This window comes from Ictidomys tridecemlineatus, chromosome 1, assembly GCF_052094955.1.
Source record: "Ictidomys tridecemlineatus isolate mIctTri1 chromosome 1, mIctTri1.hap1, whole genome shotgun sequence".
In the NCBI taxonomy this organism is placed as follows: Eukaryota; Metazoa; Chordata; class Mammalia; order Rodentia; family Sciuridae; genus Ictidomys; species Ictidomys tridecemlineatus.
Window position 1 is genome coordinate 187,694,414 of NC_135477.1, and position 72,089 is coordinate 187,766,502.

Genomic DNA, 72,089 nt, shown 5'->3' on the forward strand with positions numbered 1-72,089 from the left:
ATAAGAAATTGAACTGCCCTCTTTCCCTTGAATCATATGGAGTTTATGGAGTTAGAAATCTTGAAATATTGAAAAAGCAGGGTCAACCAGAGAAAAAATATAGGGAATTTTAAATATTCATTAATAAAGTGAAATGACTTTCTTTATATGTTAAATATTGAGTCACCTTCACAAGTTCAGAACGAAATATTATGAAACCCTAGGAGAAAACGTGGGTCCTAACACAGAGTACCATAATTGAAGACAGGGGACTGAATTCCCTGCAGGATTGCAGAAGCAAGCTACAGATTACTTACAGAACTGTGCTGCAGAGACTCACTCTAGAAATTTAAATGCTTTTGGTGGCCTTGGAAGTGGGGTGTCTTCTTGAACACATGTGGAAGAAGGTATGTTTCAAAATATTTAGATGGTTTGGCCATCATGGAGTCCAAGTCACTGGGTGGAATCGCAGTCTACTTAACAATTGTGTATTAGAAATTCTGTCATTTGAAATTCTTCCAAATAATGAGGTGATTTTTCATGTTGATCTACAACTTACCCCTTTATAGTCACTGACATCTTAGAATAATGCATTTCTTATATTTCCAACAGTTTTCAGATTGAATGAAATGATACCAGTGAAGATGCTAAGGGAATGTAATGCCTTGTTTACAGTGATATAAAATATGATATCTTAAGAATAATTGCAAGATATTCCAGTTCAATTGATATTTATGGGGATCTTAGGAACATGCCTTATACATGAATCTCTGATGGATTAGGAACATCTCAGAAATAAAAAGCACATAGCTTACCAATCAGAAACCAACACTCTCGAAAGGAAAATGAAGGGGTGACAAGGTCTGAGTAGAAATGGCAAGATTCATCTGAAGAATGCGTGCTGTGACAGATATGATTGCATGAGGAATTTTAAGGGGTAGCTTATCTTTAAGACAACCATGTGAGGGGTGGAGAGGACAGAAACAAAATCCTAGAGATGCTGTTTAACTTGTCTGGTGAAAAAAGAGTTGGTGTAGAAAAGAACGTAAGCTCAGGTTTTCCTGACCTAGAGGTCCTGGTCTTCACTTGCATGTGGAACAGAGAGGGAGGCCCTGTCGAGCTCGGTGTGCACAGTGCTTGCCCTGGAATGGAGAAGGGAATAGAGAGCCAGCCATGTGGCTGGAAGTGGAAGGAGATGTGGCTTTCAGGGGTCCAGGACTATAGGGAAAGTACATGGTTGACAGACTGTCCCCAGGCTCTGCTTACAGGAGGATGATGTCTTCAAAACCAACAGCCATGAAGCGCTGCTCATGCCAGCCCCCATGGCAGGCAGCCAAGATCGCTGAGAGCTGTGGGTTCTGATTTGGCAAAGATAGAAGCAATGCATTAGCCAAATGTGAGATGAGAATCAGCAGAAGTTTATGGCCTATTTGGGCAAAAAGACAAGCCAGAAGACAAATGCAGGTGAAGAAGCTCCTGGCGGTTGGAACTCCTGCTCCCAGGAGCCTGCAGCTTTTTTAGCATCCCTAACCTTTCAGTTATAGGCTGGCTAATCCTGTGATTTGTGTCCAATCTGAAAGATGTCGCTCTGATGCTCTGGGTACCCTTCAACTGCAGCACGTGCAGTTGAAACATGGCTGCAGAAAATAGAAAAAGGAGAGGATATTCAAGAGCTGACTTGATGTGTGTCGTTTTCCCACAATTTTATAGTCACTTGTGTATTTCAAAACATAGAGAAAGAAGGCCAAGCAAGGTGACAGCCCAAGGGAACTTGAAGAAGGAAATGTATATTGATAAAGAGAGGGGATGCAACTGGCTCACAGGAGTAGTCTTCATCTACTGGGCAATATATTTCAGTCAGCAAGCATGGGCAATCAGGAGCATTTTATTTAACTTGATTCAAGATTTTCCTGAGGGGTATATAGTGAAAGGGTTGCACAAGGTGAATGATAGAAAAAGGTTTAGAACACATAATTAGCTCTTTTGAAACATAGAGTACATTCTATAATCTACAGTCACCCTGCTGAGCATAGAACTCCAGAGATCACCTCTCTGATCTTTCCATAATCTAGGAGTCCTTGACCAACTTTTCTCATCCTTCCTTCTCCCACCACATCCTCAGCCTCTGGAAAGCACCATTCTATTCCTGGTTCTGCAAGGTCCACAAGAGTGAGGCCATGTGGGGCTGGTCTTTCTGTGCTCAGATTATTTCACTTAAGGTGATCTCCCCCATTCTGTCCATGTGGTTGAAAGCAGATCATAATAAGGACATTTCAAATATTCTAGAAGAAATCATTTTGAATGTTCTCACAACAAAGGGACAACAAATGTTTAAAGAACTAGATGAGCTTCTCCTGATTTGAATATTATGCTACGTATTAACATACAGAAACATCCCATGCACCACGTAAACATGCAGAAGTATTACATGTCAATCAGAAATAAATATAACATAAATAAATCACATAAAGAAAACATAATTAGCAAAAATCTTATGAAGGGTGGGAAAGTAAAAAAATTTAAACAACTAAGCAGCATGGTTTGTATTAACCCACACAATTAGGGTTGAATTTATTGTTAATATAGGAACTGTGAGACGCATTGATAGGATGTGTGGAACTGATGAGGAATCAAGGCTTCAGGGAACGCCTAAGTTATAACTGGATGGAGTGTGTTCACATAGTGGGGGACCTGCACACAGACACTCGGGAGGACAAAACACTAAAAATACAATTATAACAATTTGTTCAGATACCATTAAAGAAGAAATAAAATGCATGATCTCCCAAGAAGGACTAAAATAAAATGAAAAGGAGGTCAAAATACAGAGTTAGAAAGATGCTACTTTGCAGCCAAGTAAGAACTCATAAAGGGATTTTCCAAAAAATATTGAAGAGATTGACATTTGTATAAACTACATTAGTTAGAGAAAGGGGCTGGGATTGTGGCTCCGTGGTAGAGCTCTCACCTAGTATGTGGGAGACCTGGGTTCAATCCTCAGCACCACATAAATAGATCAATAAAGGTATTATGTCTCTCTATAACTAAAAAATATTTTTTAAACATAATTAGAGATAAAGTAGGGATGGGCTTTATTCTCTCCAGTGGTACTTAATATAAAAATACTTACAAAAGCCATGACACAAGCAACGATCTAAACAGCTTAAGCTTTCATTTCATAACTTCATGCCAACTTCTAATATGCCCATTTACAGAGTGAAAAATAAGGTTAAGGAAATTGATAATTACTTAATGTCACACAGCAAAAATAACCTGTAGGCAGAGCTTGTGTTGTGTGCTTATGGTCCCCGATGGTGGGTCCCAGGAAGAATGGCCTATTCTAATGTCTCACAGGTACCCCTGACCTTCAGTGAAGGAATAAGAGAAGAAAACACTGGTGAGGACCATCTTCCATGATAACTCACTTATCAGCAACACCCACTGCTTAACGGCTTCTGTCGGTGTGTTAAGACATGCTTCCCTCTACATGAAATTTTATAAACACCACAGTGTGATGAAGAAGGTTCCATGGAAAATGTAGCAGAAATGCCTCAGAATCCCAGGAAATCCAGGACTCCTCCCATGATGATAGTGTTGTTTGGAAAATAAAGAGAGACCCAGAGACAAGATGCAGAGTCAGGAAAGATGGCAGAATGGCAGAGGGGTCAATCTGCCAGCTTTAATTATATCTATTGTACTTTAGGTTCTTGGCATCATTAGGACCTATTGTTCATGGTATCACTAGGCATGGTACAGACTTAGCAACATCATGCAGCTTATTCCTCAGTGACATACTAAGTTGTAATATCCAATGTCTCTCAAGAAGTTCCATTGTATAAAGTTACTGTTATGTGGACAGGTTTAGGCTCAGTGAAACATTGTGGTTGTCTAACAAGAGAGTTCCTTTTTTCCTAGGAACTGTGTGCCTAAGGTCAAGGTAGAGGCTGATAAGACTCTAGTACAGAGCCTCCTCATGCGGGGCATTGTCACATCAGCTAGACATTGCACCCATGTTAGTTATCTTAGTGGTTCCTAGGAGAAGCTGCAGGATGTCCTAAGGGTGGGATACAGTGCCTGTGACCCACAGGGAGTTTGCTCACCAGAGGAATGCTTCCCTGTGTATGTGCACAGTCAGAATCCCTACAAAGTGTAACTATAAAGGGCACTGACACTATACCTTTGAGCTGTGTTCTCCCTGTAACCACATTATGTGACTTTGAGAAGACTTCCAGGTTTTTACTGTGAAACCCAGCATGCGCACAATGTAGGTGTGTTGCATTTAAAAGCATATCAAGTTACAAACAAGCCTTAACCACCCTTATGTACAAATCAAAATTACATATATAATTTTGTAGTGTGCTTGTGTAAGAGAAAAATCCTCCATATTTCCATAGCACAAACGTGCCCATTTCTTACAAGCTGTCCTCTCCACAGTGAGCAGCTCACCATGGCCTGGGGGAACCAGACCTCCAGCCCTGTCTTCATCCTGCTGGGCATCTTCAACCACAGCCCCACCCACACCTTCCTCTTCGCTCTGGTCCTGGGCATCTTCACAGTGGCCGTCATGGGGAACTCCACCATGGTGCTCCTCATCCACCTGGATGCCCAGTTGCACACCCCCATGTACTTCCTCCTCAGCCAGCTCTCCCTCATGGACCTCATGCTCATCTGCACCACCGTCCCCAAGATGGCCTTCAACTACCTGTCTGGCAGGAACTCCATCTCGCTAGGAGGCTGCGGGACCCAGATATTCTTCTATGTGTCCCTGATGGGAGCCGAGTGCTTCCTGTTGGCAGCAATGGCCTATGATCGCTATGTGGCCATTTGCCACCCATTAAGATACCCAGTTCTCATGAGCCAGAAAGTCTGTGGCCTCATGGCTGTTGCTTCCTGGCTTCTTGGCTCCCTTGATGGTATAATTGAAGCTGCAGTTGCCTTGTCCTTCCCATACTGTGGTTCCCGGAAAATACCCCACTTTTTCTGTGATGTCCCTGCCCTGCTCACCCTCGCGTGCACTGACACCTTGACATTTGAAAGGATGATATTTATCTGCTGCATCATTATGCTTCTGTTCCCTGTAGGCATCATCATTGCTTCCTATGCTCGTGTGATTCTGGCCGTCATTCACATGGGGTCTGGAGAGGGTCGCCGCAAAGCTTTTGCCACCTGCTCCTCCCACCTCATGGTGGTGGGCATGTACTATGGAGCAGCCATGTTCATCTACATGCGGCCCACTTCTGACCGGTCCCCCACCCAGGACAAGATGGTGTCGGCCTTCTACACCATCCTCACACCCATGCTGAACCCCCTCATCTACAGCCTGCGCAACAGGGAGGTGTCCAGAGCATTCATGAAGGTGCTAGGGAAGGGAAAGTCTGGAGAGTGAGCTGGGTAATTGTATTTATGCTTTGTTTTTTGAGCACACTTGATATGCTTACATTTATATGCAGGCTGATGCACATCAGCATCAAGTTTTCTCATCTTTGTAGTTCTACTAACCATGGCATAAATCATGAGCAAATATTGTTAGGATAGATAATGCACATCTGTGTGTTGTCCCTACTTAGCAAATGGAGGTGGTCATCTGGAGAAGCAGCCCCTTAATTGATTGTAGCACTCAGTTTTTTAGCATGTGGTACATTTAATCTGGACATAGGATTGCTTATGTAGAGTCCAGTATATCTTGGACTTACCATTTTGCTGAAATGACTCATGGTTTTTTATCTATTGACTCATAAATAACTTTTAATATAAATATTGAAATAAAGGTAACTTAGGTGGAGAAAACAGGCATTACTTGGAGGTGGCATGTTGTGTTTGTGGTGAACATTGTCCTCTGGGGTACTGGATGAATGAGAAACTCTCATTTATTTTCTTCCTCTACAGATTATCTTATACTAGGATACTGAAATGTTCTTAAGAATTTCTGAGTGTGGATTTTACATCCTTAGGTGTTCTAACCCTTAGGTGTGGAATATACTGCAATTGATTTGCACTGTTTTGTGAACAATTGCTTAACTGATGTGATCAATTTTTAATAGAAAATTGTTTCCTAAAATCTTCATATTTTTCTTAAATTTTATGTATGACATACATATTTATACATAGATAGATATGTAGTTGTTTTGGTATTATATAAGATGAAATGCAGGCGAGATTTTACCCTAGCCCTAACTGCCTTATAAAACCCCTATTATTGTGTTGCTTTCTTCTTCTCCATAACACTAACCACAAACCTAGCACTGTAATGAGCTACTCTTTATTTTAACCTGGGCCTTCTGCTCAGTGAGCACTTTTCCATGTGGCTCAGAGTCATCTTCCACACTGCAGTGGTTGTTGAAGTGATCCCCTTCCTCTGCAGCAGAGGGACTCTTGCTTTCCTCTCTGAAGCTAGCAGGAGTGTTTGTTCCTCTCAGGGTGAGGCAAGAGCCTCTCTAAAAGGCCTCTCAGCTGGTTAAATCAAGCCAATATCAGAATAACTCCCTTTACATGGCTTAAATCAACCAAAGTTGGATCTTAGCATCCTGAAAAACAAAACAAAACAAAAAAAATCTTCTTTCCTGGCATACAATGAAATTGATCCTGCAGGTAAAGCTAGAGGGTACAGATCATGAGAGGAGCTCAGCATTCTTCCTTCAGGATATTACATGAGTCATTGCAGACCCAAATCCACACAGACACAGAGATGACATCACCAAAAACTGGTCCTGGCACATGTGTCTTACAATAGTGGTGATGTCCTTGCAGTAGACTGCACTGTGTCAGCTAGGAATTCTTTACACTTCTTTTTAATGGACTTAACATATAATTTGGAGTTTGATTATGCTTCTCTAATTTGCACATTGCTCCTCTACTTACTGTAAAACAGCTGTCAACACAGTGCATGCAATATTTTATAAACAGGGATGGCTGTGAATTCCTTTCCCTCTCTTTCCCTTTTTCAGGTCTAGCAGACCTTTAAAACAAATGCTTCTCCTCTGCTCAAACACACAGGTTAAAAAAGCAATATCTGAGTTCAGTGAAGTAATTCATAACACTTTTCTACTTTATTAAAAACAAGACAACTTTGGAGGTGGGGCATGGTTGCACTAGTCTATAATCTTGGCAACTCCAGAGACTGAGGCAGGGGACCACAAGCTCCAGGCCAGCCTCAGCAACTGTTTCAAAAAAAAAAAAAAGGCTGGGGTGATGATTCAGCGGTTAAGCTCCCTGAGTTCAATCGCCCAAAACAGGAGTGAGTAGAAAGTCTACACTTCACTAATCTTCAACCAAATTGTCTTACTCATATAATTGTCTGAATTTTTTAATAGAAATTGAATTCAATTTTGGGTTAAACCAATGTTTTTATATTTAACTTTAAGGAAGTAAATATAATGATAAATAGGCAAATATAATAATAAACACTATATTACCCAATCAAATAATATTACTAGCTGGGAAAATTTCTAAGCTTATTAAAGATAGAGTACAGTAAAAGATTATTTAATTTAAGAAATATGATGCTTTTCATATAGATAAAATGAATCAAAACTGCAATTAATAGCCTAAGTCTTTGTTAAGGTATTTAAAATGGTAAACTATAACAAACTTACGTCACCTACTAATATTATGGTTAAGAAAAATATTTTGTCTCTATGTAAATGAAGCTTCAGCCTCTGATATTTTTAAAAATGAATGATAAACCTTGAGATGAATGCTATGATCATATATTTCCCATGAATCATTTATATCTTGTGTGAAACATTGTATGAGATATATTTATAAATATGTAACATAGAGGAGAGGAATTACCACACAGGATGTGCAATGTTAAAAGAATTGAGGCATGGACTCATTATAAATTTAAGACAATAGAAAATTTTAGGGCATTTTGACCAATAACGTACACATTTTTAAAAATGAACAATACAATCCAAGTCAGAGGAAGAATCTGATTCACATACCGTATATGCACTGGATGTAGACGTATATGATTCAAATGTGGTCCTGAGACCAGTTCAGTGCCAAAAAGTGTGTGGAAGATTGAATAGCAGAGTGCAGGCTGGAGTGAGGCCTGGGTCTGCGGAAGACAGCAACAAGCAAGTGGAAATGCCCAGGTGGGCGGTGAGGAGTGGAGAACGCAGGCGGTGGACACCCAGGGCAGAGGACAGTGGGGGTGAGCAGGGCCTCAGAAAGTCAAGGAGAGCCAAGAAGCACGTCTTACTGGCAGGAATCATGCCTGGCATTGCTCAGCATGGATGAAGGGGTAGCTAGCGAGGCCCAGGGACCTAGGCTGTCGTCGCAATAAGAGAGAACAAGGATTTTAGAGCAGCACTAAGTGCGCAGTTCCATGTGCCAGCTGCAGTGTGGCGCCCTCTGTCTGAACCTCACCAGTTCCTCCTGGGGCCCAGCACGGATCTCCCATGCCACGTAAATCACCCACTTACAGGGTAAGATTCAACTTTTTTAGCATCTTCCCGAGTGTGGTCATAATCGACATAGTTTTACACCTTTATCACCCCACCCTTCGTTACTAGCGGTCATCCCCCACCCACACCACCTTGTACAGATGCTGACCCACTTCTCCCTGCAGATCTGAATCCAGCTCTCTCCATAAATTGGGCCATTAGTGTCCCAGGGCTGGGCAGTTCTACTCAGCTGGTCCTCAGGGCCCATCTGTGTTGCAGGTATCCAAACTTCAACCAACGTATTACCTACAATATTCTACCATATGGATACAATCTATTGGTTTGTGAACCTTTGCACTGGGCTCATTATCTCTTATTTTGAAAACATGTATAAATATTTGTGTAAAAAATGTGTTTTCATTTACTTTTAGTATATCATTAGTAATAGAATTAGGAGGTCCTCTGGTGACTCTGTGTCTAACTCTTTGATCATTTACCAGATTATTTTTCAAATCATACTACCTTTCACTTTGTCTAATATAAGAATAGTACTTTACATTCCAACCGGCAGTGTACAGAGTTGTAATTGGCCCACTTTCTCACAAACACTTGGTATTATTTCTATTTTGAACAAAATGATCCGGGTGTGCAAGTTGATATCTCATTGTAGTGTTCATTTTATGTCCCTGATAATTAATGATGTGGTGAATGTGATTTATGTACTTATTGGTCAGTTGTAATATCTTTTTCCGGGAAATGTCTACCTGGTAATTTGTTAATTTTTAAATTGGATTATGTATCTGTTTATTATTAAGGCTTAAATGTTATTTATAGTTCTATATATAGGATTATAACAGAACATATGAATTACAAATATTTTTTCTATATGTTATGTAGTTTTTCATAGTTTTATGATGTTCTAAACACAGAAGCTTCATATGTTGTTGTTTTCCATTGTGATGAATTTCAGTGTTATTCCACTACTTTTTTTTTTTTTTTGCTTACTCTTTGGGTATTATGTCAAAGAAACTATTTCCAAATCCAAAGTAATAATTCTTTCTTCTTAGAACTTTATAATTTTCATTTTTGTCTCAGATAATTGATGCATTTTGAGTTATTTATGTATGGTATGTGATACAGATGCAAATTTACTATTTTTCATGTGAATAAATAAACAGTAGTCTCAGTGCACAAACACAATTTACTGTGTCAGCGTATTTATTAAAAAATCACTTATATTGCCAGATATAGTGACGCACACCTACAATCTCATCAGCTCGGGAAGCTGAGGCAGGAAGACTGCAAGTGCAAGCACAACCATGGCAATTTAGCAAGATCCTGTCTAAAAACGTTTTTTTAAAGGGGGCTGTGGATGTGACTAAGTTATTGAACACCCCTATTTTCAATCCCCAGTACCAAAAATAGGGGAAAAAAATCACATAATGAATGTAAGAGTTTAATAATTATATATAATTGATCTGTATGACTATTTTTACACTACAACAACAGAATCTTTAGTACTGTAAGTGTGTAGTATGATTTAAAATTGATGTGTGGGCTGGGGATGTGGCTCAAGCGGTAGTGTGCTTGCCTAGCATGCGTGCGGCCCGGGTTCGATCCTCAGCACCACATACCAACAAAGATGTTGTGTCCGCCAAGAACTAAAATATAAATATTAAAAAATTCTCTCTCTCTCTCTCTCTCTCTCTCTCTCTCTCTCTCTCTCTCTCTCTCCTCTCTCACTCTCTCTTAAAAAAAATGATGTGTGAGCACTATGAATTTGTCAACCTTTTGTGCATAATTGATTTTGTTATTTGAATATTATATGCTAAACTTGTCAATTTCTGCCAAAAATCACATGGTAATGTAATGTGTTCTTTCTATGATTTAAAATGAGATATATTTGCCATTTGATGATAATGTCATCCATGCTATAAACTTGGTATATCTTTCTATTTCTTTGGTTATTCTTTAATTTATCTAAAAAGATTCTTATGTTTAGAGTATAAACTTGCAAATCTATTGTTAACATTATCCTGAACAGTTTGTTATTTTTAACATAGTGATAGGTAGAATTTTTTTTCTATAAAGGGGATTGAATCTAGGGCCTCACCCATGCTACAAATTACCATGGAACTATTCTTCCAATTCAGGAATTCTTTTTGTAATTGTTTAGTCCATTCATTGCCAGAACATAGACATGCACTTGAGTTTTATATATTGATTTTTTTATTCTGAAAATTTACCAAACTCATAATTAGTTGTAGTATATCTAAGTTGTTGAGAAGTTCAGGGTGTTCTCTTTTTATTTCATTCCATTGATGGGGCTTTCTAAATAGTAGTACTGTACTGGCAGTGCTGTGGCACCAATTGTAACATGCCCGAACCTAGGCACATATGGATGATTCCAACATTTTAGAAAAATGGGAATGATTTATTTAAAATCAACACACACTAGAGACTGTAAGCATTAAGGTGAAATTTTTTAAAAGGTAAGAGAAATATGTAAAGAAAAAAATCAAAATAGAAATTTCAGAACGCTTAGTAGGAAAATGAAATGCAGCATGATACCTACTGACTTACTGTCATTTTGATTGGTACTACATTGACTTTGTAGATCAAGATGTAAAATACTGACATCTTAACAACATTGAATTTTCCTATTATGAATGTGGATTAACTCTTCATTTGCTTAGTTTTTCTTAGATTGTTCAATTCAAAATTTACATCGGTGTTATGATTAGTTTGTTAAATTTATATCATAGAAGGACCACTCCCACCCACCAGCAGACACCCACAGGAGCTCAGGCCCAGCCAAGATCTGCCTCCACCAATCTGTGTGGGAGCCCAGGCCCAGTGTAGACCTTGGTTCCACCCCCACTACCACCACTGCCTGAGAGCCCAAGTCTAAACCACTTCCATCTTGAGACACTGCAGTCATCCCCACAGCCTTCTCCATGCAGTAGCCTCTACCTTAGGACAACAGACAGGACCTAGGAGCTAGCTGCATCTTGGAGCAGGCATCCCAAAGCCAGTGTATAGCCATCCTTTCATTCCCATCTCTGAAAGTCTTTGCATCCATCTTGAGGCACCTCCACTGCCATCCGGAGTTACCACCACTATTGCCTCCACTACCTATAGTTATAGTGATGTCCACCTTGGGACACCAGCAGGTTCTGGAAGCCAAACACCATGGTGAAGTACAGATAATCTGCATAGATACTATAAGATTATAGGGTAGAAACTGAAATACCTCAAATCCACACCTCAAGAAAGGAAATCACATAGTCAACATAAAAAAAAAAAAACAAACAAGGGAGGAAAGTGCGCCAAACAAATCAGGATATTACAATAACAGGACCCACAAACAGTGCAGTTGATGAAATATCAGAGAAAGGGTTCAGAATGTTCATAATTAAAATTACCTGTGAATTAAAGAATGACCTAAATTAAAAATACAGGCAAAAACTGTTCATTTCAACAAAGAGATAAGAGAACAATAGTATCCATTGATCACATCAACAAAGAAATAAAGGAGCAAATACATTTAGCAAAAGATTACTTGAAGAAAGAAAGACTCTGAAAAAAAAACAGAAATCCTTGAAATGAAGAAAACAATAAATCAAATAAAAATACTCAATAGAAAGCACTACCAACAACCTATATCACTTGGAAGACAGAACATCAGATAATGAAGACAAAGTGTACAATCTGGAAAACAAAATTGACCACACAGTGAAGATGGTAAGAAACCATGAACAAAACATCCAAGAATTATGGGATAGTATCAAAAGACCAAATCTAGGAGTTATTGGGATAGAGGAAGGTACAAGAGTTTCAAACCAAAGGAATGCACAATCTCTTCAATGAGGTAACATCAGAAAGTTTCCCACACATGAAGAATGAACTGGAAAATCAAATACAAGAGGCTTACAGGACACAAAATATATAAAGTTACAACAGATCTACACCAAGGCACATTATAATGAAAATGCCTAGCATTGAGAATAAGGACAGAATCTTAAAGGCTTCAAGAGAGAGGAATCAGATCAGATATAGGGGGAGACCAATTTGTATCCCACCAGATTTTTCAACCCAGACCCTGAAAGCCAGGAGATCATGGAACAACATCTACAAAGCTCTGAAAGAAAATGGATGTCAACTAAGAATCTTATTTCCAACAAAATTAAGCTTTAGATTTGATGATGAAATAAAAACCTTCCATGATAAACAAAAGTTAGAAGAATTTACAACTAGAAAGCCTGCATGGCACCAATATATTCCATGAAGAGAAAATAAAAAACAACAATGAAAATCATCAAAGGGATGTATTATACTAAAGGAAAAACTAATCAAAAGAGAAACCAAGTCAAGTTTAATACCAAAAATAAACAAAAATGGCTGGGAATACAAATCATTTCTTAATAATAACTCTGAATGTTAATGGCCTAAATTCTCCAATCAAAAGACATAGATTGGCATTGGATCAAAAAAAGAGACCACCTTATAGGAGAAGACATCCACAGGCTGAAGGTAAAAGATTGCGATAAATCATACCACTCACATGGACTGTGGAAGCAAGCAGAGATTTCCAGCTGCCGCAGTTCGGCTGCAGCAGATGACCGGGGGGTGACGAATGACTTGTGTACGTTGATGCAGCAGGAATGGAAGCCGTTTATTGTAGGGCAACAGAGCTATTTATACATTTTGCACAGCTTATCTTAATTAGCATAAACTAGATACATCAGTCAACCAATAAGGAATCTCCACACTTAATGGCTTGCTTTTGTTACTTCTCAAACCACTCCCTCTGGCATTTTGCCAGGCACCATCCAGACTTGTTTACGAACTCTAACATTCCCCTGGCAAATACCACGTGTTATTTTGACTTGTCTACAGACCTTAACATCCAGCCTCATATCAAATAAAGTAGACTTCAAGCCAAAGGTAATCAAAAGGGATAAAGAAGGATAATTCATCTGTTTAAAGGAACTATACACCAACAAGCCATACCAATAATAAATGTATATGCCCCAACAATGGAGCATCTACGTTCATCAGACAAACTCTTCTCAAGTTCAAGAGTCAAATAGATCACAACACAATAATTTTGGGTGACTTCAACTCACCTCTTTCATCTCTAGATAGAAGCTCCAAACAAAAGCTGAACTGAGAAACTATGGAACTCACTAATACAATCAATAACTTAGACTTAACTGATATATATATATATATATATATATATATATATATATATATATCAGTTAAGATGAGAGAGTACACTTTCTTCTCAGCAGCACATGGATCCTTCTGTAAAATAGACTATATAGTATGCCACAAAGTAACTCTTAGCAAATGCTAAATATAGAGATACTACTTTGCAGTCTATCAAATCATAATAAAATGAAATTAGAAATCAATGATAAAATAAAAAAATAAAAGCTACTCCAACACCTGGAGACTAAATAATATGCTACTGAATGAACAATGTATTGCAAGACATCAAGGAGGAGATTAACAAATTCTTAGAGGTAAATGAGCACACAGAAACAATCTATCAAAATCTCTGGGATACTATGAAGGCAATATTAAGAGGAAAATTCATTGCATGGAATTCATTTCTTCAAAAAAGAAAAAGTCAACAAATAAATTACCTAACATTACATCTTAAAGCCTTAGAAAAAGAACAAATCAACACGAAAAGCAGTAGGAGACAGGAAATAATTAAAATCAGAGCTGAAATCAATGAAATTGAAACAATTGAAAAAATTGACAAAACAAAAATTTTATTCTTTGAAAAAATAAATAAAATTGACAAACCCATGCTAGCCATGCTAACAAAGGGAAGGAGAGAGAAAACTCAAATTACTAACATCTGTGATAAAAAAGTGAATATCACAACAGACACTACAGAAATACAGAAGAAAATTAGAAATTATTTTGAAAACTTGTGCCAATAAAACAGAAAACATCCAAGGAATTGAAAAATTTCTAGAGTAATATAATTTGCCCTAATTGATTCAGGATGATATATACAATTTAAATAGACCAATTTTAAGCAAGGAAATAGAGGACACCATCAGAAGCCTACCAACCAAGAAAACCCCAGGACCAGATGGATACACAGCTGAGTTCTACAAGACCTTTAAAGAAGAACTAAAAAAATAGTCTTCAAATTATTTCATGAAAATAGAAAACTAGAAATAGAGGAGCACTTCTAAACTCATTCTATGAGGCCCATATCACCCTGATTCCAAAACCAGGCAAAGACACATCAAAGAAAGAAAACTTCAGACCAATATCTCTAATGAACATAGATGCAAAAATTCTCAATAAAATTCTGGCAAATCTAATACAAAAGTATATCAAAAAGAGAGTGCACCAAGATTAAGTGGAGTTTATCCCAGAGATGCAAGGTTGGTTCAACATACAGAAATCAATAAATGTATTCCATCACATCAATAGACTTAAAGATAAGAAACACATGATTGTCTTAATAGATGCAGAAAAAGCATTCAACAAAATACAGCACCCCTTCATGTTCAAAGCATTAGAAAAACTAGGGATAACAGGAACATATCTCAGCAGTAAAAGCTATCTATGCTAAGACCAAAGGCCAACATCATTCTAAATGAAGAAAAGTGGAAGGCATTCCCTCTAAAAACTGCAAAAAGACAGGGATGCTCTCTTTCACCACTTCTGTTTGACATAATTCTTGAAACACTTGCCAGAGCAATTAGACAGGCAGAAGAAATTAAAGGGATATGGATAGGAAAAGAAGAACTGAGTTTAGCACTATTTGCTGATGATATGATTCTATACCTAGAAAACCTAAAGAATTCCACCAGAAAACTTCTAGAACTAGTAAATGTTCTTAGCCCTGTTCATTGAAGGGATACATCTAATCAGGAAATAAGGTGCTAGAAAGACTTATGAGCCACATCAGTCTCTAAGGTATGACTTTTTGACATTTCAGTTGGCCAATGTGAAACTCTGTAAATGTCCATCTTAAAACATTTTCCCTCCTGGGACTAACTCTTATAATAATAGAAATTGATAACATGAATTTGCATAAAATGTCTCCTGTTTTGAACTTTTTGCCTTCACTAAATCTTTTCTTGGGCTTTTCTTTTATTGGTATCTAAATATAAGTTCTGTATTTTGAGAGTTAACTTTTCCACCTTTTTCCCCTTAATGTACATATCTTTGGGAGGGCGAATTTGGCCTCAAGGATTGCTTGGGATGATGGAGAAGAGTCATAGCATGAGGAATTTCTCTGGAATTCTGACGTCATGTCTCAACTCCTATGACTGACAATATCTGAACTGTCTCAGTACTAGCCACTCCACACAAGATTACAGCCATGAAGTCCAATAAGCCAGGAGAAAAATTGGATGGAAAGGAAAAAAATTATCTCAAGTACTCCAAACATCAAATATTTCATTAAGTAGAGAAGGCTGTAGATACAGGAAGGAAACAGTGTCAGTCTGGTTCAAGAGTATGATGAAGCATGCAAAGACCTTTTTGGTCACTTAGGAAGGCTGTTTCCTGATCCACTACTTTTATTCTTCATACCATAACATGTTCTTGATTATCACACTGTAGGTGTAACACACCTACTGTATGTTGCAGGGAAAAGTCATGTCAGATAAAAATTATGAAAGAAGAGGGAAACAGAACTGGATTGCAATGACTATTATCATTAACATAAGCTAGGGACTTCTTCCATAAAGATTTCACAGGCATTTCCCTCTTCCAGGGGCTACGCTCCTGCCCCTCACTTGAGTTAGGATTCAGCATATGAATTTTGGAGGACAAATCAGTCCGTGGTACTGTCTGTGCCCTATTCTATGTGACTTAACATTGTGGTTGTAAAATACATTCTTCAAGCTTTTAACAACTTTATGTTAAATTTTTCATTCAACTCTTGAAGCTAATTCCATTGTTGCAATTTATTCTACTCTAGACTTGTATTGTTCTGCTCAGGGAATTTATGCTGTTTTAAGTTTTCAATATGATATATAAAATTTTAGTTATAATTTGTGTCATTATAACTATAGTGCCTGCACTTCCGTGTGGATTTTGTGTAGTGGAGTCATACCTTTGTTTTGAGACACATTTTAGATCCCAGTGCAAACTTTGCAAGCAACAGAGGAAACCAGGGAAAAGAAGCAAATATCATTAGGACCTCTTTCTTGGCCCCTTCAGACATGCCCTGGAGCTCCCACTTCAGCTTGCCTGGAATTCAGAGAGGAAGTGCATCCCTCTGACTGCAGTGGAGCACAGCCCCAGTGCTCTGGGAGCTCCTTCCCAGCTGGAAAGCTGGTGGCTTTTCTCAGGGACATGCTACAGGAAGAGGCAGGGCACAGAGCCAGCCATGAGGCCTGTGGGCTCAGAGCCAGGCTGCACGCTGCTGTCACTCCAGGCCACCAAAGGTCCACAGGGACCAGCTATGGTCCCTGTTAAAATTGGCCTTGTCTCCTACCCTCATTCCACTGTTTCCCAAAAGATGATGCAGAACACAGTGAAAACTATTTCAGGCTCACTGAAAAGAGAGGACGTCAGACAAGGTGAAACCACTGAGCTTCTCCCTCACACCAGGATGGTTGAAGACTCTCAAGAGAAAGAAAATTTCAACGTTTCTGGTCCTTCTAGGTGAGTCTGAATATTGGGGCTTCAGGGGGTGGTAGGGAAATTATTGGGGAACAGAGATCCTCCATGGAATGTGTGTGTGTGTGTGTATATATATATATATATATATATATATATATATATATATATATATCCAAGTATGTTTTCAAGAAGGAAGCTGATATATGCTAAATCTAAATTTACTTTCAAGTGCTTACTTTAAGATTGAAAAGAATTGATTGACACATTATAGTTCATATTTATGGGATGCAATATGATATTCCAATACTTCCAATACATGCACACAATGTGTAATGATCAAGTCTAGGCAGTTACATTTGAATTTGATTTAAAAATTATTTACATAAAGCAATAAGTCCATTTTAAAAAAGGGAGTTTCTTGGGAATCACAGACTATGAACTCCCCATTTTATAACTAGAACAACAGTCAAAGAGAACCAGAAAATTTCCAAGTTAGCAAACATTAATTATAGTGTTGTTTTTAAAAGGCTTTCTGTTATACAGTCCCCTCCACATTTGCTTTTAATTCTTTTCAAGTGCAATTATTTCTTAGGTTTTACAGTATGTATCACATATAAAACATTGGGGAAAGCCATAGAAAAGTAGTTCCTTTCAGAAGATGATTAATTGGGATTTTTAAAGAATGCAAGGGCTTTATTTCCAGAGAGGAAATAACTCAGGAAGCACAGCCAAGGAGAGCATGGTTGGTGTTCAGCACACACACTGCAGCCTCCTTAGCTCCTGCTGGCTCATGCAGTCATGTAGTCCTGATTGCAAACACCTGCAACCCAACACTGAGAATTGGCAAAGTATTATTTTCTTTAGAAAGTGAGTACTTTATTTTCTAATGTCCTACAGCTAAATATCTAATTTTTATGAAATGCTTTATTTTTACTCAAATTCAATTAAAGTCATTCTGTATTTCCTATATAAAATATTTTCTACATTTTCTTCTTTCTCAAACATTAAATTACCCATTTAGGTTGAAAGATAAATTTCAACTCCATGATGCTCAGGACTCTATAGCTATAATTATAGCTATAATCATTTGTGCCTTTTGTTTTGTAAAAACACTGGAAATATAGTCAGAGAGACAGAGAGAGAGACAGATGATTTGTGTATGACTGCATATAGAAACAGACTGTGGGTTGGTAATGGTGAACATTTTCCCCCTGTTCTTTGCGCTTCTCTAACTTATCATCCATAATCACTATTACTTCTTCATTATAATGACACACCTTCACGATTATAAATTTTCTTTCACTTTTTCTCTCCTTTTTGCCATAAGCTTCAGTTTTTACACTTTTGTTCAATGTATTGAATAATAAAATATAAACTACATTAACTCTATGAATATGTTACTAAGTATTAAAAACAGGATTATTTCAATATGATTCAATGGGTATGCCTTCTTTGAGCTGCTTTACAATTTCACTGGCTTATTCCAAAAATTCTACGTAGAAATTCAGGAATGATTCAAGATAAATTTTATAAATTTATAAACTTTTTTATTAGATATGTAAAGTCTCCAATTTTCATTTTTTCAGTTTTCTCCCTGATCTACCTTCTCGGCGTTGCTGTAATGCGCATCCAAACTGGAGCTGGGCAGGTCGTTGAGCCTGGTGTGTCAGGAGAGCTGTGGGTACATGCCTTATCACAGAGCAAAGCTGAACCCTGCAGCAGTGAGCACACGCTTTGGGTCCAGAGCAAGGCTCAGTGGGAACCTGTCATATGTCTGCCCTCCCCTGCCCTCCATCAGGTCCAAAGCATGACGTCCACAGTCAACCACACGGTGGGGATGAAGTTCCACCTCACACTATTCTCTGAGGCCCAGGAGCTCCAGCTTGCACACGGCTTCCTGTTCTTGCTGATTTACCTGCTGGCCCTGGTGGGGAACCTTCTCATCATCCTCCTAGTCACCTTGGACCAGTGTCTCCACACCCCCATGTATTTCTTCCGGAAGAACTTGTCCCTCCTGGATGCTTGCCTTGTCTCAGTCACTGTCCCCAATTTCATTGTGAGCTACTTGTGCCACAGGAGCACCATCTCTTTCCCAGGATGTGTCTCACAGGTCTTGTTGGTGACTCAGTTTGCTGGGACTGAGCTGTCTGTCCTCATGGCCATGTCCTATGATGGCTATGTGGCCATCTGCCACCCCCTGTATTATGACGTCATCATGAACAAGGGGCTCTGTGTGCGGATGGTAGCTGTCTCCTGGTTCCTTGGGGGCATCTTTGGGGTCTTATACTCTGTAGAAACTTTCTCTTTATCTTTCTGTGGCTCCAGAAAACTCCCACAATTTTTCTGTGATGTCCCCTCTCTGCTGAAGATTTCTTGCTCAAAGTCACATGTCACCATTAATGTAACTGTGGTCATGGGGGTCACATTTGGACTTTCCTGTGTTGTGTCCATTGGATTTTCATATGTGTACATTTTCAAAACTGTAACAAGAATGCCATCCTCACAAGGATGGTCAAGAGCCTTCTCCACCTGCACACCCCATCTCATAGTGGTGACCACATTCATAGTGACAGGTGCCACTGCCTATTTCAAGCCAGTGCCGGAATCCCCACATCCTGTGGACTTTCTGGTGTCTGTTCTCTATTCCATGATGCCTCCGTCTTTGAACCCTGTGATATACAGCCTGAGGAACAAGGATGTCAAAGCCTCTCTGTGGAAGATTCTATGGAAACTGTGTCATAAGTATTATGGGGGAAAACAATAGGACTATTCTCTAGAAAGGATCAATTAAACATCTTTATAAATTGTTGTTTTGAGGGTTTATGGTATATGGTTTATTTTGATATAAGGTAAATAACTGAATATTTTGGTTTGTATATATGTGTATTTTATTTAGTATGAGGTTTATAGGTTCATGACCATGATCACCAATAAGTATCTCAAAATCATCAATCGTTTCTTCCTTAGAGTGTATCCATGTGATCAGAACATCCGTGGCACTGGGCAGGCTTCTGAAGGACCAGCTCCTCAGAAACTGTTAACACAATTCTCTGCTTGCAAATGTGACTAGTTTTAAGGGTTTAGGGTGGCTGTTGGTCCCAGTCTAATCACTTCAACCCTCAGAAACTGCAGACTAAGATTTTCCTCAGAGAAGGACGTGACTGTGGGAGAGTGGTCTGACCTTGCAGTCACTGAGGCTGGACTGTCCTGTCCTGCAGCATGAAGGGAATTTCTGGGGATGGAAGAGTCTGTGCTTCAGACTCCCAAAGAAAGGCACAGCCCTGCCCACTCCCAAGACTCCAGACAGATTTTATTCTAAGACAAGCAACTGGCGAGGATTACAACTACAGAAACGTAAAACAACTACAAACCAAATCTTTCCCCCCATAAATGCGTTTAAATCAGAGTTTCTGGCATAAGCATAGATACAGATGCTAAATCTTAGTAAAAGATGATGAAGATTGGGAACAAACACATTATAATCCTCAAAATTTTCACAAATTGGCACAAAATTTATCATTTATGTCCATTTTCATGTTGTATTTCATATTTCAAATATTAACATAAAATATGAACATTTTTATTTTGTTATTTTAGCTTTATTATTTCATAAATTATTTATTTAAAATATTATAAAAACACCAAACTTGCTTACATTTCTTCAACTTACCAATCCTTGAATTCCTGTTATTGTTGTCATTGATATTTTTCCATTTGTCAAGATTAGTATATTTGGCTGCTGGTTATTTTGCATCTATTTCCCCAAAGTATTTTATCATTGTTTATAATCTTCTTTTATATATTTAGGAATATAAATTAAAATAAATTTTTACTGTGAGGAAGGATTAAAAATTAACTGAAATTTTTTTTATTTAAAAATAAAATTGTAAAGAGAGGGAAAGCCAATTTAGCAACACCTTTGTCTCCCACCACTACCAGGTCGGACAGCCCTTGAAATTATTCAAGCAGAGGGAAGGAGATGAAGTTAGCTTTAACTTGCCCATAGATTGCCTTGTTTTTGATTTCTAGTCAAGGCAATTAGACAAGAAAGATAAAAACATTCACATTATAAAGGAGAACAACAAGCAGTCTCTATTTACAAGTTTCCACATCTTGTCAAGAATCACCCCTTACCTGTGATTTTGCTTTCTGCCAGTTCAGTTACTTGCAGTCAATGAGAGTAAGAATACAACAAATGGAAAATTGTAGAAATAAACAGTGCACAGAATTTAAATACATTTTCTAACAGTGCTTGTAGTCATAATTTTTATTTCTAATATTATTGCATATTAAACTCTCACTGTTCCTAATTTGTAAATTAAACTTTATCCTAGGCATTTATGTCTATGAAAGCCCATAACAGACCAGGTGGATTGCTCTAGATGACTTCTGGCATTCACTGAGGGACTGATAACAGATCCCTAGCTTACCTGGTTGGACTAGTTATTTGAAAAAACTAAAAATTCCAAATATATTTTGAAGACAATTATATTCTTATCCTTAAATTTTATTTATACTATGAAAAGGGACTTTAAATATCCAAAAAAAATCTTGAAACAATTCAGAACTCTTATTTTAAAAGGCACAACAAAGGTACAGGATTCAAAACACTGCATTTTTTCCCTCCATTTCCATCCCCAGTGCTGCGCTTCCCCTCCTCCCTCTCACTATCTCCTTCTACACTACTGATGAACCTCTATTTATTTACATATATTTAAATTTCTGATTGATAGATCTACATAAAAATGAAATCCACTGGGGTGTATTGATACATGCACATAGGGAATATTGTCAAACGAGTTCTGCATTTCACCCTCCTCCTTCCCCTTCAACCTCTCTCCACTGATCTTCCCTATACCATCCTGTTATCTATCTATCCCTTCCTTTTTCCCCCTTATCTTTCCCTTGCTTCAGCATATGAGAAAAATCTTTCAACCCTTGACTTTCTGAGTATGGCTTACTTCATTTAGCATGATGTCTCCAGTTCCATCCATTGACTGGCAAATGCTACAACTTCATTTTTCTTTATGGCTGAGTAAAACTCCATTGTGCATGTATACCACATTTTCTTAATCCATTTATCTATTGATCAGCACATGGGCTGGTTGCATATTGGTGTGGTTTAGATATAAGGTACCAACAAAATCTCATGTGTGAGACAAAGTGAGGAAGTTCAGAGGAGAAGTAACTGGCTTATGAGAGCCTCAACCTAATCAGGGCATTAATCCACTTGAATGGATTAATTGGGTGATAACTATAACCAGGTAGAGTGTGTCTGGAGGAGGTGGTTTACTAGGAACATGCCTTTGGGGCATGTATTTTGTCCCTGGCAAGCAGAGTTCTCTCTGCTTCCTGGTGCCATGTCCTGAGCTGCCTTCCTCCTCCACACCCTCCCACCATGATGTGCCCCCTGACTTCCAGCCCAGAGCTATGAATTCCATGCTTCCATGGACTGAGACCTCCAAACCTGTCAGCCACATATGAGATGTCTCCAAAAAGCTCATGTGTGAAATAATGTGAAAGTGTTTAGAGGTGAAATGATTGTGTTATGAGAGCCTGAAACTAATCAGTGAACTAGCCCCTTGTTGGGATTAATTTGGTGGTAGCTGTGGACAGATGGGGTGTGGTAGGTCACTGGAGCATGCCTTTGGGGCACATAAATTGTCTGTAGTGAAGGGAATCCCTCTCTGCTTCTTGGTTCCATGTCCCCAGCTGCTTTCCTCTACCTCTCACTTCTGCCACAATGATCTGCCCCACCCAGGCCCCAAGGAATGGCTGGCCATCTGTGGACTGAGACCTTTAAAAGCATGAGCCTCCAAATAAACACTGTCTTTTAAAATGGTTTTTGTCTGCCAGATGAGATGGAGCATACCTGTAAGCTCAGTGGCTTGGGAGGCTGAGGCAAGAGGATGGAAAGTTTTAACTCAGCCTCAGCAACTTAGTGAGAACATGTCTCAAAATTAAAAAAATTTTTTTTAAAGGCTGGGGTGTGGCTTACTGCTTTAGCCCTTCTGGTTCAATCCCCCATACCAGAAAAAAAATTGTTCTTGTCAGGTATCTTGGTCACATCAGTGAAAAAAAAATGACTAAAACACCTCCTTTATTTGTTCTTGTTAGGTTTTTTTGGTTACAGTGCCCCAAAGCTGACTGAAACAGAAATCTTGGGTGTTGTGAGTTGCACTGCTGTGAACATTAATGTGGCTGTATCATTAGGGTGTGCTGGTGGGATAAAGAACTCAGAGGAGGGTAGCTGGTTCATACGGTGGTTCCATGCCCACTTTTGAGGAATCTGCGTACTTTCCAGAGTGATCATAATAATCTGTACTGAAACCAAAAATGTATGATAAACTTTCCCCCACATCCTCACCATCATTTATTATTTATTATTTGCATTCTTTGACAAGAATGAGATAAAATTTCAATGTAATTTTGGTTTTCTTCATTGCTAGGGATATTAAATTTTTAACATATATTTATTAGCCATTGTACCTTTTTCTTTTTAAGAGAGAGAGAGAGAGAGAGATGTGTGTTCAGTTCTTTTGCCCATTAATTGATTGGGCTATTTGGTTTGGGGTGTTAAGTTATTTGCATTCTTTATATATTCTAGATAGGAATCCCCTATCTGAGCAGCAAGTAGCTATCAAACATTTTTTTCCAGTTCTGTGGGTTCTCTTTTCATGCTCTTTACTATTTTCTTTGCTGTGCAGAAGGCTTTTGATTTGATTTTGTCCCTCTTACTGATTCTTGGGTGTATTTTTTGCACATTTAAGGTCTTGTTAAGGAATATTGTGCCTGCATCAATATGATGGATTATTGACCCTATGTTTTTTTCCTAACAGTTGCAAAGTTTCCTGGTCTAAGTCCTAGTTCTTTGATCCACTTTGTTTTGACTTGTGGGAAGAGTGAGAGATAGGAATGTACTTTCATTGTTCTTTATATGAAAGGTTGGGTGAGAGAGAACATTCTTATCTTTTTACTAATTTTAGAGAAAATGTCTTCAGTTTTTGTCTGTTCAACAGGACATTGGCTTTGGTTTTGTTATGTTTATCTTTTATGATGTTGAGTTAACCTTCTTCTTGTTGAGAGCCACAACCAAGTCAAGATGGCACCTGGCATTTTGCCAGAAGGTATGGTTGAGAAGTAAAGCCAGGGAGCCATTAAGATGATGATAATTAATTGAACTGTGTATAATTATTAAGATAATGACTGATTGCTGTAACTGGATGATGCTAAATTGAAACAAGCTGTGTATTCAATTGTGTATATAAACCTCTGCTGTCCTGCAATAAGACGGCTCCTGCTACCTCGGGTGCCCGCTACTTTTGAGTTCTCGCAGAGTTTCAGTTGAGTTTGAGTGGAGTTCCTCTTGGGTTTGGGCAATAAAGTAGTTCCTGTTTGAACCTACAAGTGGCTCATGACCTCCCGGTTATTTGTGCCCAGCCAGACTGCAGCATCTTCTATCCCTGGTTTCTTGAGGGCTTTTAACATGAATGGGCATGGATTGCATCAGAGGCCTTCTATGCATCTGTTGAGAGGATCATATGATTCTTGTCCTTAATTCCATCATGTGGGGGCTGACCTTTGTTAATTGGCATATGTGTGTCAACCTTGTACCTCTGGGATAAGGCCCCACTTGGTCATGGTGCGTGTGCGTGCACACTTTACTCAACAGAGTCCAGTTATGCTAGGACAGGGAGATAATTTGCTGAGAGACCTGGAGCTGGCATGTGAGAGATAGGTTTATTGGGAAATGCTTCTGGGAAAGGTCTAGTGTGATGGGCCGAACAAGTAGCTCTTCTTCCCTCCCAGTGGCTACAGCACTTCACCCCTGGCCCCATGGCACTCTGTCCACTGGAGACCAGCAGGAGGAGCCATTATCCTCTCTACAGAGAGACACTCCAAATCAGTTACCACAGGGAACCAGCAAACCAGTCCCAAGTCCTAGCACTCATGAGGTTAAGTCTGTGTCCCTCAAGATGATATGTATCCAGTATCCAAGATGACACTTACTCTGTACAAGTCCCGTCCCATTTTTCCCTTGACTTGGATAAGTTCTTGAGAATGGAAAGACATTTCAGGGACATAGTGTTTTGCTGTCTTCATTTTCTTCAAGGATGACATAGGGTCAGGGACTAGAAATCAAGGCCGTAAATCAAGGTGTGCAAGCTAGTCAAGCACTCTGCTACTGAAGTACACAGCCAGCTTCTTAAACTGGCCATTTTATCTCACAATTTTTTGTCATCTGAATCTGAGGTTATTGTGAACACTGTAATTAATATGTATTAGCGTAGCATTCAATCTCAAAGAATTTGTATGTATGATTATAATTGATCACCTTCTAATTTCCAGACAATTTATGAAAAATAGCACCAATATCAAAGCATGTGCATGTGGTACAAGTTTTAGCTTTTGGTCTCTGAATCATTGATTAATTAACATCCCTCATTAGAATCATACATTTGCAGCTCTAAACTCAAAAGACAAGACAGAACTAGCCAGTCCAGAAAAAATATGGCTTATGATAATTTAAAAAATAATAACCATGGATTTGTACTGTGAGATGATAAGTCCCTGGGGACATTCCAGATGCACAATCCCTGCTGCACATGCCTGTCACAGTGGTTAGGTAAGTGTGTCTTGGGTGCTCTTTCACTAAGCAATGGGACTCCTGAGGGTGACACTCACTCACGCACAGGGTCATCCCAGTGCATCCTGCACACATGTGGAGCCAGACTGTGTCTCCAGCAGCCATGGAGATGAGTAAACAGTCCCCACATCATCTTTTTCATCATGTTCTTTTCCTGAGAATTGTGTTGGCTATGTAGGACCTGGTGTTTCCATATGACTTTCAGGGTGGTTTTGCCTTGGTATTTGATGGGGATTGCATGGAACCTGTAGCTCACTTTGTTAATATGGCCATTTCAACAGCATTAATACTCTAAAGCAAAAACGTGAAATAGAGCTGTGGCCACAGCTCAGAGTTAGAACACTTGCCTAGCATGCATGAGGTCCCATGTTTTATTGCCAACACCATAAAACTAAAACTAAAGTAAAACAAAAACCATGAAACACTCAATGATCAGTCTGTAAAAGTATGAAAACTAAAGTTTCCTTTGTGATGCAGAAGCTGATATGATTCCACTTGTTAATGGTGTAAAGATATGCAAATAGGTCAACAGAACATGAGAATGTTTTGAGAAAACAAAATCCCCACAGGGGTCAGCAACTGATTTTTAACCTAAGTTCAAGATCATTCATTGAAAACAGGCTAGTATTTTTTAATGGTTATGAAATATTGGAATTTATGTGCAAAATGAAACTTGAACTCAGCCTGGCAGTATTTAAATTAACTGAAACTGATCCATGGACTCAAATGTAAGCCCAAAACTGTATCTGTAGAAAAACATAACTAAGAACTTACGAGTTTGGATTAAAGATCTATTTAAGTAAGACAATGCAAACACATCCACTCATAAATTGATGCATTGGATTTAATAAAAATTAAAACCTCTGCTCTTAGAAGTGCAATGTTAAAGAAAGATATATCAATTCTCACACAGACTTTAAATCATGTATTTCATCAGGGGGATTTATTTAGAAGATATAAGGAACTTCTAGACCTCCATAATCAGAAAAATGATTTTTTCCCACCCAAGGGAGAAAAAAGAGCAAAAAGTTTAAACAGATATTTCACAAACCAAAGGTGTGCACATGGTAAGAAAGTCCATGAAAAGATTTTATCATTTTGCATTTAGCAAAAATCAAAATGTGTTAAATCAAAATGTGACACAACCATATACTTACTAGAAGAGCTTACACGAAGAAGGCAGACCATACCAAGTACTCACAGGGATGCAGAGGACTGAAGGGCATGCATTGGTGATGAGAGCATTAAATAGCACAACTCTGAAAAGCCACCTGTATTAACTATGAGAGTCAGCCCTTCCACCCTTCATGTATTTAGTTAGGTGAAATTAAAGCAAACACCCCAAAACAGATTTATTCACAAAAATATCCATGATTTCTATATGTGTAATAGCCCCAATCTGAGAACAGCCCAAATATTTATCATCATACAAAGCAATAAAGAAATTATAGTCTATTCATACAATGAAAAATTGTCCCAAAATGGAAAGGATAGAGCATTGATATTGCTACTAGTTGGATGCATCTCAAAATAATGATGTTCAGGAAAAGAGCCAGATCCTCCAAGGTGCCCACAAAAGATTATGTACATCTTAATTGTTGAGTGTGTCAATTATGCTTCCACAAAGTCTGCTTAAGATATAATTTAATACGAAAAATGCCAAATACTAAATTATGTATTTCTAAATATTTTTAGGTTAAACACCGAAGCATTTTATTTTTCTTTACCTTTTGGAAAGATTTGCATTTGTACTTCAAGATAAACATTTTAGTGATTTTATAAAAGTACAATTTATACCTATTTTCTGGTGGTGCTTGATCAAGTTGCTATATGAAATATGAGGTAAAAATGACATGCTCTTTCTGCTTATTTAATCATCCATTGTTCCAGTTGTAACATTTTATTCCCCATAAACCTTGATATTGCTTATTATTAAATATATCAAGACAATTAAAGTACACTCTGTCTTCTACACTACGGATGTCCACACAGAAACAGAGAAGCCTGGTAAAGCCAACTAAGTGCCCGCCCATGAGACGTGGTGGTTTGGAGCAGATTCCAGACTGCTTTGTGAGATCCACAGAGCCAGAACCCTTGAGAGCTTCCACTTGCCCCTCTTCAGAGCCTGCTTTACATCTTTGTTCCTCAAGCTATAGATGAGGGGGTTCAACATGGGGATGACAACCGTGTAAAAGATGGACACCACCTTGCTCTGCTCTGGGGAGGAGACGGCACTGGGCTGTGCGTACATGAAAAACACAGTCCCGAAAAACAAGCACACCCCAGTGAGGTGAGAGGCACACGTGGAGAAAGCTCGGTGGCGTCCCTGCACGGTGCGGATCTTCAGGATGGCTGAGATGATGCAGAGGTAGGAGACCAACACAACCAAGAAGGTGCTGACAATGATGGAGCCACACAGGCCAAGGAGAACCCACTGGTTCACAGAGGTGTCTGAACAAGACAGGGACAAGAGTGGGGGGACGTCACAGAAGAAGTCGTTGATCTCATTTGGCCCACAGAAGGACAGCCTGAAGGTCATTGTTGTCTGAGTGACAGCATTCACTAGGCCCCATGCGTAGGACCCAGACACCAGTAGTCCACAGAACTGGCGAGTCATGTTCATGGGGTACAGAAGAGGGTTGCAGATGGCAGAGAAGCGGTCGTAGGCCATGGCAGCCAGGAGGAAAGCCTCGGTGGTGCCAAAAAGAGACAAAAAAAAGAACTGAGATGCACACCCAGCAAAGGACACCCTGCGGTCATCTTTCAGGCAGTTTACCAGAGCCCTGGGCGCAATTGTGGAAGAATAGCAGACATCCAGGAAGGAAAGGCTTTGCAGGAAGTCGTACATGGGGGTGTGGAGGTGAGCATTGGCCCTGATGATTACAATCATGCCCAAGTTTCCCACCATGGCTACGACATACAGCACCAAAAAGACCAGAAACAGAACTTTCTGCATTCCTGGCCCAGCCCTGAAGCCAAGTAGGACAAACTCTGACACCTGTGTACAGTTGGCCATTGTGTAATGGCAGCCAGAGGAGGCGGAGGAGGAAAAGGGCAGCAAGGGGAAACTCTGAAAGCTCAGTACAACTTACTGCCTCAGGGTTAAAATGAAACTAGAGATCTCCACATGGCACTAAAACATTCTGCTTATAATCCTGTTACATGTCTTGGTTTATTGAATTCCATATGCCATGAAATTGGAAAAACCTCTGCTGCAAAAGAAATAAAATGGGATCAAACAAGCATTGACATAAGAAGTCTGCACCTGTAAACACCTATAGTTACCTACGATGACCTTTATCAGTATTACCCATGTCATCTCACCAACAATATATAGAAATGAGTCCCTGATCTACTTTGCATTCTTTATTTACTTCACTTACCTAACGGTTTTGTTTTGCTTTGCTTTGTTTTATACTTAAAATGCTTTAGAGAAGTCTCAAAATCAAAGAATAAAGACAGTGACTGAGAGTCCAGCTCACTGGCACAACACTTGCCTAGTGTGCAAAGCCCTGGGTTCAATGCCTCGTGGTGCGCACGAGAGAGACACACACACACACACACACACACAAACACACAAGCACAATCTTGGACATGAGTGCTCCTGAGAAATAGCCATTGAGCCAATCCTGCATCATATAAGAACTGTCATCAGACAGAGCTGGGAGATGTTGGCAAGTGACATTCGTTGTCTGGAAAAGACCAAGCCCTGTGCCACACCCTCTACTCTGGTTTCCTGTTACTGCTGAAATAAATTACCTTTAAAGGCATAAATCAACAGAAATTAATGATCTTTCAGTTCAAAGGAAATACATACAGCTCCCATGGTTTGCACTTGTTAGCCAGCACGCTTCCTTATGGAAGCCCTGAAGGAGAATTTGTTCACCTTTTCCAGCTTCTAAAGACCTGCATTCCTTAGCCCATGGTCCCTTGTGTTTTTAAAACTGGAAGCACAGCATTTTCTCTTCTCTCTGACCTCTCTGCTTTTGGACTTGCTTTTTCTGTATGTAAACATCCTGTGTTCTTAAATACACTTGTGTTGAAATCGGATCCTTCTAGATGGACAAAGATAACCACCACCCTGCTGCCCTGTCTCAGTATCCTTTGCAGTGAAAGGTACTGTATCCATGAATCAGTGTGTGGATATACTGGGAGGGTAGCTCTCATCCCCACCATGGTATATATTTTATATATATATATTTTAAAGATTGATGAAGTTGTGGTTATAATACAAGGCAAAAGAAATCCAATAATACATGGTGTTGTTTTTACTAATTAGGCCTTTTACTACAACCATTCATTAATCCATTCTTGAATTAATGATTATCAAACTATTTTTTCCTTTTTATCTATAATAACTCCCCCTCCAATACACTCTCTTCATCATTAAATTTTACACACAAAACAACAATAATGTATTTAAGTAGCTATTATTAGGGCACCTTGAGCTACAGTAAGCTGGAACTTCATTGTAGGGTACGACTTCCTCCTTGGAATGGAGCCTGGGATGGAGTTGTAACTGGGTGACTGTTGGAGTCAATGTGTTGAAGGAGGGAGCAAATGCTTCTCTTACTCCAGCTCTGGGTGGACTGACTCACAGGGTCCTCACAGTGGGCAGGGCACAGCATGGCTGCCCACTTCCAGTGCCAGTTCACACTGCTGGAAGTGATCCCAAAGTCTTGTGCACAAAGAAGCAGATCACAAATCCATCCCAGGCACAAAGCAAGGCAAGTCAAGTTAACGCAAAGCATAGTTACAGCTGTGACACTGCCACAATCATAGCCATGACTGTGCTGCTGCACACCACCATGCCTAGACACAGTGAGCCTGCTGCAGAGAGTGTCATACGTTTTATAGGAGAGACTCTGAGGAGAAGAGGTACTAACCAGCTAACTCCCCAGGAGCAGGAGTATGATTCTGTCTCAACAAAGGCTACTCTTCTTCCTGGGAGAGTTAGTGCCTAAGAATCTCACAAAGGAAATCTCACCAAAAAAAAAAAAAAAAAAACAGAGCAAAATCATGCAGCCAGAGTTTTTGACACATTTGAAGACTTGACATCCATGAAAACAAAAGTATCCTTTTTTGGGGAACTCAGGGGCACTCGACCACTGAGCCGTGTCCCCAGCCCTATTTTGTATTTATTTAGAGACAGGATCTCACTGGGTTGCTTACGCCTCACTTCCTGCTGAGGCTGGCTTTGAACTCACGATCTTCTTGCCTCAGCCTCCCCAACCACTGGGATTACAGGCGTGCACCATCGCACTTAGCCCAAAGTCTCCATTTTAAGTGCTTTTCAGATAAGCATTTATAGCTGTGTTGTAACAGATTGATGTAGAAAATGAAGGTCACCAAAACCTAATTCTGAAAAAAAAAACAGCTATTGGATAATTGTTATAATATATCAATCTAAAAATATTAAAACTGTCTTTAATGCTCAAAAAAGCAACCAGTACCACATACTAATACCACTGAGTTTCACCACTAAGAAATGTGCCAAGATGTGCCAAGTTGTCCTGCTTATTTTTTTTTCCTGACTCCAGAGCTGTTTCTCTTGTGCCCTCATTGACCTGACACCTTTTTAAATGTGAGCATTGAGCAACACTAGTACTGCTGCATGCTCTTGTTTTGGGTCTTTTGCTGGATTATCACCCTCTGTTTCAAACCTTCTCTGTGCTCCTTAGAAACCCCCAATCCTGAGATAACACAACATAGAAATGAATGACCCAGCACGGGATCTGGATCTGTCTGAATCAATTAACATGAGCTTTGAAATGGGAAAAGCAGGCGTGAGCTTTCTGATATGAAAGCCTTGAAACAGACAACTGCTAAGGTGCATGTTGTTATACAATTGGATCCCCCAAGTGTCTTATTCCATCTATTCCTACATTTATGGAAACAAGGTACAAAATCTAATGAAACGTCACACCTGGATGTCAAATACTTACAGTCTTAGGATGAATGTCAACAGAAAATGCAGACTCTGGGATCAAAGAGCTCTCGAGGATGATGGAGTGCAAAGTTAATATTATATGGCAGAGTGTGTTCTGGACTCTAAATTAAGATACATTTCTACCTCCTATTCTGCTAGTAGCCCAATGAAAAGTTTGATCAATGAGCTCTGTAGTTCCATAATAAATGTACTGAGTGATTTCTCATCCTAGACAGGGTACCAACTGCTATACAAGTGTTTCATTTGATCCTTATGCAAACTGTTGTGTGAGGTAAATACTGTGATCATTCTCATTTTACAAATGGGAACAATGAAATTTGGAGAGATAGGCCATTTACCCAAAATCACTCTGTTAATAAAAATGAAGTTGCAATTCTAAATGGGAAATTTGATTTCAAAATCTATACCACAATGTATCTTTTTTTAGACAAGAGACTAAAGCAGTCATATGTCTTAATTTTTGTTGTTTAATAAAATTAAATTGAATCATTTGTATTTCTATGAGACACCATGTTATAGATTCATTTCAGTGATTTTCAACTTAAAAGATCCAAATATTGGTTTATATATTGATAAATGTCACTGGTAATCCTAAAATATAGACTCTTGTGCAAAATAAGTGTACTGATATGAAGGCTGCACTGTAGAATCAGTGCAGGAAGGTGGTTAACATCAGGGACTCTGGTGCCAGAGCCCTGGTGGGTACTCTCCTGGACAAAGGTCTTGTTCTTTCCCTATTTTAGTAGACATACCAGTTAAATGTGGATAATTAAAGTGTGCACTTCACTGTAAGAACCAAAGTGTTTTACAGATAAAAAGTCCTCCAGAAAGCATGGCCATGTAATAAGCACAATTAAGTATGGCCATTATTAATAGTTCTGCTTTTAAAACTTAGTTCATTGTTGTCCAACACTGTTTAATTGGGTTCCACCATTTTCATAGCTCCATTGGGGTTCTTCAGCAAAGTGTGGTTGATCTAGCTTTCTAGCTGCCTTGCTAGAATTTAACTTAATTGTGCAGAGGGTCTTGAAGAAGGGTCTTGATTAATGTCAAGTCAGCCTCACCTTAGTGCCCTGTGCTCTGCCCTCCCTTTCAGGTGACTCAGCTGCCCCTCCAGCTCTGCAGTGAGTTCTGTCCTCAGGAAATCTCAGCACAATGTTTTGTGAGAGTGGAGAGTGAGGATTATAATAGTTCCTTCAGTGTCAGTCCCCAGGGTGGCTCCCCACAGTTCTGTGTTAACAGGAGCAGAGTGGCTCCTTCAGGTGCTTTGGCTTGGCAAGGAGACAAGATGAAGTCCCAGAGCAAAGACCTGAGAGCAGAACCTGACAAACTCAAAGCCACAACTGTCCTCAGAATAAGAAAGCAAGATGTGCTTGTCAGTTTGAGGTTGGAAAGCTTAATGGAAGCTTCCACTCCAGGCCCATGGCTGTTATTTAGAAGAAGGTGAACACATTCCAATCAAATCCAACAGGTACTGGTCAGGCTTCTAGCTTCCTGGTGACCTAATCAATCTCAAAGACAGAAATACATTTGCAGGCCTATTTTGTGATCCATTCTAAGTTATTTTTTGACTGACATAAGAAAGATTTTATTTTATGTGTTTCTGATTAGAATGACAACTAATATTCAAAAGTGATAAATATCATATGCCACATGTTAACCCACATAATGCATGAGGAAATGTTTGCTTACATGATCTTTGAAATATTCCTTCAACTCATAATATTTTCCAAATCATATATATGAAATGTAAGACCTGAAAACATACGAACTCTCTGCAATGTCACCAGAGACTAACTGATGGAATTAGAATTTTAGTAAAACACATCTCAACTTCATGGTGCTCAAGGTCTATCCTCATAATTTCTGAAGTCGTGTTGAAATGGTCTGGCATATACATGCACATAACAAGTTTTAAGTTCTGTAATGTGTGTTTGGGAAACTTGATAAAATGGAGCCCTCTCTCTTCTTGAAATCTAGTGCCTTCAGTGTTTATAACTGGAATGACTATAATAGTGGAAGATTCAGTACGTTAGGTACAGTAAATAAATGAAGGTTATTAAGTGGATTAAAAAGAGTTGGTGCATATTTAAAGAAACCAATTTATTTCAGCCATTTAAAAATATTTGCCCAGGGGCCAGGATTTCGGCTCAGAGGTAGAGCGCTCACCTGGCATGTGTGAGGAACTGGGTTTGATCCTTAGCACCACAAAAGGATAAATAAATAAGGATATTGTGTCCATCTGCAACTAAAAAACATTTTTACACATTCTATTTAGAAAACATATGTTCAAATGATATTATTTACTTACAAATATATATTAAACTAAATGTAGAATTCAATACCTTTTTTGTAAATATGTATTAAATGTACATTAAATTACATGTATATGTAATGCAGATATATACACGATGTTATCTTTTTAAAAAGTATAATCTGATGTAAAATTATCATCCATGATTTATTAAATATTGTGGTACATGTTGTGGGTGAAAATATGCAAATAACAAGATAACTGCCTTCATGATTGCTGCTATTTGCTACTGAATGGTAAAATGATCATAGGCATTCAAACAAACACAGCTAAGGATGTTCATTGGACCTCAACATACAGGTGTGGAATATAATTTGCTCCAATTCAGTCCCCAGGACTTCCTCTTTTCCTCCCCTGTCCCCTCCCTATTCTCCACCGATTCTTCTTCTTTGTTTCTTTGTAATTCTCTTTGTAAATCCATATAGGAGTCTCAGTCAGTGACCTCTCACAATGACTCCTTTCTCCCAAGATACGAGGAGATATATGGAAACTGCACCTCTGGGCACGCTGGGAGATTTGCACCCTATCATGTGTGTTAAGGGTAAAATTATCAGGTCTTCTATAAACCATCAAGTAAGTAAGTGTCAGTCTCTGAAATAGCAGATAAGCCGGCATAGCAGAGGGTTTCCTCTTCCTGAGAACCATGTGGACCTATGCAGCAGATGCACCACCTGTGAGAAGGTTGGTGAATTCTGTAAGCTTCTACTGAAGAATCTGGAATTCCTCAAATCAGAGTGAGTTGCAGGAGGCACGCCCAACACACCATACTGGGAGAGGAAGACTGCAGCATGCTGGTTACTTCCAGAAATCCAGGCTCTACTCTGTGCAGCACGGACTTTACAGAAATCACTTCAACTAAGATAGTCACGTCATAGTTTTCAGGAACCACCACTATTAACAAAGAATTTTTAAAACACTTAAGCTAGTCTTATTTATTTTATGCTCATTGCATATTTTAAAAGTTTTTCTTCTAGTTGATTGATTAATAAAATGTACCAAAAATATATACATTTACTGGTAAGATAAATAGTAGAACAATCAAAGACAGAAAATAATGTTCCTGAATAAACAGTGTAATAATTGCTTCTGTTAACGTTATTAGTAGTACAATGGATGGACAGGAACAACTTCCCTGGAGTCCAGAAAATATGAGTCAAGGTCCATTTTCACAGGTGTTTTCTGAGACAGCAGCCACTTTCCTGGTCCTATTGAGTGTTCTACAGAAACTTTTGTCATGAATTAGAATGTTTGAAAGCATTCATTGAAAATTTCATGTCTAAAATTAAGATCACTTTAAAGGTGCCCTTTGCCCTGATGTGGGTCAACTTGGATGGAAGTTTTTGGATGTTTTTCCTGTTAAGATGTAAGATAGTCTGTGGTAAAGGAGATGAGAACTAAGTTCACCACTCCACCTCCCACTCAATCTCAGTGGACACAAACCTCTGAAAGTAAGTCTCATATGGAAGAAGAGAGTGAGCACCAAGGCAAACACCCTTTGAGGTTCTTTTACATAAGTAAACATGAAGGATGTTCAGCTTTCTCAACTGATTCCCCTACATGTGACTGGGATATGTTCTCAGATTGCTGACACTTAGAGTATATTATATAAATAGACAAAATATTTTATTTTGTGATGAAATCATTTTCAACATACTAAAAGGGAGCATATCTTGAGTACCTGTTCCAAGTTATCTTTTACCATATATTAACTCAAGGTAAATTCTGTGCATATATAAACATATACAAATATATACACACCAATGCACATATATCTGCATACATAAGTATGTATGACGATTTTATTTAGCATATACTTATTTCATTAAGTATGTAGGGGGAATGTAATAATGAGTTGAAGAATTAATGATTATTCAAATTTTTATATTTGATCCTTATATATTATAATAGAAATCCCAAGCTTCTCCTCTCCCATATAGATACATATGTACTAAAAAAGCATTTATCACCATGTCTGCTTTAAAAATATATCTATTTTATCACTTGGTCTGGCATTGTCCTTATCACATACCAAGTGAAGTGCACAGAAGTGAAGGGCTGTGTCACATGAGGTAGTCCCCTTCAGAAACTACCACCTATAAAAATCACCAGGGAATTTCTAACTATCACACAAAGTCTGTGTAAAAAACACACTGCACTTGGGGGCAGAATTATCCAGACTGACAGTAGTGAGTACTTTAATAAGAGTATTTACAATGTTTAAGAGTCTTGGATAAGACGGTTTAAGATGGAATGCTTCATGCTAGGACTTTGTATAGTACCTTCAGACTGGGGCACAAAATGAGGCCCAGACCCCAGAGTGAAATCTGGGGTGTCACTGAATGAGTTTTTGTGAGCCATCACTGGATCTGTGAATCTTTCATGAGCAGGTTGATGGCCAGAGCAACAAATACACACACAGATGTGTTCGATCCTAGGAATTTCGTGAAACAAATGGTGAAGTAGATTACGTTCCATTCTCTACCTCCTGACTACTAGAACACACAGTTATGTTATTTGAAGTTCTTAGTGTGACCTCATACTTGCTCCAAGTCTGAGTTTAAGTATAGAACGTGTGGGTCTACAGATCTGATCTACTGATGTTCTGCATCACCGTTGTGCATCAATTTCCCCTTCAAGGCAATTTGAAATTTGGCATTAAATTTTCTTCTACTATTTTTAGATAATTTTTTTTAGCAAAGGCTTGGTAAATAGATGATTTTGGTTTTTTTCTTGACTGACCTACTTTTTCATTGGTGTATTACAGTCATACATAAAATTGGAATTCAATGTGCTATGCTTCTACATGTACATGACATAGTTTGGCTGACTTTATTCTGCTGTTCCACCCCTTCTGCATTTCTATTCCCTTCCCCTCCCCTTCCTCTACTTCACTATTCATCCTTCCATTTTCATGAGAGTCCTTGTCTCCTTTTTTTAATTAGTTATTTCTCTCGAGGTTCTGCATATGTGAGGAAACATTTGACTCTTGACTTTCTTTCAATCAGCATGAAGTTCTCCATTCATTTGTTTATCTGGAAAATGCCATAATTTCATTCTTCTGTCAAATTGAGAATAAAACTCCATTGCCTATATACACCACATTTTTTTATCCATTCATCTTTTGATGGGCACCTGGGCTGGTTCCATATCTTGACTACTGTGGATTGTGCTCCTATAAACATTGATGTGGCTGCATCACTGTAGCAAGCTGGTTTTAGATCCTTTAGAAAAATACCAAGTGTAAGATAGCTGGGTCACGAGGTGGGTCCATTGCTATTCTTTTGGGGAATCTCCGTACTGCTTTCCAGAGTGGTTGCATTCCCACCAACAATGTTTAAGTGTACCTTTTCCCCACATCCTCACCAACACTTATTATTATTTGTATTTTTGATAATTGCCATTCTGAGTAAAGTGAAATCTTAAAGTGGTTTTGATTTAATATCCCTGACTTCTAAGGACATTGAATATTTTTTATAGACGTGAAAGAAGCAGCAGAATTATATATGCTGCTACCAACACATTACTAACTTCTTGATATTAAGATTTTTTTCAGATGCATTAATGATATAAAATAACATAGAGAGTGCTTTTGTCAGCTTTTTCACTACTGTGACCAAAAGACCCAATTCGAACAAATTTAAGGAGGAAAGTTCATACTATGCTAACTTTATTTTTGTTGTTGTTGTTTGAATAAACACTGAGGAGTAAATAGCTGAGTCTGTGGTGACTAGTCTTTTAAGGAACCCCACATGGATTTCCATAGTGGTTGTGATAATTTACAGTCCTACTAACAGTGCATAAGGTTTCTTTTCTCCCCACATCCTCTCCAGCTTATTATTATGTGGATTCTCAATGACTGCCTTTCTAACTGGAGTGAGATAAAATTTCCATCTAGTTTTGATTTACATATCTGTGATTGCTAAAGATTTTGAACATTTTTCATATATTTGTTGCCCTTTGTATTTCTTTTTTTTTCTTTTTTTTCTTTTTTTTATTGGTTGTTCACAACATTACAAAGCTCTTGACATATCATATTTCATACATTAGATTGAAGTGGGTTATGAACTCCCAATTTTACCCCAAATGCAGATTGCAGAATCACGTCGGTTACACATCCACAATTTTACATAATGCCCAATTAGTAATTGTTGTATTCTGCTACCTTTCCTATCCCCTACTATCCCCCCACCCCTCCCCTCCCATCTTCTCTCTCTACCCCATCTACTGTAATTCATTACTCTCCTTGTTTATTTTCCCATTCCCCTCACAACCTCTTATATGTAATTTTGTATAGCAATGAGGGTCTTCCTTCATTTTCATGCAATTTCCCTTTTCTCTCCCTTTCCCTCCCATCTCATGTCTCTGTTTAATGTTAGTCTTTTCTTCCTGCTCTTCCTCCCTGCTCTGTTCATATTTGTTCTCATTATATCAAAGAAGACATTTGGTATTTGTTTTTTAGGGATTGACTAGCTTCACTAAGCATAATCTGCTCTAGTGCCATCCATTTCCCTGCAAATTCTATGATTTTGTCAGTTTTTATTGCTGCATAGTACTCCATTGTGTATAGATGCCACATTTTTTTTATCCATTCATCTATTGAAGGGCATCTGGGTTGGTTCCACAGTCTAGCTATTGTGAATTGTGCTGCTATGAACATCGATATGGCAGCATCCCTGTAGCATGCTCTTTGAAGGTCTTCAGGGAATAGTCCGAGAAGGGCAATAGCAGGGTCAAATGGTGGTTCCATTCCCAGCTTTCCCAGGAATCTCCAAACTGCTTTCCAAATTGGCCGCACCAATTTGCAGTCCCACCAGCAATGTACAAGAGTACCCTTTTCTCCACATCCTTGCCAGCACTTGTTGTTGTTTGACTTAATAGTGGCTACCAATCTTACTGGAGTGAGATGGTATCTTAGGGTGGTTTTGATTTGCATTTCTCTGACTGCTAGAGATGGTGAGCATTTTTTCATGTACTTGTTGATTGATTGTATATCCTCCTCTGAGAAGTGTCTGTTCAGGTCCTTGGCCCATTTGTTGATTGGGTTATTTGTTATCTTACTGTATAATTTTTTTGTGTTCTTTGTATACTCTGGATATTAGGGCTCTATCTGAAGTGTGAGGAGTAAAAATTTGTTCCCAGGTTGTAGGCTTCCTATTTACCTCTCTTATTGTTTCTCTTGCTGAGAAAAAAAACTTTTTAGTTTAAGTAAGTCCCATTTGTTGATTCTTGTTATTAACTCTTGTGCTATGGGTGTCCTATTAAGGAATTTGGAGCCCGACCTCACAATATGTAGATCGGAGCCAACTTTTTCTTCTATCAGACGCAGAGTCTCTGATTTGATATCAAGCTCCTTGATCCATTTAGAGTTAACTTTTGTGCATGGTGAGAGGAAGGGATTCAGTTTCATTTTGTTGCATATGGATTTCCAGTTTTCCCAACACCATTTGTTGAAGATGCTATCCTTCCTCCATTGCATGCTTTTAGCCCCTTTATCAAATATAAGATAGTTGTAACTTTGTGGATTAGTCTCTGTGTCCTCTATTCTATACCATTGGTCCACCCGCCTGTTTTGGTACTTCACTTGTTGATTGGGTCATTTGAGTTTTGTTGTTGTTATTGTTATTTTTGTTTGAGTTCTTTGTATATCCTGGATGTTAATCCTCTGAGGAGCAGCTGGTAAAGATTTCCTCCCATTCTTTAGGCTCTCTCTTCATGCTCTTAATTGTTTCCTCTGTTGTGCAGAAGGTTTCTTCCAAGTTATGTAATCTAAATTGGATGGATTGAATATGCAAGAAGAGTTTTGAGGTTGGGTTTTTTCATGGAGAGGGCTTAGACTCAGTTTGGATGTCAGAGGTACAGGTGGCCTGAGGTTCACAGAAGCTTTAGGAAGGAGAGAATGTTGCTTCTTTTGTTTGACTCTGAGAAACTGGCACCCCAATCTGGCTTGATTTAGATTATAAAGTCATATGGAAGCAAAGCTAACACTTGGCTAGGAGTTCTGCAAATTTAAGACAAAAATCTTTCTATATAATACTCTATATCCTGTCTCCTGGCCTACATGGGCCCCAATATGGCTCTGTGGAATGAGATGACTAGCTAATCTAAGAGCTCAGACCTTCTGGTCCATTTTGAATGTAGATTCTTTATGTTGGAGCCATAGCACTGAACTTAGACAATTAGAAAACAATTCTTCAGTACATATAGGTTTCAAATAAACATACAATGGATTTTTATATCTTCCAGATGACAGAGAAAGGAGATTATGCAATTAATATTAAAATAATCATTTTACTCAACAATTACACTTTTACAATTTTTTTTTTTTGTATTTTACAAACATAGAGTCCTGGAGCAATCCTGGAGGCACATATATTGCTCAATTACAGAATGTGTGAGGGAAGGTGATAAAATTTTCTCAACTTCAATTTAAATCACATAACATAAATTTCCTGTTTTGTTATTTTAAGTATACATACAGTTCAGTGTCTTAAGAATATTCTGTGTTGTGCAAACTATCTCCAGAATTAATTTCACATTGTAAAAATGAAAGTAGGCACATGAAACCACTGCTCCCAGCTTCCCCATCCTTTCAGCCTCTTACCAACTATCCAACCACTTCTATTTCTCTTTGTCTACTCTATATACCTCATGTAGGTGGAATTGTAGAGGATTTGTCTTTTGTGACTGACTTATTTCACTTAGCAAAATATCCCCAATAAGCATTCATGTTGTAACAGGTGTCTGAATTTTCTTTCTCTTAATATTTCCATTTCAGTCTTTTAAAACAATTTGTAGATCAATGAAACTTTGCTTTCTTTCAACCTTCTTATGGATAATGCTACAGTGAACTAGGAGAGTAAATATCTCTTTTATATACACACCAACAAGCAAAATGGCCATATTGTATAGTAATTATATACTTAACTTTTGTGAGGGTAAAACATTATCCTTGATTGCTGTATCATTTACGTGAACACTTACAGTTCAGAGGATGTAAACGATTCACATTCTCCCCAAAACTTGCTATTATTTATTTATTATTGTAGCCATATTGTGGGTTGGAGGTGATTCTAATTCGTATGTCCTTTGTTAGGAATGACACACAGCAACTTTTCATGTACTTGTTGCCCATTTGCTTATTTTTGGAGATGGCCCTTGCTAGGATCATGCTTCTCATCTTCTGGATCTATACAGAGCCCTGCCTCTGGACCCTCACGTACTCCTTCATCAGCCAGCTGTCTCTCATGGATCTCCTGTACATCTTTGTGACTATGCCCAAGATGCTGGTGGGCCAGGTCACGGGAGACCATACAATCTCCCCTGCAGGCTGTGGGATCCAGATGTTCTTCTACCTGACCCTGGCAGGGGCTGAGATTTTTCTTCTGTCGTTTCTGGCCTATGACCAGTATGCTGTCATCTGCAGACCTCTCATTACCCACTGCTGATGACCCAGAGGGTCTGCCAGCTGCTGGTGTCCGGCTGATGGCTCCTGGGAGCACTGGATGGCTTGCTCATCACGCCCATCACCATGAGCTTCCCCTTCTGCAATCCTGGAAGATCCTGAGCGCCCCTGCCCTGCTGAGGCTCTCCTGTTTGGACATCTCCCTCTACAAGATGCTCATGTACCTGTGCTGCATTCTCATGCTCTTTGTGCCCACCATGGTCATCTCCAGCTCCTACACCCTCATCCTGCTCCTCATCCACAGGACCAGCTCAGCCGAGGGCCGCAGGAAGGCACTGACCACCTGCTCTTCCCACATGACAGGGGTGCTACTCTTCTTTGGTGCGGCCATCTGTACTTACATGCTCCCCAGCTCCTACCACACAGCGCAGAAGGATGTGATGGTGTTGGCCTTCTATACCATACTCACCCCTGTGTTGAACCCCCTCATCCACAGCCTGCACAACAGAGATTTCACTGCAGCTCTGAGAAGTCTGCTGCAGTCAAGGAGGCTCTTCCCCGGGGTCCTGAGAGGGAGCACCTGGGAGTGAGCCTGCCTCTTCCTCTCCCTCCACCTCCCCCATCTCTCCTTGGAGGGCCCAGCATGGAGCCCACACATTTTCACTTCATTCTCCTGGATGTGGCATTTCTCCTCCACACTGCTTACTCATTCCAGTTCTTTATATTTAATCATTAAGTCTTTTTAATTGTGTAGCAATATCCGCTGTAAGAAAAGCCATATAAAATGCCTTTTACATTATTTCATTAATTTTAGCATAGTCTTGGGATACTTGTGCCTCTCCATGAAGACTTCACATCCCAGCAGACCCCTGGAGTGAATGTGGCTCTTCTCATCTGGAATACCCCTAAGCTGTAGGTCACTGTGGCAACCCACCAGGTTCCAAGGTTTGCTCTCATATCTCAGTAAGTGCAAACAACACACTTTTCTAGATACTAAGAGCTAGATCATTACCTGAATGTTTTTAGTACTGTTTGGCTATAAAAACTACTTCTAACCAACAACATTCCACAGAGTTCATGGAGCCATGATGAACTTTGATGAAAGTGCTTTTTCTAGGTTGGTTCCTTAGATTTCAGTCTATGGTAGATGATGGTCTACCACACTTAGACCAAATATGCTACCTTTGGAAGAAGGTGAGATGTTATAGAATCTTAATCTCTTTAGCCTTTTACTTATAGAACTGAGAAAATCACAAATAAGTTTTAGGCTTGTCACTACCCTTTACTTCTTCCAGCGTAAATCATGCTGTGAAGAGAATATTGTAAATTCACCAGAACCAGGAGATCATTATTATTTTATGTAGTTTTTCCAGAATCAAGATATAAGGAGATGATTGCTGTTTCTTAATTAAGCATTTCCTCTGATTAACATGCAAGGATATGATTTGGGACCCTCTGCTGTTCAGGTGCCACCACCAACAGGAGCCCTGACCTGCTGTGTCATGGTGGCAGCTGGATACCAGGTGCTCACACCGGCCACATCTTCCAGACCAACAGTTCTCCCACCCTTCAGGCCACAGAGGGAGCATGGCGCATCTCAGTGATGGTTATTCCCACTGTGCATGAAAGGAGGTGTTTTTGCTGTTGTTGTTGTTGTTGTTGTTGTTGTTTTTCCTGATTGTATTAGTCAGTCCTACTAAGTCAAAAAAAAAAACAGAAAAGCAAATTGTCTAGAGTTAGGATAGCTTCATTTTGGAAATCGGTGAAATTAAAATGACAGAAATGTAAAGAGCAAAATGGCCCAAATTGGTATAATAGATGAAAGACCAGTTAGACATGCATTTATCCTTATTTTCACATTATAGATATTAAATATATTTACATATTATTTTATCATAGGTGTTATTTGTTTTATTTTTATTTTTTAATTGAAAACAATTTTTTTTTTGGTATCAGGATTGAACTCACGGGACCACTGAGCCACATCCCAACCCTATTTAGTATTGTATTTAGAGACAGGGTCTCACCCAGTTGCTTAGTGCCTCGCCATTGATGAGGCTGGCTTTGAAGTCATGATCCTTCTGTCTCAGCCTCCCAAGCAGCTGTGATCACAGGCATGTGTCACCACGCCCAGCCTATATATATATATATATATATATATATATATATATATATATATATATATATACTTTTTTAAATGAACAATTTTAGTCTAATGGGAAGAATAAGCTTTGGCAACCTCTTGCACAGAAAGGCAACTGTATTAAGTAATAATATATTGGATTTGTTATTCTTAGTAAGTGTCTATGACATTTCTGAGTCTGGAGGATGGTTCATCAATTCCAAGATATGTCCATCAATGTCATTCATTAATGAGCTTTCTTCTGGCTTTGTTAAGTCTCCAAATAGAAGTTTTAAAAAGTTTTTCTGCTCTCTCTGGATTTCATCTGTTGTTTTTTCCTTCATAAAGAAAATGTTTAAGCATTGATTTTAGATTTTATAAAGTATTAATGACATACATAAGCCTCTGCAATCTCACTAGGTGATATTTTCAAAGTGGCCAACTGTTGTGATAGAGGACTTTATTTTGACCCATTCATCATTTAGAGAAATATTTTGTCATAAAACATTCTCATTTACTTTTTTATTAAATTTAGAATTAAAACATTGTGAGCAAATATTTCTGTTCTCAGAAGTGTAATTCAGCTTCTAGTAGGGAGTCCTGAAAGGTGGGCTTGTCTGTGTTCTGGATGTGAAGTCCTGTTGAGCTCCCTGTTCTCCCGCTGTCTGTGGGGACTTGTGTCATTCAGATCTTGCTGGTTCCCTCTGTGGTGTTTGCAGAGGGGATGCTCATAGCTTCCTCTTAAATTTTGCCCTTTAGTTTCATCTTTTTGCTTATTGTTTTGTGCCATTTTCTGGTAACATAAAAATCTAAATTGGTGTTTCTATGTTTTATTATCTTTATTAACACTTTTTTATTTAGTCTGATGAACTAGCTTACTTTAGCTTATCCTCTATCTAAAATACCTTTTCTCCACTTATTTCTCCCAACTATGCATTTCTTGGAAGCAGCATTAATTAGGTTTAATTTCATTTCACTTTTCTGTCTGCAAATTTGGATTTCAAAATAGAGAATTTGGTAGTTTTCCAATACTGTGGTCACTGCTGTATTTGGGAAATGTCTCTCTCTTCCACCAGGCTTGGGGCCTGTACTATATTTTCTCTTTTTCTGAGCTTGTAAGAATCAATTGATAACTATATTGCTATAGTTCCATTTTTCTCTATGCTTAATACTTATATAATCTCTTCTTAATTTTTTGTTCATTAACCTATAAATTGAGACATTTAAAGCCCATGAAACCTTGAACCTCCTTCAGGTTAATGCAAAAATTTAAAAGACCTAAATAATTCCCCTCTCCCAACACTTGGGCCATTATGGTTGGTTGTTTCTATATCTTTTCCTTAAAAGAAATTCTTAGAACACCTTTATACCATGGTGTTTTAAGATTTGTAATGCAAAAAAAAAAATAAGAGAGCTCATGTAAAATTGCACAATTCTGTGTGAACATACTCTATATACTGAGTTATGAAAAATCATGCCTGTGAATGGATAATTATGAATGTAATCTACTCCACTATTGTCATGTATGTAAGAAATAAATAAATAAATAAACTAAAAAAAGAAAAGAAATTCTTACTGGATGTACTTCTGTCATAATAAAAATTGTTTACACACCTCTTACAGTATAGACCTTCCACCTGAGTGTCTGCTGTGTCAAATGCTCTTAATTTGGGTGGATCCAAGGACATGCTTTAGTTCTAAAACATATGTCCAGGGTTTAAGAATTTTAGATTGCAAGTACTTTATAGCTGTTTCACTTTGAGACAGAATTCATCTGAGGGTGATATGTGAATTTATTTACTGTTACATTGTCTCTTTTATTTGGAAATCTATACCTTTTATTACATGTCAATTTTAACTCAATAAGTTAATTAAAATAGAAAGGAAATCCATTTTTTTTCCTAACAACTTGAGATGTCACGTTTATGTTAAGGTAACATTTATTAGTGATGACTTGGTGTATTTAAGTATCTGGAAGCCCTGATCCCCAAAATTGTTCTTTTTTAAAGATTTTCAAATAGGAGCACTAGGAATTCATGGTGTGACATTTTAGGCAGGACACAGTCCAATCTGTAACACTCTGGCCTTCCCCAATTCTATGGCTTCACCTGTAAACACCCTGGTCCCATGGCAGCACCCCCAAGTCTTTGCTCATCCCTGCATCAGTGTTGAGCCCTCGACTAGCATCACCTACCACGGGAGAGGTGAGGTGGGAGGAGATGGACCTCTCAATTTGCTGGACTGTGGCAGTCATTGGTAATCATTTCACAGTGTTTATCAGAACACCATATCCTTCACCTTAAATGCACACACATCAAAAAGAAAAAAGCTCTACCACATTGTATCACTTAGAAATCTGATCCCAATATAACTATTCAGTATTTAAGGAGGATTGCAACTATGTCATAATTAACATAATGCAACATAACCTCACTGTTTTCAGCCACATACAGCTTCACACACATTGAGTGTAGAGGAGTTTTCCTAGGAAACTGGTCATAGAGGCGTCAAAGGCCTGGAGACACAGCTGGGGAAGCCAGGAGGGGAATGCTAGCAACTCAGACTGGGAGCCTCCTACCACCCTGCCACAGAGCTGATGGAGACGGCCCTCAGGGCTGTGGTGGCACCCTCCACTACTGATATGCAGCAAACCAGACACCTGCAAGCCGCTGCAGGAACATAGTTGGGGCAGATCGTGAAATATGCACGTGGTCCTGTTGCCTCCTTCTGCTGCTGCTGCCAGGGACTATCTCCAGACATGAGAGAAAAGACCCAGTTTCCTTCTTCCTCCCACCCTCCAGAGGACCCTGGGGCTGTAATTCACAGCCTTACAGGAAAACAGGTGGCCAAGAAAGCAGGACAAACCATCTTCAGCCTGAAACCGGGCAGGTCAGAGGTGGCTGCATCTCAGGAGCCAGTCTGACCAACAGTGTATGATGAAGGCTGTCACTAGACCTCCCTGTTAGGGGAGATGAACAGCATCATTCTAGAACTCACAAAGGGAAAAAAATTAAGAATGATATGTCTGCAAGAGAGAAAATGAATGCCAAGTTTAATATATATATATAAATGCTGTGAGAGATAAGAGGGGAGATGGTGGCATTCCACACGTCACCTGCAGAGACCCACAAATGTTATATAAAATGGGACAGGACAGATACAACTGACACATAATTCATACATAAGAACTTGGAGTTGGTGATAAAATGTGCAATGATTGTTAATATCTTTATATCAACAAGATTTTGAGTTTGACAATAAAATGATATTTAAAAAAAATGAGAAGCCAGAAAAGGACAGCAGTAGTGACAGCCTCTTTAGCTCTCTTAATTACATCCTCTTCAAAGTCCCAGAGGGGATTTGTCTGCAGAAAACCGTCTCCAATCCCGAATGGGCTCCCAGAGCCAGGATGATGTCACGTTCTGACTCTTCTTTGCACACCTGTGGATGGGACTGAGGCATCATCTTGAGGTGAGGTCAGCCACACGACCACATGCGGCAGGGCTGAGGGGATCGTTGCTCTTGAGTGCTCTGCTTCAGAGGTGATCTATTAGGATGTCACTGCATTTCCTTGTGGTGCTGTTTTGTTATCGTCTACTTGTATGCAGAAAAATGGATATCTTTTTCTTTTGAATGTCATCTCCTGTAAAGCATAATTAGTGTAATATTATAGGAAAGGGGTTTTACAATCCAATTGTTTCTGGGTAAATTGAAATACATTCTTTCTGTATCAATGGATGTAAATCATATAGGAAGTTTTGCAGAGGAAGAGTGGCTGATTTGACTTTGAGATTCTTTCTAGATAATAAAACCTGAGAAACCAATGTCTGAATCATATTTATGCTCTTTGATTAAGCTGATATCAAGTGGCCTGAAATCCAAATTACAAACTGTGGAGGGAGAACTCTGTCCCCAAGAGGACCAAGCAGATATGATTCTGTGGCTCCACAGTGGACTGAGGGAAGCCAGGTGACCTTACAGATGCCCCCAATAATTTGGATTTTTCAACTCTTAAAGGTCAAAATAAGATGAGTGTGTACTTCACAGACTCTCAGGGAAGATGGAATTTGGTAAATTAGCCCTAGCACTGTCAAGCCCTCTAATTCCTGGTTGTCCTTCCTGAGATTTAATACTAATGGCAAGAGCTTACAGGGGTGAACTTTGAGAAGCACGTACTAGAGAGGAAAGGGGTCAGGTTTTCAGGATAGTCTGCTTGACAGAGCTGTAAGCTTCAAATAAAATCTGCATTGCTCTGCCACCAGCACCAACAGTTTTCCAGACTAAACACACACTGTGCTATGTACGGAAAAACCAAGCACAGAGAAGGGGAAGCATGGGAAAGAAGGTGGTCACTGTGCATGATATAGACCCAGAGATGTGTCCCCTGGTGCACCAGCTCAGCTCTAGGCTGTGGCTTGATGACAGTGAATTTTACTCAAGTGCACAAGAGCCTTGCCCAGCACCATCTACCATCTTCTCTCACCACTAACAGCAAGCAGCTTCCAGCCAAATCTTTGCCCCATTCTGTCCACAAGTTGGATTGAATTGGCAAGTGTGCCTTGTGCAAATCTCATCTTCCATCTGCCAATGCAGGTGATAACATAGAAATATTATAATTTTAAGTACAATGTGTCCTGGATTTGATAAACTTTGATGTGTTGTCTACTGCATCAGCACCTCCAGAAGTTGAACTTGCTAAAAAGTCAAGTGTTTTAGCTAGTATTTAGAATTATTATTATTGTCAGAACATAACATTGCACTTAAAACTTGGAAAACTTCCCTGAAATATCCCTGTATCGTGACCACTGTTAAAGCCATCCCCAGAACAGCTCACATTTGCAAGGTCCATTAGAAAGTGACAAATTGGAACAATTTTGTTCCTGTATGCAATAAGTAGAAGAAATCATTATGGGTCTTCTTTAGAAATACCAAGTAGTTTTTGCTTCTGTTACTCTTTCTTATTTTGTAGCTCTTCTAACATTGCACTTTAAGTCACATTTATTTAAGTTATTTTCCCTGGATAGAGTTATCATACCTTCCCTAAAAGTTATAAAATTTAATTAATCTCGGATTTGTCTTCACTGTCTAATGCAGAAGCAAGCTATGACTGACAAGACAGAGAGGGGAGTAGTCCACTAATAGACATCTAAGTGCTGTTTGGTGGTCCTGAGGGCATCTCAGCTCCCCTGACAAAGTGATTGCAGCAGGCAATAATACAGGTGGCATTTGCAAAACCAGCAGAATCTTTGTCTGGAAAAGACAGTGACTCTCTAAGTCCTGGCCCTCCTCCCTGAGATTTAATGCAAGTGGAAGAAGCTCAAGGAGAAGAACCATAAGAGGCAAGTACTACAAGAAAGGGGGTCAGGTGCTCAGCAAAACTGGCCAACAAGATTAAGAAGTATATATTATGTGTGTTTATATAATACATATACACAGTTCATACAAATTTATATAAATAAGTATTCAGACACTTAAATTGTCTGGGAGTACAAAATTTCCAATTTCACATCCTTGGTTGGTCACATAGACACTGATGCCATAACATGTCTTTTGCCATAAGACCGTTAAGAGCACAAGGCTCCTTTTGCAAAATAATTAATATGAATATTAACTCTGAGAGCACATTTGTTTATCCACTGGCAAAGTTTTGGGCACATTCCTTACTGTGTCTAGTTGAGTCTCACCACACCTGAAGTCAAGAAGAATTAACAGAAGAGGGGTGGGGAGCGAGGGTCCCTGGGTCTCTGGGTCCCTGGGTGAAGACTCTGGGCTGGTCATGCTTAGGTCCATCAGGGGTCTTTTGGTTTTTTTGTTGTTGTTCTTTGTTTGTTTGTTTTATTGGTTATTCAAAACATTACAAAGATTGCAGAATCTCTGTTACACATCAGGGGTCTTTTGAACATTTGGACTCACCAGAATATCAGAGATGTATCAGGATTTTATCCACAAAACCACAGAGACTCACATGGGGTTTGATACCATGGACAGAAGTGGATGAAGCATTTGGTATGAATTTTCCTCAAGTGATGTTTGAGAAACATTCTAAATCTTTAGATAAGGAATGTACTTCTCATATTCGTTAGGATCTCACCAGAAGCCTTAAACCAGAGAGGCTGATTAAATTCAGATTTATATGACAAAAGCTTAGAAATAAGGAGTTTTATTTAACCTTTCTCCAGTGATTTACTGTCTGTGTTTGCTCACTGTGGTGACTTTTCAAATTTCCAACATTGGTTTACAAACAGCATTATCTATCAAGAAGCCCACATCTTCCAACTCTGGTCACTTCAGTATGAACTGCCAATCCCTTTAAGCCACAGTCCCACAGTGGTGAATTATTAATTTCTGGTAAATTCATTTAATTACAAGTAATTTATAAGCCCCAAAGTTACAGACATGTAGGACTTTTCTGGTCACCATAATCAGGTGGGTACACACGCACACATGCATAAACACACTCACACACACGCCATTCATTTCAGCCTGCTGCACAACACTAACCAAAGCTTTCTTGGTGGCCCAGGTGGAGCCTCATGGACATCACCCCCTGGATGACCAACCACACTGGGTGGGCAGATTTCATCCTAGTGGGATTCTTCAGGCAATCCCAACACCCAGCTCTGCTTTGCATGGTTATCTTTATGGTTTTCCTGATTGCCTTGTCTGGAAATGCTGTCCTGATCATCCTGATACACTCCAACACCCAGCTTCACACCCCCATGTACTTCTTCATCAGCCAGCTGTCCCTCATGGACATGATGTACATCTCCATCACTGTGCCCAAGATGCTCCTGGATCAAGTACTGGGTGTGAGTACCATCTCGGTCCCAGAATGTGGGATACAGATGTTCCTCTATGTGACACTAGCAGGTTCTGAGTTTTTCCTTCTGGCAGCCATGGCCTATGACCGCTATGTGGCCATCTGCCATCCTCTCCGTTACCCTGTCCTCATGAACCACAGGGTGTGTCTCCTCCTGGCATCTGGTTGCTGGTTCCTGGGATCAGTGGATGGCTTCCTGTTCACTCCTGTCACCATGACCTTCCCATTCTGCAGATCCTGGGAGATCCAGCACTTCTTCTGTGAAGTCCCCGCTGTACTGAAGCTCTCCTGCTCAGACACCTCTCTCTATGAGGTTTTCATGTACCTGTGCTGTGTCCTCATGCTCCTCATCCCGGTGACAGTCATTTCAGGCTCTTACTACTTTATCCTCCTCACCATCCACAGGATGAACTCAGCAGAGGGCAGGAAGAAGGCCCTGGCCACCTGCTCCTCACACATGATGGTGGTCATTCTCTTTTATGGGGCTGCTATCTACACCTACATGCTCCCCAGATCCAGCCACACCCCAGAGAAGGACATGATGGTGTCCGTCTTTTACACCATACTCACCCCTGTGCTGAATCCTTTAATCTATAGTCTTAGGAATAAGGATGTCATGGGAGCACTAAAGAAAATGTTGAATGTGGGACCAGTTTTTAAAGAAAACACAGCATAAGAAATTGTCATGATAACCTATTTATATTTACAAGTTCCTTCATTCTGAGCACCATGAGTTTAGAAATGATTTCCAAGGTGACTCCTCAGATACTAAGACCACCATGGCGCTTCAGCTCATTTTCACACCTCTTTCAGGAATTGCTTCTTGAACCAGAAAGCTGTTGTGTTTCATCCTTGTCCACCCAAAGTGCATTATGCAGTGACATGGTAGCCATGTGGAATCCCACAGGAGCTCCTAACTCCACCGATTCTACAAGAGAAGAGCCATGTTCTCGGAAAATGGTGATGGTAGCATTCAGAAGACAAGGTGTACAACTGAGAGAAAGAAGTTCTAGTGTGCTGTTGCACAGAAGGGGGTTACAGATGGCAGGCACACACTGTGTAGTTCAGAAAGGAGAAGCCATGATTTGAACATTCTAACCATCAAGAACTGATCAGCATTCAGGAGACATAGACCTTTAGTGATTTAAATAATACACAATATATTCAGGCATGGAGACAGCACATGGTGCTCCAGTAACACAGATTTGAATGTTATTGTATATCCGTTGAAATAATGAAGATTTTAAAAATAAGTTATAAAGTAGACAATGTTTAACTGTATGTGGACCAGAGAATAGGGCATATAGGTGTTCTCTGTATTACTGTTTTTCATGTGACTTTCTTGAAAATTTGAGGTTAATTCCAAATAAAGGCTTAAGAGATCAGCCTCCTCTGCCCCTGCTGGTCTTCACTGGCAGTGATAGAGCATCTTTAAAAACATGCTCATTTCAAATTTCTTATTTGTGTCTGGAATAATCGGTGACTCTTTTGGTCTTATTAAAGACTACCTTGTTCCACGTGACCATTTCTGAATGCATATACTTAAGGACAGGAGCCTTTTACCGTGGTAGGTTTGGGTCCAGAATTGCCTAAGGGACCATGGGAGACATAAATGCAGAGTGAAAGAAAGAAGCAGGAAGTGTCCATCAGGGGAGAACATCTTGTTTTTATGCAGAGCTGGGATTAAAGTGAGGGGCTCATGCATGCTAGGCAAGCTCCTGCCACTGAACGACACTTCCAGTCCTTGAGTTTCAAAACCATGCAATTTAATAATCAGCTAAGCTAAGGTAGCATATCAAATATTCAGTATTTCATTTATTCGATAAACATTTTAACGCTAATTAAATAAAAAATATTCTACATAATATTAAAATATGAATACTACATGGTCGCAGTTCCCAAGGAATTGGAGCTAATATTATGATTGGACAAGATAGGTGCCAGGAGGTCTGTAACACGCGTGGCTGCACCTGGGGAAGTGCACAGCTCAGGCACACGTGGTTTCCACCTGTGACATGTGCATGCTGTCATGCAAAACGGATTGAGAGAAGATTCCAGAGCTCAGTTCTGAGGAGAGACTAGTGTTGTCCTCAGATAACTGCAGGAGCTGGGAGAGGAGGGCAAGGACCTGGGACAGGATACCAGGGGAAAGTGACAGCACAAGCAAAGGCAAAGTTCAGGCAGTTGACAAAGCAGGGGTAGAAAACATATGCATGGTGCCTTCTTTCCTCCCCTGCTTTTATTTTATTGTTATTATTTTTAAAAGCCATGTAATATTCATATTTTAATGTTATTTAGATGGAATTTTTATTTAATTAGCATCAAATGTTCACCAAACAAGTGAAACGCTGAATATTTGATACCTTAGTTTGCTTGATTATTAAATTTCATGGTTTTGAAACTCAAGGACGGGGAGTGTAGCTCCATGGCATTGAACCCAGGAGAAATGAGCCACATCTCCAGCCCTTTGTATTTTTTTCTTTAGAGAGAGGCTCACTATGTTGCTTAGGGTTTTGCATTATATGCTCAATTATTGTCCTCAGTGACCCAGACTTTGTAAGAGCAGTGAGAAATGATCAGACTTGCACTTTACAAGTGTTACTTGGGTGGTGGCCAACGGGTGAGAAGCAGGAAGAGAGCATCTGGGAGAGCAAATGGGTGAAGACAGAGAGCTGAAAGGGGCAGGTGAGGGTCCTGGGGAGCTATCTGGGCTGAGCGGGTATGGGCGTGCCTTTGGTGAGTGTGAGCCCCTACCCCTGGTGCCCAGCATGGAAGGAATCAGTGGTTTGCAAAGTGTGGTCTGTTTTCCTCTTGGCACACTCCTTTTCAGGGTTTCATGGCTGTGAAACAAGGATCTTGCTGTGTTTTGGAAAAACAGTAGGAAATATCTAATGCTTTGCTGCAGTGAAACTGGAGACACAACATACGTGAGGGTTCTGCATCCCTCCGGTTGCTGGACCACACTGAAAAGCACAGTCTGTAACACCTAGGCAAAGGGTAGCAAAGCACAATGCAGTGCAGAGTCATAAGTGTCAAAGACAAGTATTTAATGCTCTATCATAAATCTGAAAAAATCAGGATGCTTTTGGAATAAAATATCATCAGTTTAGATAATGAGTTGAAATTCATTTTTTAATATCCTCTATTGAAAAAAACTATAAAAGAAATGTGGAGAATGGAAAGGTTTTGCTGAATAATATGTAGTATCTAAAACTTAAATCCCTAGACAGATGAATGATTGCCACTCAAAGCTATCTGCACAAAGTCAACTGTTGAAATGCAAGGTCTTTCTCTCCCGCCCGTGCCTGTTTGCAGGGTGAGCAGTACCCACACCAGCTGAGAGTGTTCAGACTTCAGTACATATGCATGTATTTGAACAGGTAATACCATCAAAAGCATGTGGCCAAATGGATTGCTTTCACTTTATAATAATAAGGATTTCTGTATCCTCCAAAGCATGTTAAGGACTTTGATTCAAGTTCTTTGTCTAATTTAGAAATAAATCAGTGTACATTAGGTAAAGACACCTGCATTATTTTCCACATATTTTGTTTTTGTACTTTCTTCAATGTGCTCCAAGGATACAGCTTGACGATATGGAAGCCATTTTCTAGGGATGGCTAAGGAATCCAACTTAAATAGAATTACCTTCCTTTAAATTGACATTTAGAAGCATGATTATGTCTTTTACAATTCTCTTAGGTGATTATTCTGTAGACATAAGGCTCTGTATCAGTTTGGTGATAGGTTCAAAAGGCCTGCCATTGTTAGGAACCTTGAAATTGCATAACAGAAACTTCCCTTTTCCTGGGGACATTTTAAAGAGGTGACCTGAGAGTAGAAGAAGACTGGAAGGAAGCAGGCAATGCGGCAGGGCAGAGGGCAAGGTGGGCAGAGGGTAGAAGGAGGCTGGACAGGACCAGCCCATGCAGTATGCATGCATGAAATACTATAGCGAGAGTGGAGTAGCATGTTCAATTTATAGTGTTAATAACTAAAACTTTGAAAAGCAAAAAATGAAGCGCTGACCTACAACATGATTTTCAGCTCAGTAGACTATCATGGGGTTGCTGCTGGTTCTGTGCCTAGAAACTGTGTCACAATACATAGAGTGGACTAGATGTCATTTATTTAAATTAAGTTACATAATACTAAATCCATGGCCTCTTCACTAAATATCTACAACAGTTGATTAAAGATGATATTGTCTTGTTATCTAGAAACTCCTCTTTGTGCTAAGATAGAAATAACATGGATTGCATGGTTTTCCTCCCAACCAGAAACAGCAAAAAGAACACTGAGAATATATTGAACAACCATTGTTCAAACATGGGTGGTACGTTACAGAGAAGAGGAATCTGTGAAAGACTGGGAACAGATGAGATGAACTGCAGTCCAAGAGTTCCCAGGCTGTGGTCCAAATGGGGATGCAGGTGGAGCCCAGTGGTCTTACTAACCCAGTGAAGAAGGAGGCATCTGGAATGATCAGAGGAACAAGACTCAAGAAGAGTGTGAGGTCCTTGGGAAGCATCCTCCTGTCTTTAGCTGAAGACCCATCCACCATACTTGTGAGGAAAAGTTTCAAAGCACTGGAAGAAACCTGGAGGAGAAGGGAGTAAATCTTTAAAGGTCCCACAAGTTTGCCAACAGCTCTTTGTCTCAGGAACTGTGATGCCAAAATATCATCAAAATTCATGGGCTCAGGGAAAAATAAATTTGACTTGGTAGTAAGGTAAAATTATCCCTAAAAAAATGCTACTCTGTACTAACAAAGATTAAAAACTATTGCAAAAGAATACAACAGTCATTAATATGGTATTATGTAAAAATGTGGATGTGTAACCGATGTGATTCTGCAACTTGTATTTGGGGTATAAAATGGGAGTTCATAACCCACTTAAATCACATGTATGGAAGATGATATGTCATGAGCTTTGTAATGTTTTGAACAACCAATAAAATAAAACTATTGCAAAAAAAAGTCAAGCTGCTTTTAAGACAATGTCAAAATGTGTACTAATAAAACTGCTCAATACCAATAATGAAAAAATAAGACACCTAAAAATTATCATACATGCAGAGATTCTGCAACAATGCAAAACAAATTCTTTAAAATACATCTAACAACCATAGCAGAACACACTATCTTCTGAAGCTTATGTAGCACAATCACCAAGCAAGAACCCATATGGATCATAAAATATGCCTTAAAAATGAGGAAAACAGGGACTGGGGTTGTGGCTCAATGATAGAGCACTTGCCTAGCACCTGTGAGGTACTAGGTTCAATCCTCAGCACCATATAAAAATAAATAAAATAAAGGTATTGTGTCCATCAACAACTAAATTTTTTTAATTAAGGGAATAGAAATTATAAAATATGTGCTCTCAGACCACAATAGAATTAAATTGGGAACCAACAGCAGAAACACATCCATAAAAATCCTAAAATATCTGAAGATTGCATAATATCTTTGAATAACACATGGGTCAAGAGGAAATTACAATATAAATTTAAATATGTTCTGAAACTAAATTAAAACCTATAAAATTAATTGGATGCAATGAAATTCTTAATGAGAAAATTGTGGAATTGTTAAAAAAATTTTATCATAAAAAGATTTTAAAATTTGTCAAAATTTTAAGATAATCATTCTGTATTCACCTTCACTTTGTTAATGTGGCCTTTATTGATTTATGGATACTGAACCACTGCAGCAATCAGAAATTAAACCTACGTGAACATGGCAGATAACTTAGTTTGATGCACTGCTGCATTTGGTTAGGTTGAACACTTTTGCATCAGGGATACATAGCTACTTTTATTATCTTGTTGTGACATCTCCTGGCTTTGGTGTCAGAGTATTCATGGCCTTGGGAAATGAGTTTGGATGTGTTACTTCCTCTTCAATTGATTGGGAGTGTTTGAGAAGGATTAGTATCCATCCTTGACAGATGGGCAGAATTCAGCCAGGAAGTCTACGAGTTTTGAGTGTTTATTTCTTGGGAGATGTTTTCATTACTGGTTCACACTCCATACTTATAAGTCTGTTCGACTTGTCTTCGGCTTCCTGCTCTGCTTATACTTCCACAAAACCAAGAGTGTGCATGATAGACACACAGCTAACAGAATACTCAACAGCAAGCACCTGATGGCCTTTATTCCCCCATCAGGAAGAAGACAAGCCCACTGCCACCATTTCTACCAATGCATTATTGAGGGTCCTAGTAAGAGCAACTAGGCAAGAGAAAAATAAGAGGTCCCAAACAGAAAGAGAGACAGTAAATGCTTCCATTTTGCATGTGTGACACTACATAAAACCTAAATACACTACCCAAACTCTATTAGAACTAATGAGAGACTTCAGTAAAGCTGCACAAATAAAAATCAACATCCTTATGTCAGCAGATTTTCTATAGGCTCACAAGAAAATAACTGGAAGTAAAAAAACTAACCTCTTTGGGCTGGGGATGTGGCTCAAGTGGTGGCATGCTCGCCTGGCATGCGTGTGGCCCAGGGTTCAATCCTCACCACCACCTACAAACAAAGATGTTGTGTCTGCCAAAAACTCTCTCTCTAACACTCTCTCGCGCTCTCTCTTTAAAAAACAAACAAAAAACTAACCTCTTTTTGATTTCAATACACAACCAAAGTCAAGGGAAAATGTAACTAAGGAGATGAAATATCTGCCTAGACTTCCCTAAAACACTGATGTAATAAACTGAAGTCACAAACAGGTGGAAAGACACCCTGTGTTCACAGGTTGGAAGAATTAACAAAGTATCCACGTCACCCAAGCAGTAGACACACTTAATGGAATTCCTGCTTAAAAATTCCAGAATCATTCTTCCCCTAAGTAGGAAAAAAGTCCTGAAAGTATTATGGAAACCTAAATCTTTAGGGAAACAATGGAGGGTGTATCGTATCACATCACTTCTAAATATATCACAAAGCTGTTCTCATCAAAATTGATTGGCATTGGCTTTGAAAGACTCATCAACCAAGGAACAGGATCTAGAAGAGAGCAAAACATACACATTTCCAATCAATGCATTTTGACAAATGGATCAAAAACAAACATGGGGAAACAACGTTTCCTTCAATGAAATGATGCCAGGAAACCTGGATGTTCACACACAGAATGGTGAAGCTGGTCCCTTTCCTCAAATCAGACAGCAGATAAACTCCTTGTCCTTCAATAAAGTTTATCATGAATTGCAGCATCTCAGTCACATCTGTGGGCTCCACTTCTATTTCTCATTTTTTTTTGCTATGTTTGCAGGTTCTTCATTCATGTTTTGAACCTCCCAGTTTCCAGGAGGAATGACACTCTGACCTCCTTCCACTAATCCTGACTGTCCTTAGAGACATCTGTAATGGCAAAACGTGTCCAAAGGGTTTCAATTTACCTTGCTCATGTCAATCAGAGCAGTCACTCTCTCTAGCCTTGCAAAATGTATCATGATTATATAATATAAATGTACATAACTATATAAATACGTATTATAAATGTATTATCTAAAGCCTAAGGCTGGCATTGAAATTACCCCTGACCGTGAGCAACAAAAACGATGTATGTCAGCACCCCTGAAAACACCGCTCCTCTCATTGTGCATCCCCCTTAGCATTCCTGGAATATCACATGCTTTATCAGTGAACAGCAATATTTTAAAATCACCTTTATCAGAGCACTAGGTAGCAACAGGCGACTTCAGCCTCAGTGGTCTGTGTTGTGAACATATATGCTCATATCCATTTTTGTTACCCCACTTATGGAGCAGAGGAATAGCCAGTCTTGTAGAGCTCTTAGTGATGGGAGGATTCCCAAGAAAGTGAATTAGCCTTGAATTCGACTTACACTCACCAGCTGCACCAAGGCAAAAACAGTGGCAGGATGTCCTAGATACTAAACCGGGCAGGGACTTCTCCTCTCCAGCTGTGAAAGTCCCATGTGGTATCTTCCATGATGAGGTTGTTCCATCTGCATTTAAAACCTCTTTTTTAGTGCAACCAACATCACCAATGATCTGATATACACGTATGATGGCTACCAAGAAGTTCATGTAAAATATTTCCTATGTAAAACAGTGTAGTTTAAGCTAATAACAGCCTTACTTTGGTCACATAAAAAAACTCAACACTTTTGGGGCTGGGGTTGTATTTCAGAGGTGGGGCGCTTACCTAGCATGTATGAGGCACTGGGTTCGATCCTCAGCACCACATAAATATAAAATAAAGATATTGTGTCCACTTCTAACTAAAAAGAAAATATTTAGAAACAAAAACAAAAAACCTTAAACACTTTTATTACCCTTGTATGTCACAATTTCTATATAATGTTTATCTCTTGATCAAATGCTGGGAGAAAGAATGGAGCCCTCAATGGGCCTCTGTGTCCAGCAGCTGAGAACAGGGCTGGAAGCAGTGGTGTGAGCACACTCTGCTGGGGAGATAATCTTCAGGCACAATCTGGACACAGAAGATTCCTCAGAGCCATGCATGGCAGCAAGGGATGGGTGATGTAGGCCTGGATCCAGATGTGAGTGATGTGTGCCAGCTGGGCTAGTAACTAGCATGTGCAGGATTGTGGGGACTGGCTGTGAGCCAGCAACGAGGTTAGGCTGTCCACCTGGGCCTAAGCAGATAGACTGCAATACTGTAGTCAAATGCACCTACATGCAGCCCTGAGGCAAGCTGCGTATATACACACACTGGAGGAGGCAGGACCCAGGCAGGAGAACAGCTTCAGAGGCTCAGCTTGGCAGCACGCAGCAATTTATCTGCAGAAGTCAGCTGTGCATACTTAGGCAGTGGGGAATGACTCTCAATTGGGATTTCAGAGCTGTTTGCTGACACACTTGTACTAGTAGCTGTTCTGCGACCTTGGGATAAAGTGCCCCTAGAAGTGCCAGCTAGGCTGGCTCTAGAAAGAAGGGTTCTTTATGCACCTGGAGAATGTGGCGGCTGCTAATGAGGAACTCTGGGCCTTAGGTAACTGAGTGGGAATAGCTCAGGGCACTCTAAGAGGAGATTGGAGCAGGGTGGTGGACCAGGCACCCAGAGATGCGCCAGGTCCACAGGGTGGAGTGAGCACAGTAATGACAATCTTGAGCCTCTGGTGGCAGGACTGCCTGAGTGGCTCCACAGAGGGAGAAGGGAACAAGGTGGTGGATCAGAAACCCAGGAGATGCGGAGACTGCAGGGCTGGGTCCCTTGACTGGGGCATAAGTCTTGCAGCTCTGGATGACTCCTGGGAGCAGAGGGCAGGGAGCTGGCTCAGGTACCTGAAGCCTGCAGATGCAAAAATCATTATGGTGTGATGGTGAAAGATATTCGGAGTCCTCTGATTTGTTGGAAGTTAGAGTGCCAGCAGCAAAAGTTGGCAGGTTTCTCTACAGAGAAGCTGCTGGACCCACTGATGGCATATCAGGGTCCTAAGAGCCAAGAGGGCAGAAGTGATGCAAGCTTCTGAGTCCCATGCCTAGTAGGGGACTAGGGGCATGTGGTGACTCCAGTCACATGGGTGATACTGAAAAGTCCCAACCCCCTTTCTTACTTCCCAACTGACTCCAAACACCTCCCTCACGTCAGGTCTACCCAGGCAGAAGGTGGGGGTTGGAGTTGGATGCTTGGGCAGGGTCCTGAAATGCAGGGAACGCTGCTGAACCTTCACTCTTCTTTTCTCTGCAAGAGGATTATGCAAGCCAAGGAGTTTCATCTCCATCCTGTGCAGTGCTAACTTAAGGGATGGGGTGATGAGGACAAATTCAAAATGTTCTTCCGATGGGTTTGGGGAAGGTTTTTGCAGAACTTTTTTTTTTCCACGCTGCATTACTCTTCCACTTAAGTGTATCCTAATGTCTCCATTGCTTGCTTTTTTCCTAAAAAGACCAGATCTCCAACACTGCCATCATGTTGACATTCAATTTCAATAAACTGAAATGGGAGCATTTTCAAGCCAAAAGCATGAAAGAAAATAAGTTTTAAAAATGAATTCTATGCACATAAGAAGAAAAAAAAACATTTAGAGAAGGAGGCAAACATTCCAGGAGAGGAAGTCAAAAGTCAGCATCAGGACACTCCTCCCAGCCAGTCCACCCCAAGTCAGTTTTAATCAAGCTCTCAAAAACTAAAGGGTGGAGAGAAGATTCTGAAGGTTGCAAAAATAAAAATCAGTCCATCACACGTGGGCATCACAATGCATCTGACAGAAGACTTCCCAGCAGAGGGCTTCTAGGGCAGGGACAGTGGGATGAGATGTTCTCATTACTAAAGAAATGAAACTACCCAATGAGAACTCTGCTCCCAGAATGTGCTGTTACTTAGAAATGAGAGATAAAGATATCCCCAGACAAAACTGAGAGGTGTGCCCTTCCATAGGTTTTGGATGCTTTTTAAATACACATTCTACACATTTGGCATCTCAAGTCCCTCTTATAATACTAGGAATAAGGAAGAAAGAAGGAAGGCAGCAGAGGGGGGTGAAAGAAGAAAGGAAGGAAGGAGGAGACACTCTTCATTGAGGATCTCTGGGGACTGTGGAGAAGCATGGTGCACAGCAGGCTAAGGCCCAAATAGCCCCTGTGTCCAGCAGTGCATGAAGGATAAACAAATGTGGCCCCTGTTGAATAGTGTGAATACTATGAGTCATTCATGAAATGAGGTTTTGGCTCTTGCTATGAGAAGTGCATACCCTTGAAAAGAGGATGAAGACCAGCTCACATACTGTAGGACCACAGTCATTAAATACACATAGTAAAATAAATAGGAAAAGAGGAAGATTAGTATTTATCACAGGCTTGAGCAGGAGATAGGAGGAGATCCAGCCTCCCACGGGTGTGGGGCTCTGTCTGCATTGCTGGAGACCTTGGGGAGTCAGGGCCTGGTGCTCGTGCATCACAGTGAATAACCTAAAAGCCATCAGACAGCTCACCCTGCAGGAGTGAATTTATTTGGCAGGAATGTAAAACATATCCAGGTCCATTTAGCTGGTGTCAGGTCTCGAGTGTGAATCCAGCCACAATGGCCCTGGCACTAAACCCTGTCCTCCACACTGTCATGGCCTATTTTTATTCATGGATTTCCAAAGTTCCATTGATATAAGACACTGTGGCATGATCAAATTTCTCAAAGACATGCAAGCAATGAGCTCTGTCACTCTCTCCAATCTGAACATGGCAAATATACAATCTTGTCATTCAGAGAGGGAATGGTGGAGGCCATCGCAGATTAGCAGGCTCAGGGCACAGGCTAGTCATCTGGGCCCCTCAGAATGCAGGACTTGGTCTCTGAGGCACACACAGAAGCTCCAGTGAACTCCCACACGGGGAGGACTGCTGGGTTCCCTGTTCCCACAGTGCCTGATTCCATGATCCCCACACACCTGCACAGGGAAAATATGTCTACTCCTTCAACCCCATGTCCACCCTGCAGTTGACTGGTCTTTCCCCTGTGCTCTGGAGAGCACTGCCTGCCTGAGTCACTGTGAGCTAGCCCCATCATCAGGAGGTGGGTGCTGTGTTCCGAGAGGATCTCTGGGGACTGCAGGGACACACCCACATTTTATATAAAGAGAGCACACCAGCCTGTTTGCACATCCTGAAACTGTGTCTGTGTGCCTCTGGAGATGTCCTGAAAGCCTGTCTGCCCGAAAATGCTTGGAGACCATGTTCCAGCCAGAGATTTGGAGAAGTCAGCAGGGGTGACTGCTTTACTTCAGGAGGAGAACACAGGACCCTCAGAGTGAGTGTTTTATAATTCAACCAATGGCGCAGCTGTAGTGAGGTTGCAAAGAAAGTGATTTTATTAGAAGAATAAGTCAGAACTGTTGTCTTGAAATCATAAGAGAATAGAAGCACGAAGAGTAGTTATCACATGTTTATTGCTATATTTCTAAATCCACAATGGCACAATAAGGGAGAGGAGTGCATTCACAGTTAACAGGAAAGCTACAATGGGGGGATAAGTCTTTCTTTATGCTGTCCCTATGAATTTAAAAGTTTTAGTGTCAAACCACTTTGCTTAATCTTAACTTGAATAATGTACATAGTTGTATATATGTAAATTTTATAAAGAAGATAAAAGACATTAATATAAAGTCAACATCATAACATACAAAAGAAATCACAGTAGACCACAGGAATTTTTTAAAGGAACAATTGATTGATAGAGACAGGTGCATACACGGGCAAATTTCGGAGAATTCTGGAAAAAGTTAGCAAAATACTTGGTCCCCACAGGGACAGCCCGGTTAATGTGACTCGAAACTTGAGCAAGGAAAAATTAGACAGAAAATAGCCATGCCATCACTCTCAGGACTTATTGAGCCAGGGTTGTACCTCAACTGGGGAGTCAACAGTTAATGAACTTCTTACTAGGAAAGGATTGAAATACCTTTGCAATGTTCATGAAAAAAAGGGGGGAAACTAAAAGTAATAGATACTATCTACAAGACCAAGCAAGAACTTACTGCACACAGCAGCTTCCTACAATTCATGGAGATAAGAGCTTGGAGAAGAAGGTTCTGGCAAGCAGCAGAACATGAGGAAAACAGCCAAAGAGAGTGGGTGTGGCAGAGGCTTTCAAAGAGATGGGGTGTGATTGCAGGGGGCTTACTTCACCTCCAGCTGTGACTTCAAATTCAGTTACAGCTTCAACTTTGCTCCAAGCATTCACTGAGTCATAATTTCCAGAATTGAAAGATTTTCATAGAACAACATTGTAAAATCACATATAAATCAGCAGCCTATGGCCTACTCTGCAACTCAGGGCAGTGGCAAGCTTTAGGAATGTGTGGAGACTCTCAATATTCATTTATGCACATAGGGATAGAACAAAATAGAGGCATGTCTCTTGATGACAGGCAGACCATGCTGGAGGGCACTGAGCCCATCCTTGCTGGGTGTCCACGTCCACCCAAATGTGCTGGTCAGCTCCTAATGACACTTTCGTGGAACTGTGACCATACTCTAACACAGGGATTTCAGATGCACTGGGTACTCAGTCTTCACTGAGACAATGACTCGGTGCTGGGTGTTACAGAAGACAGGGAACCTCCTGAGCACTGAGTTCAATCTACTCGGAAGTGGTGAAGCCAATCAGGAGGCCAGTAATGGACGTCCCTCTATGCACAGATTACCTAACCCAGCAGTAAACACTTGGAGGAAGAACATCTGAGATGGTTGTTGACTTCTGTATGCCCCTTGTCTTTTTTCCTCTGCCTCCCAGTCGACAGCATCTCCACAAGATGGCCAACTCCACCATGGTGACCGAGTTTCTCCTCATGGGCTTTGCTGAAGGCTGGAAACTAAGGTTCCTCTACTCCATGTTATTCTTACTCATGTACCTGGCCACCCTCGTAGGGAACCTTCTCATCGTCACCGTCACCACTGCTGACCAGAACCTGCACACACCCATGTACTTCTTCCTCAGAAACCTGTCCGTCTTGGACATGTGCTATATTTCCGTCACCGTCCCCACTGCCTGTGTCAACTCTCTCACTGGACACAGGGCCATTTCAGTGGCTGGATGTGGAACACAGATCTTCCTAGTCATTTTTTGTGCCTTTGTGGAGATTCTGTTTCTCACCCTCATGGCCTGGGACCGCTGTGTGGCCATCTGCCAGCCCCTCCATTATTCAACTATCATAAACCTCCAATTCTGTGTCCGTCTGACCCTGGCTTCCCTGCTTAGTGGCCTGGTCTATGCAGGTGCACACACTGGAAACACATTACAGCTGAACTTCTGTGGCTCTAACGAGGTCCCTCAGTTCTTCTGTGATGTCCCCTCACTGCTGAGGCTCTCTTGCTCTGACACATCCAGCAATGAGCTCTCCATTCTCATCTCCGCTGTGGTGGTCTGTGGAGGCTGCTTTGTTTTCATTGCCATGTCCTATGTGCGCATATTTTCTACTGTGCTCAGGTTCCCCACACAGGAGCAGGGGAAGGCTTTCTCCACCTGCATCCCCCACATCCTCGTGGTGACCGTCTTCCTCAGTTCTATCTCTTACGTGTGTCTACAACCATCAGTGACCTCTGAGGGGACTCAGGACATTGGTCCTTCTGTGTTTTACACTATAGTTCCTCCCCTCTTGAACCCTGTCATCTACAGTCTCAGAAACAAACAGGTTAAGGAAGCTGTGCAGAAAGTCATATTGAGAAGGGTTTATTCCAGAAAAAAATAAAGATATTTAAAATGGTAATTCTCATTTTACCCAATGTCTTAGAAACTTTAAGAAAGCATTTCTTGTCTGCATTTTACATATTAGACCTCCTGCCACAGTACCATTCCCTTGAGGCCTATAGACTCAAGTGTTTCCAGGAAATGCTCAGCATTTCATTTACAATTTCTATTCTCCTTCCCCACATTTTAAAAAATTTCAGCAAATCTTTAATATGTATGTTTCTTAAAATTTGGATAAAATGCTAAAGACTAGATGATTTCTTGATCTTATCTTTAGCAATATCAATGCTAATAATGCAGTGAAGAAGACCTTAACAAATTATATGTGATCCAGGCTGCAGGCATAGAGCAACTTGGATGAGGAGGAGGATGCCTGTCTGTAGGGATTTTGACTGTGGAAATATACAGGGAAGCATTCCCCTGGTGAGCAAACTCCCACGGGTAACAGGCACCTGGTTTCAACCCTTAGAATGCCCTGCAATCTCTCTTACGATCTAGTCAAATAGCTAATATGTGTGCCAAGTCTAGCTGGTATGGCAATGACTTGAGAAGCCTCTGTGTTAGAGCCTCACCAAGCCTCAACCTTGATTGCAGGCACATAGCTCCTGGGAATAAAGGAACTTGCTTGCTTGATAACTACAATGTTTCACCAAGCTCTGCTGCTCCTGGATCTGCTGCTTAACAGTAACTTCAGACAATGGACTTTCTGGAGAGCTGCACAAAGCCCCTAACATTGCATATTGTAACTGAAATGTAACTGCAGAATGACTAACTTTACTGATACTCTAAACAATTAGGAGGTTATGGTACTAATGACCCAATGTAACCTATTAGTATGAATAAAAATAACTCCTCAGACAAACAGCCACTCTGCCATCTTCCCTGCATCTGCACCTTGTCTCTGTCTCCTCTTTATTATTATTTCTTACATCTGTCATTTCAGAACAGCCTCACAGGAAAAACATGTGCTGTCCACCCTCCCCACAGACTCCTACACAGGCACCCAGACCTGTACCAGGGTGAGTGCACGATGGGCAAGGACACTGCCAGAACTCACAGGATCTGTGGGACAGCAGCACTTAATTGAAATGTGGGACATCACCATATCTCTGAATCAGGGGGATACACAGGAGGCCAATGGTCAGGAAATGTGAGCTCAGGGCCATGTCACAGTGGGTCTAATGCCCCTGAATCAGTCCTGTGGATACCTTCCAGACTCACAGTGCTCAGCTGATGAAGCCACATCCAGCAGCTGCCAAATCCCACTCTGGCCCCTGACCTGTGGAGGGAAGGTGGATCTGGGAAGGGTGTGCTGTCCATCAGAGCAGCTCTGAGCGCAGTGCAAGCAATGGAACCCCACACTCAGTGCTGGAGGGACTGTGGGACAGGGGACCCTGCCTCCACCAGGACTTGAGGAGAAAACACACTGGGCAGGTCTTGCTCTTCACACAGAGAGTGGGACAGGCCGCATGGAGCCACCCAGGGGGCTCCCACCCAGCTGTGCCTCCCAGTGCTCAGACTGGCAGCACATATGGGACAGGCATTCCCTCCACCTGATGCTGTGATCTGTGACCATCCCCATCCATACCCTGTGACAGTGTGCCCAGTGATAGTGAGTCAATGTTGTGTTTCCTGAACCCCTCAGCAGGCTGGCTCCTGGCCCCCTCTGAGAGCTGGCTGAGTGATATTGTGGGGGCCCCTCTGAAGCCACTTATGCATGAGGAGCCCCTTTTGGACCAGATCCTGAGTGGAAACAACTGCCCGCCCTTCGGGTTTCCTTGCCATGGGCACTTCTGGTCTCTTCCCGTCCTCTTGCTGTCCTCTTGGCTGGGCTGTGCCTTCAGGCCCCTCCCCAAGCCAGGGGTCAGAGGGGCAGTACCCTGGCTCTGTGCTTTGCTCCAACTTGCCTTTCTGCCTCTCTGTGCTGTGTGGGTTTCCACCTGTTACCCTGACCCTTCTCTGTCTGACCATATGGCAGCCACTTCTATTCCAACATCTTGGCCATCCTATCTTGTACCCAAATCTCCAGGGTCCATTTCCCCTTTGTGACCAAAGCAGCCATGCACATCACAACTTCAAGGTTTCAGTGAAGGAAGAAGCACATCTCTGCCCTCCCTAATGCAGATGGGTTCTCCAGGAGAGCATCACTCTGTGTGGTGCCAGTGCTGCTGCTGAACTCCACTCTGGCTCATACAAGAGGAATATATTTAATGACTGGGAACCACCAGGGACTGGTCTTTGTCCTTGTTGCAGATGGAGACACACTGGCCATGTGTCCCTCCTGTGCAGTGACCTCCCGTGCTAATCAGAAATTCTTTCCTGCATATGATGTTTTCAAATTGGTCTAGCTGAATTCTGACAGGCACATCCTGGTCTGTGGGTGTCACCTTCTCTTTGCTCTTACCACAACTATCCTGAAAGTCCTGGGCTGGACTTCTCAGTTGTGCAGCCTGGGCGAGGTGGCTTATTCTCTGATGTCCACCTCTCACTGTCCCTCAGGTCTCTAGGTTCCTGCTGAACTTGCCTGCTGAGTAAACAGACTGTCCCAGGAAAGACTCTGAAGCCAGTCACTCATGCAGGCAGCTGAGCATCGGGAGCTTCACCAGGGGCCACTGTCTTAGGTACTGGTGGAGGGATGGTCCTCATCTAATATGAGCCTCCAGCTGCACTGAGTGAGCACTCCTCCTGACTCCCCGGGGCTGGAGAGGAGCCAAGTCCACATGCAGGAGCCATGGGGCACAAAGGAAAAGCCCCTACTCACCACACAGCTCGCCTCTAGAGCCACTCTGAATGCAGCACTGGAAATCCAGTTTCTTCAAAGAAGATGCACCTGACCAGGGCTCTTTCATTCTTCTGTGTAAGGGTTCTGGCTGAGGAAATGTACAAGACAGCAAATTTCCTCTGATGAGCAAAATCCCTGGGGATAGCAGGCATTTTGTTTTTCACACTTAGAGTATTCTGCAGTTTCTCCCAGGAACCTGTAAGATAACTACCACATGTGCAGTGCCTAGCTGATGTGGGAATGTCCTCCATGAGGAGGCACTGTGCAAGAATTTAACAGCCTGGATCTTGATCTCAGTTCCTGGGAATAAAAGAACTGGCTTGCAAGATAACTACCATGTTTCACCAAGCCCCTGAACCTCCCCACCTAATAGTAATTTCAGACAATAGACTTTCATTGTTTTATTTTTTTTATTTTTATTTTTTTTATTGTTGGTCGTTCAAAACGTTACATAGTTCTTCATACATCATATTTCACAGTTTGATTCAAGCGGGTTATGAACTCCCAACTTTACCCCGTATACAGATTGCTGTATCACATCAGTTACCCTTCCATTGATTGACATATTGCCTTTCTAGTGTCTGATGTATTCTGCTGTCAGTTCTATTCTCTACTATCCCCCCTCCCCTCCCCTCCCCTCCCCTTTTCTCTCTCTACCCCTTCTACTGTAAATCATTTCTTCCATTTGTATTATCTTGTCTTACCCCTCCTTTCCTCTTATATATCATTTTGTATAACCCTGAAGATCGCCTTCCATTTCCATGCGATTTCCCTTCTCACTCCCTTTCCCTCCCACCTCTCATCCCTGTTTAATGTAAATCTTCTTCTCAAGCTCTTCGTCCCTACCATGTCCTTGTTTACTCCCCTTATATCAAAGGGGTCATTTGGTATTTGTTTTTTAAAGATTGACTAGCTTCACTTAGCATAATCTGCTCTAATGCCATCCATTTCCCTCCAAATTCTATGATTTTGGCATTTGTTAATGCAGAGTAATACTCCATTGTGTATAAATGCCACATTTTTTTATCCATTCATCTATTGAAGGGCATCTAGGCTGATTCCACCATCTTGCTATCGTGAATTGTGCTGCTATGAACATCGATGTAGCAGTGTCCCTGTAGCATGCTCTTATTAGGTCTTTAGGGAATAGACTGAGAAGGAGAATAGCTGGGTCAAATGGTGGTTCCATTCCCAGCTTTCCAAGAAATCTCCATACTGCTTTCCAAATTGACTGCACCAATTTGCAGTCCCACCAGCAATGAACAAGAGTGCCCTTTTCCCCGCATCCTCTCCAGCACTTATTGACTTCCTAATGGCTGCCAATCTTACTGGAGTGAGACCTTAGAAGATGGAAAAATATACCCTGCTCATGGATAGGCAGAACTAACATCATCAAAATGGCGATATTACCAAAAGTTCTCTATAAGTTCAATGCAATGCCAATCAAAATCAAAATCCCAACAGCATTTCTTGTAGAAATAGATAAAAGAATCATGAAATTCATATGGAATAATAAAAGACCCAGAATTGCAAAAACAATGCTAAGCAGGAAGTGTGAATCAGGCGGTATTAGCGATACCAGACTTCAAACTATACTACAGAGCAATAGTAACAAAAACAGCATGGTACTGGTACCAAAACAGGCGGGTGGACCAATGGTACAGAATAGAGGACAGAGTAACCAATCCACAAAACTACAACTATCTTATATTTGATAAAGGGGCTAAAAGCATGCAATGGAGGAAGGATAGCATCTTCAACAAATGGTGCTGGGAAAACTGGAAATCCATTTGCATCAAAATGAATCTGAATCCCTATCTCTCGCCATGCACAAAAGTTAACTCAAAATGGATCAAGGAGCTTGATATTAAATCAGAGACACGGCATCTGATAGAAGAAAAAGTTTGTTATGATCTACATACTGTGGGATTGGGCCCTAAATTCCTCAATAGGACACCCATAGCACAAGAGTTAACAACTAGAATCAACAAATGGGACTTACTCAAACTAAAAAGTTTTTTCTCAGCAAAAGAAACAATAAGAGAGATAAACAGGGAGCCTACATCCTGGGAACAAATCTTTAATCCACCCACTTCAGATAGAGCCCTAATAACCAGAATATACAAAGAACTCAAAAAATTAGACAATAAGATAACAAATAACCCAATCAATAAATGGGCCAAGGACCTGAACAGACACTTCTCAGAGGAGGACATACAATCAATCAATAAGTACATGAAAAAATGCTCGCCATCCCTAGCAGTCAGAGAAATGCAAATCAAAACTACCCTAAGACAATAGACTTTCTTAAGAGCTACAGGAAGCTCCTTCCATTGCATATTGTAACTGTGGAATGCAATTGCAGAATAAGCTACCTCCGTGATACAATAAACAATAATGTAGTTATGGCAACAGTCACCTAGGGCAACCTCCTGGTAGTGGCCACTGTGACCAACAGCCACTTTCTGCCTCTGCATCCTGTCTCTGTGTCTCCTTTTATTTCCTTACACTTCTGAGTTCCCTGTCACTTTCTACGTGGTCTTCAGCCTTACAGAGATTTGGAGGAAATCTTTTTTCCCTTAACTCATGACAAACCAGCAATGTTCTGGGACGTATGGTGCTGCCTCCCTGACCTGCACTGGCCACCTGACTGCAGCAGATAATTGCCCTTCTCAATCTCTAATAAAACAGTGACAAGGACCCTCCCCGAGCTTCTCTTTTTTAGTTGCAAACACAGGGTAATATTCTTAATATACAGGTTTTTTGCAGAAGTGTCATTTGGCAATACCTGTGAGGGAGCTGACGCCAGTTAAAATCTGCCCAAGCACTCTTCCAACCCACTTAAAAGTGGCTGAAAATATCCTTCCTGAACTCTCTTTTATGTGAGAATGTACATAAACTCTCTCATCTTCTCCCCAAGTTGACATTTAGAAATACCAGTAACACCAACAATCCACCCAGCCCAACCAGAAATGCCAGGAAGGAGAGCAGCCAATAGGACAGTTGGGCTTCTTCTCTCCACCCACAGGGACAACTTACACCTGTGGGTTCTTCCAGTGTCCTTTCCCTCCAGACCCTGTTTCCTACTTCCATCATGTCAACCACCCCTACAGCTGGGAAGCCAGACATTCTGTGACCCTTTTGCAACCCCAAGAAATGACTCAGAAATTTCCAACAGTGTTCCACATCTCTCACTAAATTTACTGACTCATTTTTGCACTAGGTTTAAGAAAAGGAAACAGACACAAGTCACTATGCAGTGCCCAGATACAATCCCCCAAACCTGTGCTCTGTGGCTCCAGACAGTCCCAGAGTCCTAGCCCTCCATGGGTCATCCAGTGCCACATCAGACAGACTACATACCTCAAGCTTTATGACCACACCCCACTCAATCCAAAACACACAGAGATGGAATTCCACAATTAGATGGAAAACATTGGATACACAGAAGTTACCAGGCTTAAAAAAAGATGACACCCCTAACAGAACCCCTGAGGTCTTTAGTCCCAGATAATTAGGGACTGTGCTCAGATGCCACAGAAATGTAGGGGTTCAGTGGACACAGCAAAGATCAAAGGAGGTTTCCTTGAACTGCGCCAGAGGTGAACTGTGGGCTCACCACCTCCACACCCGGGGACACTCACAGGTCAACCCAAGAGACAGTTCCAAATCCTGATGAAATCCAAGTCAGGAAGCTCAGTAGACATCCCTCCACCATGAGATGCATTATAGCAAACAATGATGATGTCGATTTTGATAACACACATAGCACATGTATTATGACATATTTAGGTATTGAAGTAATGTATGTTTCCCTATTTATTCAGCTTGCTCACTCAGCCCATTTGATTGTATTTCTCTTAATGTTTTAATGCAACAACTGAAATCTTTCCATCTTTGTTTCTCTCACTCAGGGTTACACTTGCTCCACTCAGTCCTTCTCTCCTGCAATATCTCTTCCAGCCTCAGATTCACCCAACTCATATTTGTCTGCTTTTATACCTTGGTTCCTATTTTTTTCTTATTTTCTTTTTTTGCTTGCACAAATTTTCTCTCCTCCCTCATTCATTCACTTGTTAGTGTAGTAATAATTTCAATACCTTTAATAACTAAATTATCGCATTATTCCACAAAACTATCAAAGTCCCATATAAAAAAATAAAGGAACTAGAGAACATTTTAACAAGTTTTTTTTCTTTTTTTAAATTTTTTTTTATTTTTATTTTTTTTTATTGTTGGTCATTCAAAACATTACATAGTTCTTAATACATCATATTTCACAGTTTGATTCAAGCGGGTTATGAACTCCCAACTTTACCCCGTATACAGATTGCTGTATCACATCAGTTACCCTTCCATTGATTGACATATTGCCTTTCTAGTGTCTGATGTATTCTGCTGTCAGTTCTATTCTCTACTATCCCCCCTCCCCTCCCCTCCCCTCCCCTTTTCTCTCTCTACCCCTTCTACTGTAAATCATTTTTTCCATTTGTATTATCTTGTCTTACCCCTCCTTTCCTCTTATATATCATTTTGTATAACCCTGAGGATCGCCTTCCATTTCCATGCGATTTCCCTTCTCACTCCCTTTCCCTCCCACCTCTCATCCCTGTTTAATGTAAATCTTATTCTCAAGCTCTTCGTCCCTACCCTGTTCTTGTTTACTCCCCTTATATCAAAGGGGTCATTTGGTATTTGTTTTTTAAAGATTGACTAGCTTCACTTAGCATAATCTGCTCTAATGCCATCCATTTCCCTCCAAATTCTATGATTTTGGCATTTGTTAATGCAGAGTAATACTCCATTGTGTATAAATGCCACATTTTTTTATCCATTCATCTATTGAAGGGCATCTAGGCTGATTCCACCATCTTGCTATCGTGAATAGTGCT

The 72,089-nt window shown here is 40.3% G+C and overlaps 5 protein-coding genes and 1 pseudogene across 5 annotated transcripts; 5 read left to right on the forward strand and 1 right to left on the reverse strand.

Annotated features, from left to right (window-relative positions):
- The first annotated feature begins 4,426 nt into the window (after window positions 1-4,426).
- LOC144366666 (olfactory receptor 2M3-like) lies at window positions 4,427-5,365 on the forward strand. Its single transcript, XM_078021274.1, has one exon. It carries the CDS (start codon window positions 4,427-4,429, stop codon window positions 5,363-5,365), a length of 939 nt encoding a protein of 312 aa, XP_077877400.1.
- A 13,235-nt stretch (window positions 5,366-18,600) lies between these two features.
- On the forward strand, window positions 18,601-19,743 carry LOC101969184 (olfactory receptor 14A2). Its single transcript, XM_005342369.2, has one exon. It carries the CDS (start codon window positions 18,601-18,603, stop codon window positions 19,741-19,743), a length of 1,143 nt encoding a protein of 380 aa, XP_005342426.2.
- Window positions 19,744-27,643: 7,900 nt separating this feature from the next.
- Window positions 27,644-28,642, reverse strand: LOC101969454 (olfactory receptor OR9H1). The gene has a single exon (XM_013366229.3). It carries the CDS (start codon window positions 28,640-28,642, stop codon window positions 27,644-27,646), a length of 999 nt encoding a protein of 332 aa, XP_013221683.3.
- Window positions 28,643-41,056: 12,414 nt separating this feature from the next.
- Window positions 41,057-41,882, forward strand: LOC101973212 (olfactory receptor 2T3-like; annotated as a pseudogene).
- An 8,065-nt stretch (window positions 41,883-49,947) lies between these two features.
- On the forward strand, window positions 49,948-50,910 carry LOC101973499 (olfactory receptor 2T29). Its single transcript, XM_005341437.5, has one exon. It carries the CDS (start codon window positions 49,948-49,950, stop codon window positions 50,908-50,910), a length of 963 nt encoding a protein of 320 aa, XP_005341494.2.
- Window positions 50,911-63,480: 12,570 nt separating this feature from the next.
- Window positions 63,481-64,416, forward strand: LOC144366668 (olfactory receptor 14C36-like). Its single transcript, XM_078021281.1, has one exon. The coding sequence runs from the start codon at window positions 63,481-63,483 to the stop codon at window positions 64,414-64,416; it is 936 nt and encodes a 311-aa protein (XP_077877407.1).
- Window positions 64,417-72,089: the final 7,673 nt, after the last annotated feature.

Excerpts from the sequence above, each read along its gene's own strand:
- LOC144366666 (XM_078021274.1), top strand. The coding sequence starts at position 4,427 with ATGGCCTGGGGGAACCAGACCTCCAGCCCTGTCTTCATCCTGCTGGGC.
- LOC101973499 (XM_005341437.5), top strand. The coding sequence starts at position 49,948 with ATGGACATCACCCCCTGGATGACCAACCACACTGGGTGGGCAGATTTC.
- LOC144366668 (XM_078021281.1), top strand. The coding sequence starts at position 63,481 with ATGGCCAACTCCACCATGGTGACCGAGTTTCTCCTCATGGGCTTTGCT.
- LOC101969184 (XM_005342369.2), top strand. The coding sequence starts at position 18,601 with ATGCGCATCCAAACTGGAGCTGGGCAGGTCGTTGAGCCTGGTGTGTCA.
- LOC101969454 (XM_013366229.3), bottom strand. The coding sequence starts at position 28,642 with ATGGCCAACTGTACACAGGTGTCAGAGTTTGTCCTACTTGGCTTCAGG.